Below are 68,507 nucleotides of genomic sequence, written 5' to 3'. Positions count from 1 at the left end.
TTTCCTTCCTCCCTTTCCTCTTGTTTTCTCTACCCTCCTGCTTCCCATCTGCCCCCTCTCGAGAGGATCAGCGTTTCCCTCCTTCGGCTGACCAGAATGGGGATGGGGAATGTGGTTTTACACCCAAATCCTAGAGTAAACCAAAAGGAGCCAAGGGCCGGGATTATTTCCTCCGGCGGCGGGGGAGATCCTCGCTCAGGTTTCGAAGAAATCAAACGCTTTGGTAGTTCGGTATCGGCTGACAAACGGCACAGCGGCGTTGGGCGACGGAGCCAGACAAAATGCAGCCCCTGCTGCGAGCATAATCCAGGCGCTGCCTTTAAAGGGAAACTGCCTCGACGAGGCTGGAGCCGGCCCCTCCGCCTGCCGCGATGACTAACGCGCTCCCAACACACCCTCCGCTCCGGAGGGCTGCGGTAGGAACCGCTATCAGAAAGCAGAAGCTGGTTCCTTCCCTATTGCTCCCCACTAAGATTTTCCAGCAACCGATCATTCTGCAGCGCTAACGGAAACTTGCCCAGGCCCCGCTCTTTTCTTGTCTTGGTCTTTTTTTTTTATTTTTCCAGCTGTGTCTCAACGTCATCTGTCCCAAACCGATCGCCCTTGCAGGAGGAACGTCGCCTCCGGCGTTGCACCATCGCCTCCGTGCAGGAGACGCGCTTGGTTTCGCTCCAGGCACGTGCCGGCGCTGGGGACCCGCAAGCACGAGGACATGGGCCACGGCACTTCGGGCGCGAGGGAGCCGTTTCTAGGCACAACACCATACAAACAACAGCTCATCAGAACTTCAGCGCTGGTGATTCGAGCATTATCGGGCACGATTTTGCTGAGGACAGACTTCAGAGAAGAAGCAAAAGAGCAGCTGGGGAGAAGAGGGAAGAGGCTGTAGCTGTCCGAGAACTAAATACGTATATAAGGACCCTGGACTTGGGCCGAACGCCCTTCCCGGGGAGGCAGAAGACCACAGGTCCAAGTGACGCAGCAGAAGAAACAGGCACTCCAGAGTATTTTGGGAGTCTACAAAACCAGCTGGAAAAAGTCCCGCACCCCAGGACATGCTCAACTAGGGGCAACCGACAGCCAGAGAGCTCTCCTAACGCTTGTTCCCTGAATCTGTTTCTAATTAGGCGTTGACTTACCCCTGCAATTAGTTGCTGGAGTCATTCATTAGTCAGTAGGTATCAGAGATGATCTGTTTTGCAGAGGAGGCAGCAGAGCACCTCGTCAATCCCTAAGGAAAGGGGGGACTGGTGAAACGGGGGGAATGGCCCGGGTCTGCTCCTGTAACCGGAGGGCCGGGAATATCCCTGTGCCGTGACATTGCCGGAGCCAGCAGGGAGGCGCAAATGGGGCATAAGGAGAGCACGAGCCCTTTGCTAACTCCCCCGTGAAAACCAGGCGACAGCTCCTCCCGGCCTCAGTTTCCCCGGCTCCCCGCTCGCCCCGCAGGGTTTGCACGGCACGTGCAGCCTTTTGGCTGACGGCACCGCTGAGAGCTTTGCGAGCTATTATTAGCTTTCAAGGAAGTAAAAGTGTTTCTGTGCCTCAGCATTTAATTTTTCCTCCTAATTCAATCTGCGTGAAGATGAATTAACCCTGCACCCCCCCCACACACACCGTGCTCGCCGAGGAAATCACCAGCCCGCAGGTGAAAAAGCCTTGCAGCTTTGCCACTGCTTGCAGGCCATTTTTCAGGCGGCCGCGACGGGGCTGTTTCGGTGATGTGCGAGCTCTGCACCGGCTCCTGCTGCCAGGTCGCCGCGTCAGGACAGAGCCCGCGGTGCCTTCGGTACAGAAGCAGCTTTAGGGCTTCTCTGAACGCGCCAGGGAAGATGTTTAGGAAAAACGTGTTAAGTGACAGGAGATAAGCTGCATTCTGGGCTAATGACTCGTAAAATTACATTAAAAAAATGGAACAAAACAAACCCTTGAAGGTAGAAGATTGCAAACAGCAAGAGAAACTAGGACAACTTCTAAGCTGGAGTAGCTGTTTATTGCTTGTTGATAGGGGAAGCTCTGATGACTCAGGTTGGCGATGGCCAAAAATTTCCAGCTCTCCTGGTGACTGGTTCAAGTCCAGGCTGAGTTAAGCAGTGACCGTCACCCTGTGATGGGCTGCGTGACGAGGACCTGGTGCCTCTTGGCCCTGCTCTTAGTGGGGCCAGGTTTCTGCGTAAGAAGAAAGCTTCGAGCTGGAGGCTTTGGCTTCTTGCCCCGCTGAAGTGCTCTCTGCAGATTTTTGATGTGACGTGTGCTCAGGGGCAATGTGGAGGGGTCATGGACGGGTGGCAGGGCCCCTGCACGTGTGTGTGCTGCGTAGGGTTGAAGACACGGTGAGAGACCTGCTTAATGAAGGAGCATGGTGGGGAGTCCAAGTTGCAGCTCTTACTGCAGCATGACAAAACCCAGAAACCACCTCGTGCTTTGCCCTCTGGGGTGTATTTACCAGCGTTCAAAGACAGCATTTCTTAACCCAAACTGTAGCAATTAAAGTTGCAAAGCTGAGGGCAAGAGGGCCATCAAGGCCTTATTGCCAGTGACCTGGCTGGGAGCTGGCGGTGACTCTGCATCCTGCCCCACCTCTGTGAGTCACTGAGATTTACCCACTCTCTGTCTTTTGCTTCCTTATCTGGATGTCTGTGGCTCCAGGCCTCCTCTTTATCTTCCCATCATCATTTCCAAGCAGTCTCCAGTCTCTCCCTCATCCTAGGTGTCCCTCGTTTTCTCCATCTGGATGTGAAGAACTGCATGCAGAGGTGCTGGGCTCCGGCTGACCTGCTAAGGCGGGAGGAGGCTGAGGTCGGTCCCCCGAGACCCTGCCCTCGGCTCCTCGGCAAAGGCTGCGGCGAGGACACCTCCATGCAGGACTGGGCTGAAGCCCAGCAAACACATCGCAAAGCCAAACAGCTTTGCCAGCCAGCTTCTCAAAACCGCCTTTATTTCCCCCCTGCCCAGATCCTCAGTGTCCACCTGCTTTCTGGCCACCATGGGGTTGAGGCGATCGCCTGGAGGCCAACGGGCTCCGCAGTCCCTCAGCCTGCGGCCCCGGGGAGTTTGGAGGAAGGGCTATTTTCTGCTTCGGCCTCGCAGCTGGTGGGTCAGCTGGGAACGGTGGAGCAGGAGCCCCTGGAGAAAGCTGCAAGCAGCGCTCGGGCGGGGAGGCAACGCTCTCCACACACCCCCTGCAGCCCCGAGCGGACATCTAGCGAGATGGATGGGCGAGATGGATAAATCCATCCAAAAGGCGCTGAAGGGAAAGCGATGAATAATGAAGACAGCTGGGCATAAGATAGATAGCAATGGGCAGAGTGATGGATGCAGAGGGACGGAGAGACAAGCGTGTGGCCAGACAGACAGCCGCGTGGCCGGCAAGGCAGATGCGTAAATACCAAAGTAAGGCCTGTAATAAAAATGGACATGTGGCTTCTGGACAGACGGACGTCAGAGCGCACGCCAGGGGCTGCATGGCTGAGGGGAGCCCCCGGCTGCCCCTGCTCGGCAGTGGGAGCGGGCAAGGGGAATTGCGGCTGCCAGCTCTGCCGCGGCCGTGCCCAGGGTGGGAAGGGGCTGTGCTAAACTGGGACCTTGCCCTGCCGGTCCGGGACCGGCCCCATCCGTGCAGCGAGCAGGCTGGAAGGAGAAAAGCCCAGGGCACCGCTCCTTTCTCCGTGACCATCCTCCTCCCCGCAGTGGTGACACAGCACAGGGTGAGAGGAAGGGTCGGGGAGAGGAGGATGCTGCCAGCCGCAGCGGCCAGCTTTTAATAAGACCAAGCACTTCCCAAACAGGCTGCCGGGGATGCTCGGAAGAGCCAGGCACAGCCGGAGCGCAGCCTTGCACACATCCATAATCGCATGCCCTGCGGCCACCTCGCATCGAGCGTGGCCAGGACAGTCACACCGATGACGAACCGACGGGCTTTGCCATGGGCAATGCAGGACCAGGGAGGAGCCCGGGCTCTGCAGCCACCTCCGCAGCCCAGCGTGGGGCTCCCGGGATGCAAAGGCAGCACTCGGGGCCCGGCGCAGCTTGGGGACAGGTTTTTGGAGGAGCTTGTTGCTCCTGACTTCTGCACCCCCAAAATCTGCCCCCTCCCTCTTCGGACGATGTCCTCCAGCACTGCTGCCGTGTCGGCGTTTCCGAGCGCAAGCGGCTCCCCTGTGAGCTGCATCTCCCAAAGCCTCTGCTCCAAAATCCCTGCCTTTATGGGGGATTTCTCCTGCTGTTCCTTCGTTTTAATTTGCACCCTCCGCGTGCGGGTCCCCCTCAGCAGCCAGCTCGTGCTGTGCCCAGCCTCGTGTGCCTCGCAGGGGGGAGCTTGGCAGCAGGTCCCTGTGCTCCCTGTCCTGTCCCAGCTCCCTGCCACCAGCCAACAAGCATAAACACATCCGTGCAGCCCGCTCGTGACATGCATTTCCATAAGGGGAGCGAACCTGCCAGCACCGAGGCCCGCAGCCGGCCGGCGCCACCGGAGGTGCCTGCTCCAGCCCGGCTCGCTTCCAGCCCAGCGGGGACTTTGCAGCCTCGCCGGCCGCTCCGGATGCTGCTCCGCCACCCATCAATAAGGATGCCCCTGCCAGGAACGTGTGCAACGCATCGCTTCCAATATCCGTCTGTTTTCCTACCCTGCCATGGAGACAGTCTCCTTACATAAACCCTGCTAAGTAGGACGGCCTTTTATATCTCTTTCTCCCATCGCTCCCGGTGGCTCCGGAGGCTCCAGGTCTCCGAGCGGTGCAGACTGCCTGCTTGCCAGCGGAGGGGAAGAAGCGGTCAGCGTGCGCGCGGCCGCGCTGCCCGGTTGGTGGATCCTTTCTGCAGCGGGTGGTGGCAGGGGCTGCATGCGGCAGCGCCCGCACCCAGCGTGGGGCCATCGCGTTAATTCAAAGGGGTTCACGCGTCGCCCTCCCCGGGGGACGCTGCAAACCGCCAGCCTCGCAGCGGAGCGCGCGCAGGGGCGAGCGCCGGGCTGCGGCACCACTGCGCTTAAATGGCTTTTGCCCCCCCGTGCTCAGCGCCCCTCTCCTGCCCTCGCCGGCTGCAGCATCCCGCGTGGGCCAGCTGCCGGCGAGACCACGGGCCGACCGAATTCATGCTCCTTTACGGCTGCCGTTGGCCAGAGCATCTCCTCTTCCTCACCCTGGACCTCCCCACTGCCTATTCTCCAGCGGTCTCAGAGATCTGAAATGCCAGTATTAATGAGTAAATTTCTGATGAACAGGCTATTAAATATTTGTGGCTGTGGCATGTGCTTTCAATTATTCAGCGTGAAAACGCAGGCGAGGTGTAGGTGGTCTGTGAGCAGTGTCCTGGGCTGCCACGCTCTCCCCAAGGTGGCAAAGGACACACCGGCCTCCCGGATCCTGGATACATCAGGTCCTCAAGATCCTCCCAGGGCGGAAGAAGGACATTTCAAATGGGAGAAGCTTTTCCTTGCCGGGACAGAAAATGCTGCTCTTGGGCCTGTGACACCTTTGTGCAACCTTAAATTCGCTGCCTGGTTTTCACACCCGTGTTTTCCGCTGTTCCCGGCGGATGGGCTCTGCTTGCCGGCCACGTGGCAGAACTCGCCGTTGGAAGCACTCTGCGACACAACCCGCTGGCGGAGATATTTGAAATAGTGGGACAACATACGCACCTGAAAACAACAGTTAGAAATGAAGTGGCCTTTCGGAGCAGCTCTCCTACCCACCCCAAACCTCTGCCTGTTAGAGTTTTCATTTGGGGGCAAAGCCGAGAAATGTGTGGTTTTGACTCAGCTGGGCACGAAACTGATGGTGAAAGGTCGCTGCTTCTCCTGAGGAAGGAGGGTGAAGCCTGCCCAGCCCGAGCCCAAAAGCCGCCCTTGAAGCAGTCACCAGCGAAACCTGCTCTGGGGATGCTCCCCATCGGCACAGGGAGCGGGGAAGCCGATCCGCGCTCTCCCCAGGCAGCCCGGCCAGACGAGTTTGGGAAGGTTTTCCTTGCTCCCAGCGGTGCCTGCACAGGAGTCTCTCAGCCATCTACAAGGAGATGACACAAAATCCCTGCTCCTCTCCTACCCCGAGGCCCGTGAAAGGCAGGGAGAGCAGTACGCCGCAGGAGGAGTAAATCAGGTCACTCGAAGGATGCCAGCAGCTCTGCTGGTTTCCCCAGCTGACGAGCAAACCCCGAGCACTGTTTGGGCCAAAATCGCATTTTCCCACGTCATCGTTTCCCACAAAAGAGAAGCGCGGTGCTCTGACCAGCTCGGGCCCGGGATCACCCCACTGCCTCGTCGAGCGCAGAGGCCGGGCCGTTCTCGCCCCGGTGGCCTGGGTGTTCTCCAGCTTGGGTGTTTCTTATTTGCCTCCATACGCCACCGCTTGCATTTCATTCCCGTTGCAAGCAATAGCGTCACTGAAGGACGCTCAACAGCTCCAGCCTCTCGCCCTTCCTCCGCCTGCTTCCAGCTTTTGCAAAGGCATTCCCGTGTCCGAGGGGAGCACCTCGGGGGCACGGAGCATCCCTCCAGCCCCGCATCCCTCGCTGAAGGCAGCGGCGCGGCGGAGCAGAGCCGGTGCTGCCGCTGCTGCAGATCTGGGCTGTTGTGGCCAGGATCCTTGGAGGAGAGGGGCTGAGGAAAGAGCTCCTTACAGCATTGCTGGGCTCCGTCGGGGACACGGGTGCCACCCGAGCCCGCACCCCGCCGGCCGCCCGCGCTGGCTTTGGCAGGGCTCGATGCGCTCGGTGCTTCGTAATCAGGCAGCCCTGGAACATACCTGGGGGAAGCGGCCAAGAGGCATAAAATCCCCGCTGAGCCGCTGCCAGCCAGAGGAGCTGCAATTAAAACAAAATGATAAATCGCAAACAGTGAGCGGCTATAAAACTTTCCAGTAATAGGAGCGAGGCTTGGATCCACGGCTCGGGAGCCGGCGAGCGCTCCCAGTCGTACCCGGGGAGCAGCGGCGCGTTTGCAGCAGGGTTGAGGAGACGAGCGCCGGCCCCACCGAGGGCAGCGAGGGTCCCTGGGTGCTCACAAAACGCCGAGTTCCCTTTTGGCTCCGGAGAGACGATTACGGGGCTGGAGAGCGGCCCTTTGGCCAGGAGGCGGAGATGCTCGCTGGGCTGGATGCTCTTGGCCACAGTACCTCCGGTGTTGCCGTCTGCTCCTTCCCGGGGGGCAGACGCCCGCATCTGGGTTGCTCTTGCTGGCTGCAAGGGAGGCAAGCAGGTGCACTGGCAGCCGGCGGTGGGTGCTTTGGGGAGGAATATATCAGCAGGGAGGATTTAGGGTGCTCCCTTCCCCAGCATCATTTGGCAGCTCCCCCAAAGCTGCATCCCCGTTTCGGTCTGTCCAGAGCCCCGGAGAACATCCGGCGATTAACCCCGGTGCCGTGTTCGATCGCTCCCACCAGCCAGGGGGATAATGGAAATAAATACCCACAAATTACGCAGGAGGGGGGGTGCCTTTGCAACCCGGTGCGGCCGGATTGCCCACTACCTTGTGGCAATGGAGAGCAGGAGCCATCAGCTCTCCCCCTGCTCCAGCAGCTTCGCTTTGCACCGGCTCCAGAGCACGTGCGCGTGGGAGGACTCGCGGCGCGGAGCTGAAAGCACCCAGCCGTGCCGCTCGCGCCTGTAGCCAGGTACCCACCGGAGCACGCTGCAAAGTTGCTTCCCTTGGAAGAAAGGAAACCCGAAGGATTAGCGGGGCTCTTCCATTGCCATGACAACCCTAAAACACTTCGCAGCGGTAATCGCCGAGTGGCCAGATCCTGCTCGGCTCTGGGTTGTCTCCTGCCTGCCTGCTCCTGCTGCCTTTAAAACTGCATTTTCTGAGCGGTCCAGCCCCGCAGCAGCTGGTGTTGGCCCTGCTTGAAACTGCGAGCAATTGTGATCTTTAGGGGCGCCAAGGCTGGGGGAGCGGGCGAGGGATGCTCTTTGCAGGGAAGGGGGTGAGCCCACGCCAGTGGGGAGGGATAGGGCGGAGAGGGGCTGCCTGCGATGCTGAGGAGCCCCAAGAGGAGCAATGCCTGGGAGAGGACGGCCCTGGAGTGTGAACCCAAAAAAGCAGCTGCCCTGAGCATCCTGCCCCAGCCAGGGCTTTTCCCTTCTGCTGAAAAAAGGAAGGAAGAAAATCCCCCCTGTCCTGGCACACAGCCCTTTTGAGCCCTGCTCCCGCTCAGCGGCACCTGGGAGCTGGGCGGGTTGCAGGTGGTGGGAACGCTGCCATCACCGCTGCTTCTCCCCGGCATCTGCCGGGATGATTTGTGCCACCAGCCAAAGGGATTAAATTAGATTTGGCTTAGCGCGGGGGGCATTTGCCCTCTGCCGAGGGCCCTGCATGCAGCAATCGCTCTGCATCACTATGGCAGGAAGAAAAATCCCTTTCCAACCCTTTATTGTTCTTATTAATTAAAAAAAAAAAAGGCCTTAAAATGGTGGTGCTGACCTTGGCGCAGGGTGTGTGCCGGGAGTCAGCACCAGCTGGGGTAAATGGGATCTCTGGATGCATCTCAAGTCATTAACTCCTCCCAGCCAGTCATTAATCCCCAGGAAATGCCCTGTGACTTGGATCATTGCCGCTTAATTAATACAAACTCCCATCCCCGAGCCCCAGGCCAAACCCTGAAGTCATCTGGCACGTCGCTTCCCCTCGGCACAAGCCCCGCGGGAGCCCGAGGTGCGCTGCTTAACTGCAGCCTGCATCGTGCCCGGACGCCCGGGCACCCTCCGGCCCCTGCAAGGCATACGCAGCGAACGCTCGTTTTTCCCCCCCTTTCTCTTTAAAACGGCTCTCATGCAATTAGCTTTATCGCCCTTAACTTGTCAAAGATTGAAAATGTGACACCGCCCCTTCCCTGCTCTCTCCTGCCGCTGTCTTTCGTGATCCCTCTTCTTAAAAGAGAAATAAAGCCCCATTCATCACGGTAATGAGTTTTATTTCCCGGCTCTGCGGGTGATTTATGGACCTCTTTCCCAAAGCCGCTGGTGCCGGCGGCAGAACCAGATGAAGGGCTGAGGGGTGCTGGGGGGAACCGGGAAGGGCGGGAGGGAGAAGCGCCGGGAAGCCTCGGCCGGGATCGCCTCCCCCGGCTCGGCTTTGGCAGCCGGCGTTTTCCACAACAGGCGAGCGGTTTTGGGGACCACGCTTGCAGCGCCTCAAAAGGGCTGCACGGTCAGGCGCGGGCCGCGCTCCTCCGAAAGCCGGGCTGCAAATACTCTCGAGGATTTACCCTCGTATGAACCAGCAGGAGGAAACATCTCCAACCCCCCGGGCCACTCAAAGCCTTCTGACAGGGCCCTTTAATGGACCCCGGCGTAGATGCCTCCAGAACTGGACCCTTCCCAGCATCACCAGTCACTTTGCCCGTTTAGGCTGCCCATGGATTTATTTTTGCCTGACTTCATTTGCCCTCATCTTATTTCCTTCTGTTTGTCTAAAACTATGGCTCGATTTCAGCAGTTAAAAAAAAAAAAGAAAGAAAACTCAGTTTATAAATAGTTTGCTCAAAACACTGCTTTCCAGAAATGATACGGAGTCCGCTCCCAGCAAGCCCCCCTTTCCCAGGGAAGTGTCACTGCAAAGGGAGAGAGGATTTGGGCATTCCCCACATCGTCTCCACAAGCAACACCTACCCTGCTCGGAAAGCTGCCGCGAGGTTGCGGGCGGCCGCGCTGGACATCCAGCCTCAGCCCGCGGCCCTCGATTCCCAGCCAGCCGGTTCCGCTGGGCTGAGTCCCGGTGGCCGGGATGCCGGAGCCGAGGGTCCCCGACCCTGCGCGGCACCGCTCTGCAACAGCGGCAGGTTGCGTCCTCCCCACCCCGGCTAGCTGATGAGGCTGCTTGGTGCTATATTTGTGTATTTATTTATATATATATATATATATATATATATATGTATAAGTATTTTCCCATTGCTCAAATGCAGACCAATAGAGGAGGGCTGCAGCTCCTGACCCTGCAATGCCATGAAGACACGATGCAAAGCACAAACTGTCAGTGCTTGTGTTGGGAATAAACCTCATCCCGGGCTTTTAAGACTCTCGTCCTGGGCTTTTAAGAGTCTTCCCATCACAGCCCTCTCCTTAACCGCGAGTTTTGCCCCAGAGCCGGCACGCGTGGCCGATGCCTGGGACAGGGAGGCGAAAGGAGGAACCTCCCGGGACATCATCGCCGCAGCAGCTGGAGGAAACCCAAGCGCAGAGCCGGCGTCGCGCGGGGACGGGCCCCGCCGGGTGACCTTTACAAACGGGTATCGCTGCTCCCGTCACGCCACGTGCTGCTTCCGTAGGCCGTGCTGACGCTCAGCACCGGGAGGGCAGGATCCAGCCCTGCCTCCACCCGCAGGCGAAATTGCACCGGTCGTGGAGCCTGCAGACACTTCTCCAGGAGATGAAAGGCTGCTCTTAACCCATCCTGTTCCTTTCCCCTTCCCTGGGCTAAAAAGCCAAAAGAGGCGCATCATTTTTTTTAGATTACCGGGGGGGGGGGCACTGCGGAAAAGTCACATCGTTTGGATCAGTTTTTAAGCATGCGAGTCACCAGGGCTGTGCGGAGTTGATGAGAAACGTATAATGTTCGGTCAAAGAGGAATTTATGGCGGCGTGACTAATGGGAGGAATAACGAGAGTGTTTGGGATGAATCATTTAGCGGAAGCGGGACCAAGGGCATTGTCCATGGGAGGAACCTGGGAGGAATCGCGATTTTGGGAAGAACCCGCTGATTGCAAAAGCCGGTTGACGTCGGAGATAGACAGGCAGGTACAGGCGCCCCGGTCCGTGCCAGCCTCTCCGGCAGTATCGTGGCGTGCCGGCACGCTGGCACTGCTCCCGCGGGACAGTTTTCCTTCTGATTTCTTCCCTCTTGCTCAGATTTACTGAACTTCTAGGTGCTGGGTTGATGTTTTCCCAGGGAGTGCACACGCTGCAGGACAGGGACCGTCACTCCCCGGCTGCATCCAGAGCCCTTACCCTGGGCAAACCTTAATTTTTTGGGGGCCTCTTGTTCCCACTGCGGCTTTCCGGGCAGCGCTCGGAGGCGCGCTGGCGGGAGGCAGCGATACCTGCCCGGCGTCCCTGCGGATCTGCTGCCGGCGCTGCCAGGCAGGAGGGGACAGGGCGGCTCCCACCTGCCCCCCTGCCCCATCGGGGAGCAATTAGATACGCAGGTATTTGCACAAAGCTGTTTTCTGTGCGTCCCCCCCGGGCGCTGCACGGCCGTGCCGCTCGCCCCTCCGGCCCCGGCCCGCTCCGAGCAACGCCTGCATCCGCTCCTGCTTAAAACGCACTCCTTAAACGTGCTGGTTTGTTCCCAAAAGCAGGGACACGGGGGAAAGACGGCGCTCAGTTTTGCTGGGCCTTTCTTTTTTTTTTTTTTTAATTTCCTCTCTCTTTCCGTATGGAAAGTTTTGCTTCAGCTCGCCCTTGTGACTGGAAAAAGCGCCAGGTCCTCGCAGCAGAACAAGGGGGTTGTTTCTTCTTGCTTTTTTTATTCCCGGGTTCTTAGGGAAGCGTTTGCATCGGGAAGCTGCCGGGGGAACGCGGTCTCTGGGGAAACCCATGGCAGCAAACAGGGGCTGAGGAACGCGGAGGACGGAGTTTTGGTGGGGTTTCAGGCACGCGTGTCTGGGGGGGCCGTGGGAATGGCAGCCGGGGAGAGGAGACCCTGGGAGAGGAACACGAAACACCCTCAAGCGGGCTGAAACGCGGCCGTGGGGACGGTTTGGGAAAGGTGAGGGACCACAATATTTTTGCTTCCCCAAAACTAGCATCAGGACCAAATTTCTGTGCTTTTGACGTCAAACTGCAAAGCGACCGAGGGGCATCCAGGAGAGGGCGAAGGCGGATCCGGCACGTCCTCCTGGGAGGATCCCCAGCCCCTCCGCGGGGCCGCGGCGCTGCCCCCGGCACGGTGCATCCTGCGGCGCCGGGCTCCTCCGAGCCCCCGCGGTGCAGACGCAGGAGCCATCGCGCCCTGCCCGGCACCGGCCACGTGCGGACTGGCCTGGCTCTGGATGCACCGCGGTGCAGAGCACGGCAGTGAGTTTTTCCAGCTAGGAGGAAGCAAGGCAGCCGGCTGCAATTATCAGATCTGACGGCAATCGCTGCAGAGCGCCAGGAGGACGCGTGGCTGAGCCCGCCGGGGCTCCACTCGCCGAACCGGCCTTGCCGTGATTGCAGGTTTCTGCTGGAAAGCCCGTTACTAGGCTCTCAAAGCTCATACACCGCGCTCCCGGCTTGGAGTCCTTTTGGACCTTAAAGAAGGAAGCTTGGAGCACGTTCGGCCCCCGAAGGAGTTTGCAAACAACCCAGCCACATTCTCCAAATCCTTCCCAGCTCCACAGAGGCACTTGAATACATGAGATTTGTGAGCAGATATAGTAAAGGGAAAAACAGGTTGGATTTTGGCCGCTCACCGACACAGTCACCGTTTTAAGTCGAGTTTAGTCCTTAGCGCGACTGCCAGAGGGAATCCGACACCGTTCAGAGGTTCAGAGAGCAACCTCCATCCCCATCTCCCCGGCGTTTCCAAATCCAAACACTCCTTGGGCGCCCCAGGTCTGCAAGGGCAAGAGGGGCATATTCCCAGGCGGTGCAAGGGTGCTTAGCGAGAAAATAAAGAATACAGTGCTGGCAGCCTAACGTTTTGCAATAGCCGTGCCGGCTCTCTGCAAGCGCGTGGAGGAAAGCCAGGTCTGCCGGAGGCAGAGGTCTGCCGGGGGCTACTAGAGAAAAGGACAGTTTTTCTGTGTTGCCTTTTCACGCTGTCTGCCGTGCCGGAGTTATTCTGCTGGCTAAACCTTATTTCTCTATATTTGCGCTCAGGCTACTCTAAAGCACTGCTGTGCTCCTCTCCACCCTCGGAGAGCTCGTTTTAGAACTGTTAACGTGGTGAGAAAAATCACATTTGAGCTCATTCCACCCAAAGGGAGGAAAAGCAATAGGAAACTCCGGTTTCTGTCCACAACACGCTTGCTCTTACCTGCAACAATTTTTGTTTTTTTTTTTTTAAAGTGGAAGCCGATCTTAGGGCAAAGCGCCCACGGTGAACCCTTGCAGGGAGCCGGCGTGCCCGCGGGCGGCCGAACATCGCGGTGCAACGCGCCTGGCGCCGTTCTGCAACCGGGTGGACAAGCCGTGCCCCGTGGGACGCTAGGTCCCGCTGCAGTCAGGAGGGGCCGGCGGCGATTATCGGGATGCAGAAAGTGCCGTTTTTCGTTGCTAACCGAGCTCCCCTCGGCCGTATCCCGTCTGGAAGCAAACTCCCTGTTGCAAAGTGCTCAAGCTCCACCGACGGACATTTATTCACCTGCCGTTTTCCTCTGAGATGCAGCACAGAGCCGTTCTGGACAGCAAGTGAAGGATACTTTAATCTCCTGCAAAAATTGCCGGAGGCATCCAGCTAGGCAGGGAGTTATTACTCGGAGAAGGGTTTTGACCGAGACGCAGCAGCTGTGGCCTTTCTCCTGCGGGAAGCGACAAACTCCTTGAACGGCCATGAGACTCCCGGCCCTGGGAGCAAACACCTTCTCCCTGGGAAAGTTAAAACCTGGAACAAAATCATTCATTTGATTAATATTTAGGGGGTGGAGGAGAGTGCAAAGGCTATGGAGTTGTCAGCTCAATAAACAGAATAAATCTCCCGTTTGCATGTTTTGTTCCATGGTGCATATTGACGAGTTTTCCCAACTGCCCCAGCAAGTGGAGAACGTTGCTCCCGGCTGCAGTCTGGCTCCAAAGGAAAATTCCTGGGCTGCCAACGCTCTCCGCGTGCCGAGGCCGTGCAGCAGCCGTGCCGGAGGCCTGTGCAGCCCGGGAGCTCCCACACGGATTCGCGATGGACATGGCCCTATCTGAGGGTCCATCCCCTATTTCCCTGATGGGAGATGCCTGCAGGGGCCGGATCAGCAAGGTATCGCGACCTTCCAGCGATCCGGCCACGACGCATTGCACGGCCGGACGGGGGAGACGGCTGCACCGGACCAGCCCCATCCGCTCCCTGACGGAGGTCAGGAAAAGATGCCACAGATGTAGGATACATAAAAGAAAGAAACAGCACAGAAAGGAGGTGTCCTGCCCCCACTCAGGGGCTCTTAATAGCCCTTAATATTTGGTGACTGCAGATGAAGTGATTTCCATACCGGGGAGGAACTGCTGATATTAACCATCCTGGAGCAGGATGAAAAGCCATCTTAAGGAAAAAGAAAAAAAACATCAGTTGAAAATCCAAATCCCAAGCTGGAATGAGTTAATTGCAGTGTGTTGCTGAGATCCTCCCTAACCGTTTCAGGAGGATTGCAGCCTCCTTTCAGAGGAAGATTCTGCAATAAATTTACTTACATTTGAAAATGAAAAGTAATTTGGAGCTGAGAAATGGATTAGGTCTGCTGAGAAAGTGTTCAAATGGGGTCTTTAGGCAATTTGAAAAGCTATCCTTTCCCCCCCCCCATCCACGCTGAAATAGAAATCTGTCAAAACTGATGCTTTCCTATAAACACCCTGGGTTTCAATAAACCTCCATTTCTGAGCAAAAACATTTAGTCTAAAAATTACTAACCCGTTTCGCCTGGGACTGGTTGAAATCCCCCAGCACGTGGTTAGACATTGCCTCCAAATCACAAACAATTTGCTCTTAATTCTGGAAAAGAGAAAATCAAATGCTAAAGACAGGAGTAACAGGGGCAAGCGATTCCCTTGGAGTTGCTTCAGCCCCGCCACAACGTGGTGCCTGCTGCTCTCACTTGCCAGAGCCGCTGCTGAACACATTATGTGTATTTTATATATATGTGTATATAAATACACACATATATATATGTCATGTATTTGCGAAGCCACGGAGGTACTGACACCAGGCTCGGGCGAGCTTTCCGGGGATGAGGCTGGAGTGAAGCTTCCCAGCAGCCGGCACGGTGCCAAGCGGCATTTGCAGTCGGAGGGGATAAGCAGCAGCCGTGGGAGGGGAGCATCGCTCCGGCTCCTGCGGGAAACCTCCGCCGAGAGCGTGTCTCCTGCGAGCGGCGTGCCCGCTCCCGCGGCCGCCCCATCCCTCCCGCTGCCGCTGCTCCGCTGGGGGGTTATTTAGGGAACAGTTCTGTAGTTTTTCACTTGAAAAGCATTTGGCATCACTTAATATCCCCAGTGCGGAGGGGATGCTCTCATCCACGGCCGTGAAACCTGGTCAAAACAAAGCGGAGAGCCGCAGCGGCTGAGCCACAGATCAATGGGGCCAGAATTAAATATCGATTTTTTTTTTTCCCTTTTCTTTTCCGGGCAGCGACTTTAATGGAATTGGCATTCCCCTCCCTCCCGGCCCTTGAAACGCTCGCTGTCTCCAAGACATTTCAGCAGGACGGATGGGGGCAGGAATTTCCCCTGCCTGATAGTCTCAGCCTTTAAATTCCCTTCAAGCTTTGGCTTCAGAGAAGGGCGAGCAGCTCCCCTGGCTCCGCGGAGGCAGCGTGCCGCGGGCGCGCGGTTTGCACGCATTTCGAAGGACCCAATAACTAGTGTTTTAAAGCCGCTTTTCCAGCCGGGGCACACGAAGCTTCACCCCGGCCAGAAGCGCGGCGCTGTGCCGACTCCAAGCCCCAGGATGGCAAACGGAGGCAAGAAACCGGCTCCCCCCGCGCAGCCCCGGCGAGGACGCCGCGGCCGAAGCTGATCGAAGCAGATGAATATCATCACCGTATTAGCAGCCTTGCACTCTCCCTGCTGTTTGTCACCCTAATGGGGATTATTATACTTATTACAGTCCCCGCTGCCAATGCTTATTGATCCCGACACTGCAGTGTTTTTAATCAGGCAGCTGAAACGTGCTATTACCGGTGCCAAAGGGTCAGCGCCGCGCGAGCACGGAGCAACAGCAAGGACAGGGATAAAACCCCGGCGGAAAAGAGCACCGGTGCAGACAGGGAGCCGGCCGGTGTCGCGGCGCGGCCCCGCGTCCGCATCCCACCACCAAGCCCTCTCCGGTGAGCAGCCTCCGAAGGACCGGTTAAGAGCAAAGGATGCTCGCGAGGGCGTTCAAAGCCGGGGAGCCCCCGGGAGATTGATGCTGGCACACGCGCGCGCACACGCGCACCTCCGCCTTCGAGCCGCAGTTTGCCTCTCTCCCCCCAAACCCGGTGAGTCACCGCGAGGCTCTTATGCAATGGTGGGAAAAGGCTTTAATTGCAGAGATAATGCCATGGGAATGACACATGCCAGCACCGAGAGCTGCGGCGTTCGATTAGAAATTACCCACATACATATTTATAGAACATGCCTCTGATTCAAGCCTTTCCAGCACCGAGGTGTGCAGCCCACCGACCGCCCTTTCCAATGTTTTCTCTCTTCGGAGCAAAGCAGCCCCCTCCCAGCAGCGTGCACGCGGCGCCACTCTTTCATGGAAACCACCTGATCTCGCCTTAAAGTAGCGCTGCGAGCAAATGCAAAATAGATTTAAAACACAAGTAAATAGAGATGGAGAAGGTGCTGCAGCAATACATCTCCGGCCCTTCCCGCGCTCCCACTGCTGGTGCTCACTAGCAATACAGCCCGCGCGGGGCCGGCTGCATCGATCCGCTCAGCAGTCATTAATTTGGAAGCACAACCGTTGATTTTTGCGCATGTCCTCTTGCACGTTTTAGCAGCGGAGCCACGTGAGCTGCTGGCAGCTCCGGGCCGCTCGCGGCAGCCTGCCGCAGAAGGGCAAACGCAGCCCCGCGAGGCTCTGCCGCCCCCGGGACCTGCCAAGCCTAATCAGCCACTTAGCCAAGCCGCCTAACGACCCGCGGGAGACCAGCAGGTCCCTCGACCTGGCCTTCTCCGCTCGCTTATCTAATGGACGTCCCTCCGCAGCCCTGTCCGTCTGTCTGCCCCTGGCCACCAGCGCAGAGGACGCGGGGGTCCCCTCAGCGCCCCGTCTTCGGGCAAGAGCCCGGTCCAGGGCCGACTCCGCAGGCTTGGGCGCGGGTCCGGCAGAGACCTCGGAGCCCTTTTAGTTCCCGATTCTCCCTTCGCTAGCTCGAGGGCAGAGCAGGGCAACTTTGGGGACGGAGCTGGAGGAACGCCCGGCTGAAACGCCCGCCCGAGCCCAAACCAGCCCTGAGCGCCGGCGCCAGCCGGTTTGTTTGCACGCGCCCCGTATCCTTGCAGCCGAGCTCGCCGCCCCAGCACTGGGCTTCCTGCCCCCCCCGTGCCAGCGGAGGCTCCGGGAGGCAGCGGGTCCCCTGTCCTCACCCAGGGACCGGCCGGCGCTGCCCACGGAGGCACTCGGGATGCAGAGCTCGTCGCTTCCCTCGCCAGGGTCGTTTTTCTCCCCGCTCGGCTGGCCCGCACGGCCGTTCATCACCCGTACGGGGTTTGCGCCAGGCAGCCCTGTCCGCGCTGCGGAAGGACGGCGCAAGAATGGAGACGAGCAGCGAGCGTGTGAGCGGCGGCGGCAAGCGAGAGCAATCCGTTTGCGATGTGCATCGATTCCTAATGCGCCCGGCAGCCTGCCCGGCTCTTCGGCAGGCGTTCGGAGACGATGCTTAGAGAAGCTGTCCACGGCCCACTGCAGCAAGAGCCTCGACCGCCGCGGCGAGGGCGGCAGCGGGGCCGCCTCGGCCTCGTGCCACCCCCTGCGGGACAGGCATGCCACCCGCATCCCCGGGAGAGCTGGGGGTGAAAGCGGGTCTCCTGCCCCACAGTCCGCACTCCCTCCGTGGCACGTTCGCTGGCAAAGCCGGTTCTTCCCAAAGGAAGGGGGCAAGGCGTCCTGGGAAGCAGCAAGGCAAAGCACCCAAATCCCTGCGCCATCCCAGCCCGCCTGCATCCTCGGGGTGCCGGGATCCAGCACCCTGGTCCCGTGACCTGCTGGCCCTTCTGCCCCCACTGCCATGTGGATCCACCCCGGCAGAAACCCCGGCACAGGTCGGGCGGCACCTATGAGCCTGGGAAAGGCAGCCAAAGGGCGGCTCCGGAGCCAGGGTGGGATGGCAGCAGGCTCCACCGCCTCTCCGCGCGGCAGCCGCCTCCGGAGGCAGGGCCGGGCCGGCCGCAGCGGGAGCCCTGCCGCGCTGCACAGCCGCGGCTGCTCTTACGCCGAGAGGCGAGGGAAAGCAAAGCCTCCACATCCAGCTGCAAGCACCAGGGGAGTGACAGGTAGGCAGAAGTAATTACTCAAATTGGAATTTGGGGTAATTATGTTCTGCCTTCCTGCAATTTGCCCGGTGGGGAAGCCTTTTTGCAACCCCCCCCCACCCCCCGATCAAACAGATTTATCGTCGGCTGAACACCCGGTCCCTCCCTGCAATCTTCCAACTCAAACACATATTTCTCTGATCATAAATTAGCAATACTTGCACTCGCTCGCTCAAAGCTTTTTCTCTCTTCCCCCTCTCCAGGTTTTCCACATCCTACAGAAACGGAAGATCCAGGCTCCGGCTGGTTATTTTAAAAGGCGGCGATCAATCAGGGCTGCGGAGCGGGGCGCGCGGGGGCTCGCGGCTCTCCGCCCCCGCCGGGGTGGCCGGCACGCCAACGCGCCGGCTGCTGCCTCGCCGCGCTCCCCCCCGGGGCCGCTTTGCTCCGAGGGCAACATGTGGCAGCTTCTTTTTGGACCCGATTCACACGGGAAAGAGCTTGGGATCACCTGGAAAACCCAAAGCCGGGGGCGGGGAACGAGTCCCCTGCAAGGCGAGACCTGCGGTGCCCTGAGGCTGCGGTGCCGGGCTGGAGGGGATCCGCTGTGGCCGGGTGACCCCGCGGACCGCGATGCTTGTGCAAGGCGCTGCATGAATGCTGAACCGGGAGCTGGGCCTCGTCCCAGGCAACCGGCAGCCTCGGAAAAGCCTGGCTCGCGCAGCAGCGGAAGAGCAATACTCACAGGCGTTTTTCTCCATTTCATCATTTCTCCCCGGTCAGACGGTTTGGCACGCTCGGCCGGCGGATGGGCGACGGCGCGGGAACAAGGCCTGACCTTGGAAACGACGCTGGAGAAAATCTTCCCTCTGCAGCAGCAGGGCGGGAGGGTTAGCGGGGAGGAGACCCCAGGGTGCCCCTAGGCTGGGGGCAGCAGAGAGGTGGGGATGCCCCATTTCGGGGGGGGGCACCAAGCAGCCTTCACGCCCCCTGCAAGGAGAGGCAGGGATATTAGCACTGCTGGCCGCGGTGGGGATGCTGCTCACAGGCCGTAGGCTCGAGCATCCTCGTCTTGCAGCCTCCCCCCGCCGAGGTGCTCGGTGCGGTGCAGCACCATTCCCTGCCCCATCGTCCCGAGCCTCCCCGCAGCCCCCTGCCTGAAACCAGGCCCTTCCGAGCGCTTCGCTCCCTGCGGGAATTGGGTCAACCCGTGCCGGCCCCGCTGCTGGCAGCCACGTGCCTCCCGTCGCGGAGCCTTTCCCGAGCATCAGGGCTCCCGTTGACAAGACCTCGCGCTACGCTGCTAAGAATAGCCATGTCTTGGTCGCAGCTCCCGTCCTCAAGCTGCTCGTCGTGACACAGCGATGAGCCGTCTCGCTCCGGAGGAGCAGCACCGGGAAAGCCCCGGCTCGCTGCTGAGTACGGGCAGGCCCCCAGCAAGGCTGCGGCCGAGACCTGCGGCTGCAGCCGGCTGCAAGGAGCAGAACGGTTTTTCACAGATTAATTATTTCACAGAGAATTCCCGAGCCGCGTTTCATCCTCAGAGCCCTTGCAGCTCCGACCTAACGAATCCCAGCACTCTGGCACTGGCATCCTTCAAAAAACAAGGACAGATCTGGAAACCGAGGTGCTGAGAACCAGCACAGCTCACCCCAGGTGGCCAGTATTAATTCGCCTTGTTATTAGTATTAGGGCCATGTAACCTGTAGGAGCCCAAGGGATCCATCAGGATTGCTCCATGTGGTGCAAATACAGGTGGAAAACGAGTCGCTGGGATGAGTGCGGGACTGCCTGGCTCCCGGCGACCCCCTCCAGCAGCTGCAGACCTCCAGTGGGACACGGCTAACCGGGGCAAGGTCCTGCCCCGACACCGGGTGATGGGCGTTTGCCGACGGCTTTGGAGGGGCCGCGTTCGGGCTGCGCGAGCGCTCCAGCCGTTAGCTGCACAAACAGCCGCCCTGAACGATCGCACGCTAAGCGCAAATCGGTGCCTTGAGCCAACAGCCAGTTAAGTGCTATAAATAAAGCTGTTATCATCCGTGCCTCGCTCGCTGAGCGAGCTGGGCCACGGCGCTTCCTCCCCAGCAGCGTTTAAGGGTGATTTCTAGCCCGGAGAAGGCCAGGAGCTTGTCAGCATCCACAGTCCAGCGGCCTTCTTTGCATCCTGCCATTGATTTTGCATTTGGCCAGCGGATCCCCTGGGCGCGGGCCAGGGCCAGGGCTGCCACGGCAGGGCCACCAGGAGCTGGGTCAGCACAGACACGGCCGGACGAGGGAGACCTCTGTTATCCGGTCGCTCTCCGTGGCTTCATTCCAGCTGGGCTGGGTCACCGGAGGGCCAAAATGCTCCCTCTGTGGCTCTGATCCCCATTTCGCATCTGACCCCAGCACCACCACCCTGCATCCGGCCCGGCCCCCGTTAACCCTTGCAATGACCTGTGCAGCCGTGGCAGAGGAGCAGGAAAAGGATGGAGAGGACAGCTATGTCCCCAGGTGCTGGCCACAGGGTTGGTGGCCAAGGGTTCCCCCCTCCCGGCCAGGCTGGGAGCACCCTCGGTGCCCCGCTGGCTTGCTGGGTGAGCTGAGTCCCTGCAAGGATGCCACACTGTCCCCTCTCCTGTACCGAGCCAGGGGCAGGGGGCTCCCCAGGGCACAGAGAGGGGCAGCCAGATCCCCTGTCCCTTCCCAGTCCCAACCCCTGGATAACAGGGAGGAGCAGCCACCCTGGAGAAGGGAAAGGGCTGCTTTTCTCCGCGGCTCGAAGACGCTCCGGTCCCTGCTTCGGTGCCTGGTGGCGACGCACGGCCGGGCTGGGAGGCGGCAGGATGGAGGAGGAGGGGGCCCATATGGAGACGCTTCTCCCAGAGAGTGGCAAGATGCTGAGCTGGCGTGAGATTGGGAGCTCGCTGCGACGTCGGCTGTTAGAGCCAAGCAATCAATATGTGAAAATCCAGCCCAGGCGAGGAAGGTGACCTTGAGCAGCAGAGAGAGCGAGACAGAGAGAGGAGGAGAGCTGCAGGAATTACACGGGGAGGTGGTTTACGGGTGAGGGAGGAGGGCTGGAAGGAAGGAGAGGGACGAGCAGGGTGCCAGCGCTCGGCCCGGCCGCCGCAGAGCCCGCTGCGTGCGGGGGAGAGGGCAGCCCGCCAACGCCGCCGGAGGGGGCGAGGGCAGGGGGGGCTCAGTACCTCGGGTTCACGCGTTGCTCCGCGTCCACCCTGCGCCGGCGAGGCTGCAGCTCCCAGCGCGAGCGCCCTGCGAAAGCAAAGCGGTCTGGCAGCACCTGCCTGCCTCACCCAGCCCCGGCGCCCGCGCTGGTGTCCTGCTTATTTTAACCGCCTCCTTTGGAGCCCCGGGGCTCCGGCTGTTGCTTAAGCGCTCCCGGGGTGGCAGCAATGCTTTGCCTTTGCACAAGCGTGGCGTGCGGCTCGGGCTGTGCCCATGGCAGGCTGCGGAGGAAACCCGCCTGTCTCAGCAGAGATACGCGGCTCCTCACATGCCTAGTGCATGGGACAGGCTGTGCAGCCCTACGCAGCCTCTGCCACAGCAGCGGCTCGGAGCCAGGACCGGCCCCGGGCCAGGCGGTGACCCTGCTCCGCGGCACCAGCTGGGCAGAGCCTGGATGTCACCGACGGAGAGGAGTCAGGACCCGCCAGCTGCCCCACTGCAGCCGGGAGGACGCGGGGCTGCAGGCAGAGAGGGCGAAGGAGGGGGCGGCCGGGGCTCGGACACGCTGCAGGGGAACAGCGCTGTCCCCAGGGAGCAGGGATTCCCAGAGGAGAGAGGGGGACAAGCACAGCTCAGGCATCCCTGAACCAAACCCTTCTCTCCCCCCTGCAGCTCCTTTTAATCCCTCTCCGCAAGCAGGGAGCACCTGCGCGAGGGCTTCCCCCGACACCTGGGCTGGGTGCTCCCCAGCACCGCGGCGGTGCGTGGGCATGCCCACGAGCCTCCCGCGCCTTCCCCGGAAGGATCAACCGACCACGGCGGGGAGATAAACAGCAGAGCCGGAGTTTGCAGTCCGGAGCCAGGGTCAGGCCTTTCCAAATACTCCGTCTTGCCATCTAGTGGGATGAAGGCGAAAGACCGGGACTCACAGTTCAGAGAAGTCGGCTGACTCCATGCCGCTGGAGGCGAGCCTGACTGACGACTATATTTCATCCTACAGGAGCAGATGAGATCACTGGGGCTAAAGGACCGTGCTTAGACGTCAGGAGGATGGATGGTGAAGAAGGAGAGAGAAAGGCAGAGATACAGGAATAGACAGACAGGGAACAGGTAGATACAGCTGTTTCAAGGATGGCATGACAACAAGGCTAATAAATCCTGGCATTTTAGAGCCTGAAAGGAAAAGCTGAAACAGGTCTAAATTGCTTTTACTGTTCACCTAGGACCCTGACTTTTGGGTGAACATAGCCAGTGTCTGAGTAGCCCTGCTCTGGGCTTTGCCTGAAAAAGAAAGGCAAGGGAAGCGAGCCCCATCCCAGCCTCGCACGTTGTTCGCAAGCACAAAAATTTCCTCCTCGGTCTGCTCAGCCAAAGGGTGCATGTCCCACCGTGGGGTCCCATGTGGCAGAGCGCCTTGCATGCACACCAGCTCACGGCGTGCCCGTGCCCGTGCCCGGCCCGCGAACCAGGCAAGCTTGCAGGAGCGAGCGCCCAGCGGCGTTTGCAGCGTGCCCGTATATGAAAAGCTGGATCTTCTTGCAAGGTTTTCTCAAGCTGCCTTTGCCTCCCGGAGCCTGGAGGATGTGGGCTGAGCTCAGTGGTTTCAGTTCAGTATTTTGGATTCTCCAAGGATGTGTCATCTCTCTCACGGTATGCATGTTTATTGCATGTGTATAAAAATATAGAAGATGAATACATTATATTTAAAATATCCCACCACTGGGCAGCTTTTTCAGATCTTGAAAGCTGGGATGATATGAGATATTTTAACTGCCTCAGAATGGAAAGCGGCTCTTTCTGCTGGCTCCGGGGACGTTTGGCTCACAGCTCCCAACGCTGCTGGCAGACTTTCCCTGCAGCTGAAAGAGACCCAAACCGCAGGGGATCTGCAGCTCAGGGGAGCAGAAGCCCTCTGGGCAGAGCTCACGGCCGAGATCTTGGGTTGCCACAATCATGGTGTGTCGGGACCGCTGTCCATCCCAGTCTGGAGCGGAGTGCAGGGCTCCAAGTTCGGATCAGGTCTTGGCCCAGGGCAGGGGATGGGGACTGCAGCACGTGACGGGGGAACTCCTGTTCCCCTGCGTTGGGATCTCATATTACATCCTCTTTTGAGGACTGTGGCAGTACGTGCAGATGTCCCAGCTGTGGCCCCAGCTCACATCTGGATGTCAAGCACTCTCTGGAGCAACAGAAACCCCGCTAATGTGGCTGGGGACGGCAGAGGGGACAGCCCCATCGTGCAGATCAAACCTCATGTGGCCAAAGCGTCACCTCTCTGGAGCACTGCAGCTCCTGGTCCTTGTCCAGGAAATCCCAAATGCAGACACAGTTGGGTCTTACCAAGGCTCCCGGGGGGACCGAGGCCTGGAACAAGTGGGGATACGGGGAAGTCCCTGTCCTTGCTAACCCAGGGCCATTTACAGAGCAGCTGCTGGGGCTGGACGAGGGCTTTCTGCGGCTCCTGCTGTTTAGAACAGGAGACTGCATGAATTTTTAAATTCTTGGGTTTATTAGAGTTGCCCACACCCTGTGAATTTCTCATCCCGGCTCCGTTTGCCCCAGCACCGCAGTCCCCCACACGCTGAGGCTCAGCTCCCCGCGCCTGCCTACTCCGGGCTGAAGGCAGCTGGCTCAATCCTGCATCTTCAGCGGGGTCGGCAGGGACGGAGGAGCTGGGGATGGAGGCGCGGGAGCCCTCAGTGGAAGCAGCCCGTGGGCAGGCGCGGCAGGCAGAAGTAGGCGTCGGGGAAGAGGCTGAGGTTGATGGGGTTGCCATCCAGGCGGATGTCCTCCAGGGCCCGGCGGATGTGGCTGTGGTCTCGGCTGTTGCAGAACGTGTCCTCGTGCATGGTGTGGATGTTGTTGTTCTGGCCAAGGAGGCAAAATCAGCTTCAAAGGGTCGGGGAGAAGGAGGAAGAGGAGGAGGAGGAGGAGGAGAAGGGGTTGCACGCTGACCCCCATCCCTGCGCTCTGCAAGACTCAAATACAGGCCCTGGGTTTATGCGCTCTGGGAGGGCAATGGGGGGGAAAATAGGGGGGAAAAAAGGCCAGGAGGACTGAGAGGGGCTGATATATTTGGGAGAGCCTGAGTTTGATTAGAGGGAGGGTTGTTTTAGAGGAAGCTGAAGCAGCTGGAGAGGCGCAGGGGGCTCGATGCGTCTCCGCACACCGCACTCACCTGGAGGTGCAGGGAGCGCAGGCTCTGGGGCAGGGGCACCGGGATATAATCCAGCTTGTTGTCGGACAGATGGAGGAACTGCAGCTGCGTCAGGTCCTGCAGGGACGCAGACAAACGTCCCATCTCAGGGAGACCCTAACCTCCCTGCTCCCCCTCTGCACCATCCCGGTTACCCACTGGTATGGCAGGTTTGGGCTAAAAGCAGCCAGGATTCATCCACTGGCCTCTCCTTTGTGTAACAGGAGGCTAAGCCGGGGTTGAGGGTGCCTGGCACAGCTTGGCACCCGCCGGCACCCTGGCACCCACCTGGAAGGCTTCGGGTCTGACGCCGGCGCTGGGGATCCTGTTGAGGCGGGCGTCCAGCCGGACGATGCTGAGGGGCAGCTCGGGCAGCGCTGTCAGCTTGTTCCTGAGCAGGATGAGCTCCTGCAGGCTCGGGAGGAGGTGGAAAGCGTCCGGGTCCACCCAGGAGATGGAGTTGCTCGTCAGGTCTATGCGCTTCAGCTTCTCTGGAGGGAGCGAGAGAGGGAGGGGGTGACCAGGGATGCACCCGCCCCCCCCGTAACCACTCATGTCCCCCGTGCACAGCACGAAGCCGGACGCCTCGGCCGAACGACGGCAGCCCCGAGAAACCCTGCGCGCGGAGAGAGGCAGGAGCACAGCACAAGCCTTGCTCGGCACGTCTGGGGCATCCCGGCCCCGGGAGCGGAGCGAAACCCGCGGTTGCAATGAGGACGGGGGGGGGGGGGGGGTTACGGCACGGAGAGGTGCCCTGCACCTGCCCTGGGGGGCGACAGGGGCAGGTCGGATCTGGGCATGGTGCAAAGCGGGCGCTGGGCACCGAGCCCCGCGCCCCGGGAGGGCGCCCCGTCCCTCGCCTGGACGTACTCAGCCCCGCGAAGTCGCCGGCTCGGATGCGGCCGATGCGGTTGAAGCGGGCGTAGAGGTAGGCGGTGTGCGGCGGCAGGGGCGGGATGCGCTCCAGGCCGGCGTCGTCGCAGTACGCGGAGGTGCCGAGGCAGAGGCAGCGCGGGCAGCTGGGTGGCCCTGGGGGCAGCGGCAGAGGCAGGCGCTAGCGCGGCACTCGCCCACCTCCTGCGGCTCCATCCCCAGGCCACCGATGTCCCCACCACCCTCGTACTCGTGCAACTCCCCGTGCTCCCGGCCAGCTTTTTGGAGCTGTGAGAGCCGTCCAGCCCCAGCCTGGGTGCTGAGCTCCCGGACCGCGCTGTCCCAGGAGGCTCTTTTTTTGGGGAGCATCACAGCGTGCTGGGAAATGAGGCCAGGACCCTCAGCCCTCGCCACACCGGTCGTGTCGCCGCTACACGAGGTCCTCAGAGCCCAGAGCCGTCACAGCTCCATCGGTGAAACACCCCGGCAGCATCTCATCAAGGGCCGGGCCAGAAACCACCAGCCAAAAGAGCTGCTAATAGATGAATCTGCCCAGGGCCAAAAAACTCCCACGGGAGAGGGGAGATGCAGCACTGCCAAGCGCAGCAGCGCTACCCCCGGGGCTCGCGCACCCCCCCCCCCAATGGGTTTTTTCCCCGCAGAAGGCAACGGAACAAAAGAAAAGAGTTTTGCATCGAGCGAAACATCTGACTCGGCAGCGTGCGTGGCAGGACCGGCCCCGCAAGCCGGAGCAGGACCGGCGGGACGTGAGACCGCTGGTGGGGACGAAGCTGCGTCCCCCGCGCTCCCGCGCCGCTCCCAGCGCCCGCGAGGCTCCGCATCCATTAGTGGGGGAGTTCAAAGCAGAAAGGCAACAATTTCCCTTTGCCTCCTACTTAATTTGTCCCAGTCCAGTGTGACAGAAAATGAATAAAGATATTTATCCCTCGCTACGGGATTTTAATTGTCACTAATCTAATTGCTACTCTGTCCGACTGTCGCAATGTCTCTGCTCATTAAAATGTTGCTGCTTTGCTGGGGTTTGCTGGCGCTCTTGTTTCCCAGAAACGTCTTGCTCCAGCCCCCCTGCCTGCCGTTTGGCAAGGAGCCCCCGCGGCCCAGCTCCGCCGCTGCCCAGGCAGAGCAAACACCCGGCGAAAGGCTTCGCTCCCTTTCCTCCAGGGCGCTCGGGCTCCCTCCGTGTCACCCAGAGACATTGGGTGGCACCTGGGAACAAATTGCCCCTTTCTGGTGGGTCTGAGCCCAGGACCGGGGGCCTCACTCACCCCCCCGCAGTGATGGGCTCCAGCAGACCTGGGTGGCCAGACCCAGCAGTGGCAGCAGTGGTGGACGGAGGCTGCGGCTTTGGTGTTTCAGCCGTGGTGCCCAGGTTTGGGAGATCTTCCTGGGCCTTGGTGGGGGGAGCCAGAGTCCCAACCTCCATCTGCAAGTAAAACCTGGGCATGAGGGCTGGGCTGCCTAGGGAAAGCTTTCCTAAGCTTGGAAAGGGGGCAAGAGGCAGGCCCAGGTCTCCAGCCGTGGCCATGCAGAAGTCCCTTTCACATCGTGGGCAAGGCACCTGCCTCCCTCTCTCGGGATGCACCACGGAAAGACCTGCCCCGTGTGCCTGGTGCTCTCCCGCTTCCCTCTCACCTTCGGAGCAAGGTCACCATAGTCGTAAAGCTCCTCATAGTTGCTTAAGTCAACGATCTCGCCGTAGCTGTCCAACGTGAGGTCGTAGTTCTCCAGGTCCAGGTTTTCGTAGACGGCAAGATCAGCTTTGGGCTTCTCCGCCTTCCTCGTCTCCTCCTCAGCTGGGGCTGCCCAAGCCACTGCCAGAAGCAAGCTGGTGATGCCCAGCCTGGTCAAGCTCCCCATCCTGCGCCTGCACCAAAGAGGGGGATCGCTGTGGAGCAGGGCACTGCTGCTCGCCGCTCCGAGAGGGATGGGCACGCCAGGCAGGACGGGGCCCTAAAACAGCCACAAAATGGTGAAAACAAATGGGCACAAAGTGGGTCGGGGAAGGCAGCACCGGCATTGCCCCATCCCGTGGGGAGCTCAGTCCTTGGAGGCGAACGGGGTTGCAGTGCAGGGGAGACAGGCACTGTGCAGCCTGCCCTCCCCCGGCCCCGGGAGCATCACGCCTCTCTTTGCAGCCCATTTCACGCTCGGCAGCGGTCAGGGCACCGCTGCGGCCCCCGAGGCAGTGCGGTTCCCGCGGCACGTCGGCCGGGGGCCTCCGGATCCACCGCACTGCATGCCCACCGCTTGCCTCCCTGCCCCAGCCGGGGAAACCGGCCCATGAAACTGGCAGCCAAGTGGAAACGAACCCAGGAGTCAAACCCTTCCCCCCCCCCCCGACCCACAGCCCAGCAATGCTGTTTTTTCAGCCTCCTGCAGTTTGGGGCATCCTGGGCCAGCCAGCGCTGCTGGGGACTGGACCGGGCCACCGTGCTCCCGTTAGCCGGCCATGGCCACGCTGCCGGCGAGAGCCCACGGGCAGCAACGACGGATGCAGCTCTGCAGCCCGGGATCGCTCTCCGCCCAGGTGAGGCGCCGGCTGTGTGCAGCAGCCCCAAATCCGAACCCACCGAGGTCCCTTTCCGAGGGGAACTCGCTCCAACCTGCATGGACCCAGCCTGCCACCGTGCTGGGGATCGCAGAGCATCCCTTGTGCGCTGTCACCCGGCACCCCGAGCCCGCACCACCGCAGCATCGCCGGGCTGCACACGCGCGTGCACCGAGCGTGGTGGAGGAGGCCGGGCAGCCCCGCAGCCCGCCCCCGCTTCTCTCCCAAACGCAAAAATGCATTTGCAAATGCAAAAGCAACGGCCCAGCCCAGAGCCTTCGCTCCTTGAAGTGAAGACGCGGCTTCTCAACCTGGTGTTAGGAGTGTGGCGAAAGCCTTCGACCCCCCCCCCCCCCCCGCGTGCATCGCGCCCCACGACTCACCCCCGGGCAGCGCCAAAGCTCGGCTCGGTGCCGAGGGCGCAGAAGGAAGCAGGCACAGGCGGCCCCCGCTGCCCTGCTCCTCGGCGCGGGAAAGCCCCGCTGCAGCTCCCGGCGCGCCGGTCCGCAAGGGCTGCCGAGGTTTTAAGGCGCGAGAGGAGGGCAGGGCTGTGCAGAGGGGTCCGGCCCGGCCGGGCTGCCGCGGGGAGAGGCGGGATGCTGCCAGTCAGGCCGGCGGCACCCCGCTGTCCCCTGCCCCCAGCGGGGCCTTATGCTGCCCCCACGGCGAGCCAGCCCCCATGGCGGCTTTACTCTGAGAGCCTGGGGTTGTGTCTAGGGCTGCCAGGGATGGGACCTGGGGTGGGGTGGGGTGGGATGGGATGTGATGGAATGGGATGGGTTGGAATGGAATGGGATGGGAGGAGGGAGCAGGCCAGCGTGCTGCACTCCTGGTGTCCCCGTGGGTGGCAGGGGACACACAGCCCTGGGCAGAGGGGACAGGGCAGCTCCATCACCGCCCCAACCAGCCCAGACCCTGCCGAGCCCGGAGGGGTTTCTGGCTGCATCCGTCCCCGCAGACGCAGGAGCTGCAAAGCCACCATCGCTCAGCTGCGTTTCGGCGGGGGAGGTCGAGCCTCCCCCCTTGGCTTCGCGGGATGCAGCCAGCACCCTGTCCCTGGGGAGGGTGAGGGGACACCCGCCGCGGCTGGGGGCTCCCGCGGACCCCCAGCATCCAGCGGGCTCGCGAAATGCAGCTCCAGCTGAGCCGGAGCAGAGCCGGGATGGCTGCCCCCCCCCCTCGCCCCCTCCCACCGGGATCGAGCCGGCTCGCACCTCCGCTCTTTCCCAGGACGGGCAGGGTGGGAGCCGGGATGCCGCGGGCCAGCACGGGGGAGCCGCGTGCGCGCGCACACGGCCACCCACCGCCGCAAAAATGTTCTCCGCTGGCGCGCGCAAGCCGCAGCCCACGCGCTCGCCCACCGGCGACGGCGCGCCCATATGCCGGCGCTTGCCGGGCAGCCTGGGACGCCCGCGCCGCCCCCCTGCAAACCGGCGCGCTCCTCATCCGCGCACCCGCCGCCCCCGGCCCCCAGCCCACGGCGGACGCCGCGCTGCCCGGAAAAAGCCCCCGCGCCCCCCTGCCTGCGAGGCGGCCCCATCCCCGCTCAGCACGGAGCGGAGCCGAGGGCCGCTGCTAATCCCCGTTAAGCCCCTCATTAGCGAGCTCCGCGGCCAGCGTGAGGGAGGTGACGTGGCAGCCCTGGCGGGGGGGGGGGGGGGGGGTCCGCTCCCCAGAGGGGCAGGCAGCCTTTAAAATACACCTCTGCTGCACCGGAGAAAGAGCCGGCGTCCGTCCTCGCACCGGCTCCTTCCCCCCTCCCCGAGCGCAGCTGCACCTCGGTGCTAACACAAGCCATCGTCCCCTGCAGGGTCAGCGCAAACCTTGGCTGCGGGAGAGACCCCGGCTGCTGCATCGGGAAAGGGGTGGGGGGGTCAACAGCTACAAAGGGGCTTAATTTCAGCAGGGATTTATCATGTTGCAAACCGCCTTTGGGCACGTTCGGCAGCTCCCCGGCGGGCTCACAGCCGCCTCCTCGCCGCCGTGGGCATCGGCCCCCGACGTGCCGGGGAGCCCTTTGATGGGCTGTCGCACCCACCCTGCTCGTCAGCCCCCAGCACCGCTAACGAGGAGCTCCCAGCCTTCCCCTCGATCCCGCCGGCACACGCGGGGTTTCGCACGCCGCCAGCCCGGCTCCCGCTCCCAGAGCGGCGCGCGACTGCTGTTTGCGGAGGAAAGGAACGATTCCCCCCGTTTTTGCAGCGCTGAGCTCCTCTGGGGAGAGGGATGACTTGCCCGGGGAGGCAGCGAGCGAACGCACGCCCCGGGAGCGCGTGATTCATGCGCTGATCACAAAACACAGATTTTCTTCCACGGCGCAAAACATAAGGGGAGCCGGCTCTCCGTGCCTGCTCTGCACACATGCGCACACACACAACACCCGCGCCGCGAACGTGCACGCTCCCGTGAGCAGCGAGCCGCGCCGAAGCCCGTGCGTTCGCACCCGCGCCCACGCCCGCCCGCCCTCCCCGCTCGTGATTCACGCGGGGACGGCAAGAGCCGAGGAGCTTCGGAGGCTGCAGGAAGACGCGTTGCTGCCTACGCCCGCTCGGCTCGCGTGAAAACGCGCGTGCGCAGCCGCTGCCCGCGGCGGCCAGGCTCGCTTCCGCCGGCGAGGGAGAAGCCTTCCTCCCCGGCCGGCCACGGGCTGCAGCGTCCCCCGGGGCAGCGTCCCCCCCTATCCCGGCCTCAGCTCCCGGAAAAGTTACCCTCGAGGATGAGGAGGGGCTCTGGAGGAGCGCCGAAGGAAGGTGCCAAGAGGTGAGAGAGAAGCAGGTCTGAGCACAGCTCTGGGTCCCTTTTGAATCGTTTTATTTTCACCACTGCAGAGAGTAGGAGTGAAAATACCATTAAGTTGAAATCAGTCAGGAACTACGTACGTCTGTAGATGTATCTGTACAGTCTACCAGTATATATACACATTATATATAAATATATACATAGGATCTCCGGGTTTAAGGCTGAAACCTGTCGAACCCAATAAAGCCTGCTGGAGGAAGAGTTGGAGAAGAGACTAAATTTTACCAAAACCGCCACCCCTGCATCAGCACGGGGGTTTAACGATCCTCCCGCTGCTGGCTGCGGCCCAGCGCCGAGGCGGCACGTCGGGAAGGCAGGAGGGGGAAGCGCTGGCATTTCCCACGGGCTCCAGGGAGATTCCCATGCCCGCTGCTTTTCCCGCGGAGCGCGACACTCGGTGCCTTATCTCACACCAGGCTTATTTTTGGTGGCTGAACACAAACGAGGCAACTGCTCCTTTAATTGCTTTAATGCTTATTTCAGGTGGTTTTTTTTTTTCCTCTAATGTTCGGCCTTCAATCTAAATCCTGAGAATCAGGAAGAAAAAAAAGAGAATAATCCCCCCCTAAACCCGGACGCCCTATATATGCAGGTACAGCTATCAAAGAGGGAAGCGATACATGTGGAAACGGTGAGAAGGGGGAATAAAAAACGGCTTTTCCAAAAGATTTATTTTTCCCTTTTCTTTTCTTCTCCCCCCCCCCCCAAAAAAAAAAAGTCAAAACCAGACATATGTGGTTGGTTCAAGAAAGCAACCAGGAGGGAAATTTATAGAGTCAAGCAATAAGGGGAGAGGGGCCGCAAGAGCAGAGCGGAGATTTCGCAGGTGTAACCCAGCTCCAGCAGAGCCCGGATTTGCACCCACGTCGCCCCGGTCAGCATCCGGCCCCGGGTACCTAACTGCAAGAGCGAGATTCACGCCGGCATCGCTGTTGAAGCAGCGGGCTCTGCTCAGGGCGCTCACTGGCAGCCGCGGGGCCCCGCCGGCATCGGGGCCTGCCCGCCGCGGGGCTTTCGGCTGGAGCAGCGAGCTGCGGACGGGGGCGACGGCTGCGGCGGTGCTGAGCTGTGCTTCGCTGCAGCGTGGCTGGCAGGACGCGGGAGGGGATGGCTGCGGGACCAGGGCCCGACTCAGCCCGCGCAGCTGGTGGTGGAGCCCCGGGAGAGAAGAAAACGATGGCTCGGGGCAGGCAGGAAGGGTGTTTGGGTCCCACGGAGGAGGGTGCATGGGAAATTGCTCCGGGAAAAGTGGAATCAGCTCTCCCCACCCATGGCACATCAAACCCCAGCTCCATCTGCAGAAGCCGGAGACCTTTCCCCACCGACATCCTTGCTAAATCGACAGCAAGTCCCATTGGGAGAAAAAAAAACAAAAAAACAAAACCCCATGCAACCTCTAGAGCAATCCAAATTGAAAGACCCCCCTCCAAAGGGACCGAGCAGGAGGAGCAGGGCCGCCTTGTGCCGGACCCCGGGACGTGGCTCCGGCCACGAGGTGTCGTTGCCGGCCCTGCCGAATGGCGCCAGGCCCGCGCCTCCGCCTGCGCAAAGCCCTGCTCGCAGGAGCCCGCGCAAGACGGACACGGGGCCTCGTGCACCCGGACACCCGGGAAACACCAGGCTTGCCCAGCCCCACGGCCCCGGCTCGGCGCCCCGCGGCCGCAGGGTGACCGCCGGTCGCCTTGTCACGTCAGCCACGGGACACCCCTGCTCCACCTCCACCACGGGCAGCTTTTCCGCAGGGATGTCTGAGCCTCTCCGCAGGGCTGGTGCGGGAACGTGCCCACAGGGTCCGCCCGGAGCGAGGAGACAACCCGAGTCTTGCAGCAAGTCGGGGGGGCCGAGCAACCCTCCGGCTTCCCCCAGGACATTCGGCAGGGACCCGTTTGTCCCCCCAACGCAGGGCAAAGCTGTGCCCAGTTCCCCGCAGCCCCAGCACAGGGACACAGCTGTCCCCGGGCAGATCGGGCTCTGGTTTTTAAGCTTTCCTGGTTTGCCGGGTTGGGCATTCATGCTGGGCACGGCTGCCTTCCAGCCAAAATTGCTTCATTCTGGAAACGCGTGATAACAGTGCCACAGTATGGCTTGGTCCCAGGCTCCCCCTTTCCTCCCCTCTTCCGTGCAGCTCCCTCATCAGCTCCATCATGAGGCGCTTTCAGCTAGGACAAATCCCAAGCTCCCAAACCTCTGCCAGGTGGAAGGGGAAAGCCAGCCCCAGCTCCAGCAATGGTCAGGTATGCGGTGCCCTGGGGATGGCCAGGTGCCAGGGGGGAAGGCAGGGAACGGGGATCGCCGGCTGGGTACCAGAGGGTGGCACCCACCCCGCGCTGCCCGGGTGCCTGCCATGGCCCGGGATGGTGCCATCCTGCGGACAACGGTCCACCAGGACATAGGTGCCAGGGCCACTAAGGAGGGGGGGAAACACGAGAGGGAAGGAGAGGCAGGGTGGGAGCAGGGGGAGAGGGAGGCAAAGGGGGTCCCAAGTGTCAAATGCCGACAGGGGTCAAGTCTCTGTGCAAAGCCAAGTCCTGGGAGGGGACACATCGCCAGGCAGGGTTAGAAAACCACGGACTGCAGGAGCCGGAAGCACATCATCAGGTCCAGGGGGATGGGGGGCTTCAGGAGGTTCCCATCCAGCCGCAGGTAGCGGAGCCGGGGCACGCTGTCCAGGTCCGAGGGCGAGAAGTCGTGGATGGACACCAGGGATGTGGGGCAGATCTGTGTCCCATTGATCTCTGCAGGGAGGAGAAGCAAAGCAGGAGGCTGTTGGAGGAACCAGGACAGGGACGGCACCGAGTGACGCTAGAGACCCCCCTGCCCTGCTGTCCCCGTCCCCCTGGGGTTCACCCAGCCCGACACGGGGGTTGCTTTGCTGCCGAAAGGGGAACCCCCTGCCTCTTGCTTTAACTCCTAGTGCTCTGGGCATCTCTCTCGAATTTGGCCGCTCCCAGAAGACAGGATGCAGCCCTAAGGCCCCAGTGAGAGGCAAATCCTGCTTTTGTTCAGAATTTAAGTAGGTCACATTCAGCCAAAGCAAGGTGAGGAACACGGTGTCCTTAGAGGGAGAAAAGGGATGATTTCAAATACGAAATCAGGCTAGCCACCCCTAAGCCTTCAAAAAGTATCACCAAAACATGCTGCAGCATCGTTAAGCTAAAGATAACCTTAATAATTGGGCTTGTTGCATGTCACTGAGTTTCCACACGTTTCTCCCCATCACCAGGCCTGCTTTGCAGAAAACAAACCCAGGGATTCTTACGTCATTACCCAACTCCAGGAACTGAAACCTTATAAAAACTAGGTACAAAAAGGTACAAGACAGCTGGGGTAAAACATGGAGCTGGGACACAAGGTGCAAGGCCATGCGAGCTTCTCTCCATGGAAAGTCTAAGCAGGACCTTGCTATGGGTATATGCACCCTGAAGTCAACAGCAGTCACAGCCTTAACCCCAAGGTCCCTCTAGGCTACAGTTTGGTATTTAAATAAAATGCAGATTAACTCGCATTTCACCCCTACGTCATTATTCCCTCGCGAAACAACACCAGCTGCTTCCATCAGACAAGGAATTTGGCCTTGTGCAGGTTTTGTCCTTTTTTCCTAGCATCATGTCTCACAACACTTATCACTTGGCATCAAGGCAGAAGGCTTCTCCCTCTCCCCGGCTTACGTCGCAGTCGGAGACGGTGCCCCGCTACGTCAGGAGCCAGCTTGCTGAAGCTGTGCTGCGATTTTACAGCTGCTCTTCAGCGGCTGATTACTTTTGCGTAGAAAGCCACACAACGTCACTGCACAGTAAACACGCCGGGCACCGGCAGCGCCTGTGTTACACCACTCATTGCTGGGCTCAGTGACCTGCCCGGCGACAGCTTCACAGGCGACCACCACCTTGTGTTGTGCAGGTCCTGCAGCCCCAACAGACCCCACCGCAACCAAAAATGTAAGAGCCCGACTGCTTGCGTGCACTTTTCCTGGTGCGCACGGAGGGTTTCTGGCAGGAGCGCTGCATTCTTGCTCCCCTGCAGATCCTCTCGGCGAGGACAGCAGGTTGCTGGCCCTCCAATGTCAGAAACAGCCGGGGCTGCTGGGAACGGGTCTCTATCTTCCCCACATTAGCCATGTTTACACATTTCACAGGCCAGCACCTCTCCCATGAAATTGCTGTACTTTGCCTGAAATAGTATGAAATTGCCCCGATTGATTTGTCGAGGCAACCTCCATCACAGCCCTGTTCTCCCTTTTCTTTGCTCTGCAAGGCTCAACTAGAGAGCTACGCTGTGTTATTTCTAACCATCTTGACTGCATACTTGGCACCTGTTCTTGAAATACGTGCACAGACTTTCCTTTTTAAATATACATATTCCTGTACCCTGCTGGGGAAGTAAACCTTTCAGTGGCAGGTAGACATGAAAAAGAGTTGCCCATGACAGTGAGGGGGGAAAAAGCGCTGTAGCAGCACAAGGAATTAAGCTTTGCTCTTCCTGCTCCTGAGCTACTGCCCTAGTCCCTGGGCCTCTACGTCCAAATCCGTCCTCCCTCATTAATTACAGAGAGCCACCAGCTCATTTCAGCACTGCAACCCCCTTCAAATGGTTCAAATCCCAGTGAGTAAAAGATGCCATTTTCCAATGAAATGCATGCCACCCCCCAGCATATCTGCTCCCCAAGCTTAACCACGGCCTCCCGACCCGCTACCTCAACTCACTGTCAATGGAGTTGTTATTTAGGTAGAGGTGCTCCAGCTTGGAGCTGATGAAGGGAACATTGGTGAGCTTGTTGTGGGCCAGGTGCAACACCAGCAAGTTAGTGAGGTTGAAGGAGTTCTTGGGCAGCCCTTTGTCAGAGATCTGGTTGTAGTTGAGCCGGATAAATGCCAGGTTGGGAAACTCCTTGAAGTAGTCACTGGGGATGTCCTCAATGTTGTTCCTGTCTAGGAAGAGCTGGTGGATGGCATTGGGCACCCCAGGGGGCATTTTCCTCAGGATATTGTGGGCGAGGTTGAGTTGCATGAGGTTCTTGAGTCCCTTGAACGTGTTTTTGTTGAAGACTCCATCGCTTAGCTTGTTGTGGTGCAGGTCCAAGAGCACCAGGTTCTCCAGCTTGTTGAAGACCCCAGCAGGGATCTTGGAGATCTGGTTCCTGCTCAGACGCAGCTGCTCCAGGTTGGGTGGCAAGAAGGAAGGCACCTCCTTGAGCTGGTTCTTCTCCATGTAGAGGAAGATGAGGTTTTCCAGCTTCTCCAGAACCCGCCTGTCTACCTTCCGGATGCGATTGTTGTCTAGGTTGACCCATTTCAGCTCGGTGGCGTTCCTGAAGGACTCCTCTGGGAGGTCGTCGATGAAGTTGTTCTGGAGGTAGAGGTAGTGGATGCGGGATGGGATGATGGGGACCTTCCGCAGGTTTCGGCTGTCACAGTAGAGGGCAGAGGGGAAGTCTGGGGGGCAGTAGCATTCCCGGGGGCAGTCAGGGAAGATGGAGGGGGGGCCTGGTGGCAGGGGTGGGGGCAGCTCTGTGGGCTCGACGGGCTCAACAGGCTCAGGAGGCGGGCGCGTGGGTTTCCGGGGAGGCTTCCTCCGCTGCCCGCTCACCTCCGAGATCAGCACAAGAACCAGTGGGAGAAGCAATCTGAAGGCCACCTTCATGGTCCAGATATTTCCCTGTGGAAGGCAACAAGAACAGGTGGGTTAAAAAGAGCCCAATTTAGGTTACATATCACTTCCCATCTCCTCCCATCTCTACCAGCTCCGACAGACAAGAATTTACCCCACATCTCAGCCAGGTAGCCCACTATTTTCTCTCCTTCCTCTTGGAAGTTATCTTTAAATCCAAACCCTGTCTAGGCCACAAGTTGCTCCTTGGCTCAGCTTCATTTATTTATCAAAAAAAAAAAAAAAAAAGAAGAAGATTTGGCCTTTTAAAGAACAGCCCATAGATGAGGGAAGAATCACCCTAATCTAAGCTGCAGAAAGCACCTAACCTCCTGAGGGAAGCTGTCCCTAACCAGGTCTGGGCTTTCCATCATTACAGCTCTGCCTGACAAGCGATGTCGGAAGCCACAAGACCTTTCACAAGGCAATTTCTTGTGTGTCACGCTCCCCGCAACCTGCGCTGCTGGCTTACCGAAATGAGTTCGGGGGTAATTTCCTCATTCAGCAGCAAGAGGGAAGAGAGCTGCACAGAGGTCCTAGTACTGCAAAGAGCCTGGGTAATAAATTCGGCAAAGGACAACACAGCAGGCAGAAAAACAGAGACAGACGGAGAGCAGAAATCCCCTCGCCAGCTGGGAAGTGAGCAAAAGACGGGCCAGAAAGGATATTTTCCCGCTTCTCCCACTAGAACAGGAGGGCTTTGATCCGCGGTTCCTCTTCAGCTTTGACAGATGGTGTCACCGACGCAACCACGCTGAGTCCTGCCCCGCCGACGAGCGGACACCTCCAAAGCGAGGTACGCGGCCGTGCCAGCACTGCTGGGCAGAGCCTGGGTCCTCTCCAGGAGCCCTGCTGCTGCTGTGACCTCTCCCAGAAGGATGGATCACCTCCTCGGAAGCTCTGATGGATTAGACTTAATTTTGTGGTTGAGCCAAAAATCAATGGTTCAGTAGCAAATTGGCTGAACGATGGTATCGAGAGGCCAGCAGCAGTTAGCAAGGCAGCAGTGACGGATGGTCTTGTGCTCCAGGGACTAGGCTTTAACGCAGGACAGGACAGCCCATTTCCGAGGCTACGTGATGAAGAGGACACCTGCAAGTCTATGCACAGGCAGCGCTGAAGGCATTTGGCTTCGGGGCTTTCCTGTGCTGCCCGAATAACTGATGTGTCCCCTCCAGTCCCACTGCAAGGTGACGGGCTGGGATAGCTGCCCCAGGTGGTCCCAGGGGAGATGTGGTGAGATCAGGAGAGATCCCTGCTCGCTCCTGGCCCCAGCAAGGCTGCGGGGGGGAATGATCCTGCCTCTCCTGAGCACCAGCACAGCCCCTTCCCGCACCACTCTGGGCATGACTGTGCTCCCACTTCCGCGCTCCTGAGCAAACCACAGAGGCTGCCGAGCTTTTCCCTCCCTTCTGCCGCCTGGAACAGCAGCGATCTCCCCGGCAAGCCTCTTGCTGGTGCCTTTCCAGCTGACGAAACGGAGGCTGGAGGAATCCAGCTCGTTGCAGCAGAGCTCCCCAGAAAGCCCCGCGCAGGAGGTGCTTCGGATGCTCCCAGACTCCTCGGGACCAGCTGGAGGCAGGATGGGCTGTGCGCTTTCTGGGTAGGTGGCAGACACCTCTGAGCGCTCGCCAGGCTTTTTCCAAGGGCATTTGTCACCCAGGAAGGAACAGAGCCGAGCTAGATGTGTGCTTGGGCAGATGGAGGAACTCGGCAAAGATGGAGTGGGAGAAAGAATAAAGTGCGAGGAGACAGGGAGGAGGCTGGGGAGACTCGGGGGAGGATGCACCTCCTGGGCTGAGCGCCTGCCCAGCACACGGCGCTGCCTTAGCATCCGGAGGGACCCAGGGAATCAGGAATGTGCCCGTGGCCAGCCCCGGCCGGCTCTGCTTGCCCAGCACTCGGTGGGAGCTGCTCCGCACCAGCGAACGGGCCAGGCTGAGCTGGGCACATCGCATCCCACCTCGGGTGGCCGCAGGGATATGCCAACGGCATGGCCTAGCGCTGCGCAGGAGCGCCCAGCGAACGCAGCAAACGGCGGTCCGCCAGCAAACCTGCTCTCGATGCTTTTTCCCAGCAAGGAAACGCCGTCCCGGGCGGCCCATGAGCGCACCAGCCCTGACCCTCCCGCGGCAGCTGCCCACCCGGGTGCTGCCACCCACCGCGGTCCACGTCCCACCCTGGGATGCCCGTAGGGACTTCCAGCGTGCCAGCCCAGCTCCTTTTGAACCCGCTCCTCGCATTCCCGGGGCCCAAAGCAATCGGCTCTCTCCGGGGAGAGATCCCATCCTCACCGCCCCAGGCCCAGCCTGCGACTTTCCTTTTTGTTTCGCTCTGCTCCCATCTGGCTCTGTTTAACCCTACAAGCCTCGCGCGCCTCCTGGTTTCAATCAGAGCTCTGGCATCTCGCTGGGGGAAGGGAGGAACAGGCGAGGAGCAGCGGGGAAGCATGGGGCCCAAATCCTGCCAGATATTCAGCTCAGCAGTGCTGTAATAAGTCCCCTTTGGGGATGTACGTGCATGCTTCTGTGTTGCAAGAGGACAGATTAAAGAGAGGGCGGCAGAGAACGGACAAATTCATGGCAGGGGTCTGGTCTACGTGTAGTCCCCTCCCGGCCCTGCGGGACCCGTGCTTCTTGCCCAGCCACGTCCCTCTCTGCATGCACGCGCCCCCCACCTAGTCCCAAGCCCTTTCATTGGCCTCTGCCTCAGCTCCAAAAATTCAGACCTGGGTTTTAACACCCGCAAAGGCAGGGGGGGGAAGGGGGGTCCTGAGGTCTGGCTTTGGCCCATTGCAGCGGGAGGAGGCAGCTGCGAAGCCAGGACACGATATTGCAGCCAGCACACGCCGAGACCTGGGTTGTCAGCTCCCTCCTCTCCCAGAGCAACGCTGGGCTCCGGCCACCCCAGCAGCCGCCCTGGGACACGTTGCGGCGAGGAGAGATGGGGACGGGGCAGAGCCGCGGCTCTGTCGGTCTCTGGGAGCTCGCTGAGCACCTGGCCGACGGGCTCCGCTGCTCCGCCACGCGCTCCGCACGAGGGTTTAGCTCTGCGGATGTTTAGGGACCCAAGTTTTAACAGCGACTGTCACCGGGCCAGAAACTGAGGCCAGAAGCTGGCAGCAATACCTGCCATTTGTCACCGCAGAAGGAAAGTGTCAGAAAGCAGAAGCGATCCTTCTCATCCGCCGCACGCCTGCGGCCCGCTGCCACGTCCCTATGGGGGGACCCGACGCAGCTGCGCAGGGCGCCCCGCTGTCACCCGCCCGGGGTGACCCGCAGGGGCTCTCCCCCGAGAAGCAGCCTGCTCAGGGCAGGCAGCATCCGCTTCCAGACAATTTGCAGGCAAGCAGCTCACAGCCAGCGGTCCGTGCAACAGCCCGATACCCAGAATAACATCCTCGCGACAGGCCCGCAGCTGGACTTTTTGCACCGAACCCGAGGCTGCTGCAAGCTTTACGATTGCCTCCAGCCCGTTAGAGGGTTTAAAGCCGGCTCTCCTTGGATGTGCTCGTCCGCCTGCTCTCTGTCCGCTTTCATGCGGTTGAATTTACTGGCCTGAAGCGCAAGGAGCAAATTTCAAAATCCCACACCCGGAGTGCGCGTGAGCAGCGTCCGCCGCGGCTGCGTGCCAGCCCCACGGCACAGGGCGTGTTTTGCAAATGCCTTCTTTCGACCTTTCTCACCAGCCCCAAGCAGACAGAGCGGCTCAGATTCGGGAGACCCATTAGGAAATCGTGCAACTAGAATAAAGTTAAACCATGAAGCAACACATACTTTCAGGAAACCAAATTGCTTGGGGCAGAGAAAAGGCTGAATCCATGGACTAAAGCAACTTGGACAGCCCCGAGCTCCAGGCTGGGCTGAGCAGCTTGGCCCAGGTGCAAGGCCAGTGCACCCAACTGGTTGGCTCCGTTTTTTGCCCAGGAAGGGGCATCTCATCCCATTACAACCAGGGGTCAAAAATTAGGGGCAGTGGCTGGAAGTTCCAGCCCCAAAATGCCACTGATATTGATGTCCAAAAAGTTTAGTTTTGCTGCATCTAACTAACTCATAGCGCCCAAAGCAAGGGATCCTTTTCAGCCTGTTTCCCATAACCCTGGGAGCTCCGTGCAGAGCTTCTCCATGGTATCTCCCTGTCCCATCACTGCAGGAGCCACACAGGCTGCGAATGCCTGCAGCAGTCTTGGGAACCAGTACGTTAACACACGAAAAGGAAAGCAACCCAAAAATAACCGAGAGGAGCCAGCAAAGCTCCCTCGTTGGCCTCCCTCCGCGTCCGACCGCTGTAACAGCCCGTTAGTGTCTTTGCAAGACGCTGGGTCTGATCAGCCGTACCCAAAACAGGGGGCCCTTTATCCGGCTGCCCTGGAGAGCCGGGCGCGGTGGAAAAGGGCCAAACACAGCACGAGCGCGTCCTCCCAGGGCACCCGGGGAGCGGAGCGCTGCTGCGCGACCCGCCGCTCCCGCGCTTCCCCAGGGAGCAGCCGGGGCTGGAGCCTCGCAGGGACAGCGGTGCATCCGCATGGGACAGAGGTGTCCCACCCGCAGCCCCGCTGGGCGCCCTCACGGGCTCTTTAACACCACTTTCGGGCTGCAAGGAGCGGAGAGGCAATGCACAGCTCATGCTTTTCTCTACGTGCCAGGAGCATTTCCTAACTGTATGGAAGCCAGCAGACGAGTTGCAAAAGACTCGTGATGGTCTCTGCTCCCTTCGGCAGCCTCCTTCCTGCAGGAGGGTCCGCAGGAAGGCAGTCCCAGCAAAAAAAAACAAAAAAAAAGGAAGAAAAGAAAAAGAAAAAGGAAAAAAAAAAGCCTCTGCTGCCTCCTCAGCACAGGCAATTCCTCCATTCCCCCTGTGCCCCTTCCTCCTCCTCCTCCTCCCTTGCTCCGCAGCCCGGACCCTTGCCCAGGGCTGCTCCCAGCACAGCCCACAGGGCTCCTCACCACACACACTGCAACCGGCTGGATGCAGAAAAAAGCAATTTGGGAGAGCAAAGTTTTCCAAAGCGATCGCAGCCCAGCCCCGGGCCCCACGCACACGCTGCGCCCCTCCGAGCGGACCCCTCGCACAGCCCTCTCCCAGCTCCGCTTTCCCAGGGGCGGGAAGCTGCTCTCTGATGCCTTATCAGCTCCCTCCTTGGCCCTCCCTTCCAAGCTCTTCCCAAGGGAAGAGGAAGCCTCCCACAGCTGCACTTTTATCTCTTCCCAGGTGGAAACACTCAGCTGCTCGCCCCTCCGCCTCCCTCTGCCCCGGGGAGGCAGGGACCCCCAGCACCCACGACCCCGCTGCCCGGCTCGGTGGAGCAGGCGGACACGGCGCTTCCCGGGAGCCTCCTCCGGTGGCTCGCGGGATGCCGGCGGCCGAGCACCACATAAGGAAGGTGCCGCGGAGGGTTCCCAAGCTCCCACGTGCCGCGTGCTTTGCATTCAGCTGCCAAGAGGATGAATTTCCACTTTCCACCGTGCGCACGCTTTTCCTGCAAGCACCCAGTTTTCAAACAAGCAGGGCGGGGGGGGGGGGGGGGGTCTGGGGTAACACGAGGCTTTTCCACACGCACAAACCCTTTCCCGGGGCTGTGGTGAACATCCCTATCCTGTTGTTTCCTCCCTGCGCCTCCTGCCTCTGCCGGAGCGGAGACGGAGAGCCAGGTCCAAACCGTACCTGTGGGGTGGCTCGAGCCGTGGTGGGTGCGCGGGAAGGGGGCTGCCCCTGCGCCCTCTCCAGCCTCTGCGCGGCTCTGCCCCCCCCTAAAATCCGTGCGGAAAACCAGCTTGCTACCAGCACCTCCTGGAGCACCGCGACGCGACTCGACCGCCCTCTCGCACCTCGCTCAGGACGCGGGGCGGTGTGGGGCTCCGACCCACGGCGGGGAAACCGCGCAGGGGGGCGAGGGGCTGAGTGCACCCCCGCTGCGGCGTGGACCGGACCCCGCCGAGCCCTTCGCCCCCGGCCGTTCCAGCCAGCGCTTGGGCAGATCTGGGTAGGAACAACAAACTCGCGCTCGGCGCAGGGGACGTGGGGTGACCAGGTGCCTTCGGAGCACAAAACACCAAAGCCGGGGCTCCCGGAGTCCTGCCTCCAGGGGCGTCCGGTCTCTTCCCAGCCTTTCTGCCTCCTCTTTACACACTTCCTCTGCTGCTTCCCAAGGCAGGGGATGAGGGGGTGCAATCAGGGATGAGGGGGTGCAATCAGGGAGCAGGGGGTCCCTGCGAGCCCCCCGGGAAGCGGCTGGCAGCCTCCGCGGCGCTAGCACACACGGGACTTTCTGCTGCCTTTGCAGCCCAAAACACACCCCCCTCCACCACCACCCTGCCCCAGGCTGGGAAAAAAAACTCTTGGAGGAAGGAAAAAAAATAGGAAGGAAAAAAGACTCCAGCTGCCGAAGAAGAGAAAAACCAAGAGAGGCGAGAAAAAGAAAGAGCGGACGTTTGCACGCCGGAGAGGCTGGAGAGGGCAGGAGCATCAGGGCCGGGGCTCAGCGCAGAGCCCGGGGAGAAGCCCCGGCTTACCTGCGCGCTCCTCTCCCTCCTCCTGCCTCTCCCAGCGCCCGGGACAGGTTCTCCCCGGCACGTCGCTGCCGCCGGCTCTGCGGCTCCGCCACCAGCGCAGCGCGCGTCCGCGAAGGCGAGCGGGGCGCGCGGGGTTTTGTGCGAGGGCGGGTGGGAGCGCGGGAGGCGGAGGGCCGGCGCGGGGGCTCGGCGACGGCGAGGACGTCTTTCTCTGGCAGCCGAGGGCTTGGGGCGCCCAGGCGCACGCCGGCCGGCCTGCCGCGGGGCGGGCGCTTCGCAGCGACTCCGGCTGCCGCCGAGCAGCCCCGCTTAAAAGCGGAGCTAATTAATCATTCGAATAAGCCCGGCCCTTGCCACGGCCCCTCGCGGAGGAGCGTGTGCTTGGGCCCGGCAACGCAGCCGACTTGCGACGGCTGCGCGGGGGGCTCCGTCCCTGGTGCTGTGCCACGCGGGTCCCCCAGCTGCGACGGGGGACATTCGGGTGTCCCCAACCCCTGCGAGAGGGAGCCAGCCCTGGGCTGGGCTCTGCGCTCCTGCCGGGCAATGGCACTGTAAAGCATGGCCCGGGTTTTGCTCCCAACCAGTGACAGCTTTAATCCAAATCCTGATGACACTTAAGAAGAAGGAGGAAGGGGAGCAGCGGGGGTGACCTGTCCCCGCAGTCTGGTCTCTCCATCACTTTGTCCGCAGCAGGGACGAGGATGCTGCTGCTCCCTTTCCAACATGTTTGAGCTCTCAGCTGGATGAGAGCCGGGTGCTGACCATGAAGGTCCCATTCCCACAGGCATCCCCATCACCAGTGAGCCCCATTCCCATGGGCATCCTTGTTGCGGGAGACCCCCATTCCCACAGGCATCCTCGTCGCGGGAGACCCCCGTTCCCATGGGCATCCCCATCACCAATGAGCCCCATTCCCATGGGCATCCTCGTTGCGGGAGAGCCCCGTTCCCATGGGCATCCCCATCACCAATGAGCCCCATTCCCATGGGCATCCTCGTTGCGGGAGAGCCCCGTTCCCATGGGCATCCCCGTTGTGGCCGCCTCTTGGACGTGGGGTTTGGAGAGCAGGGGTTTCTCACCCTCTCCCCAGCCAAGCGTGATCTGCTGGAGGGGCCAGGAAACCAGAGCTGCTTTTGCTCATTCACAACCCAAACAGCCCCCAGCAGGGTCCCATCCTGCCCTCCCCACATTTCCTCACTTGGCTGCACAGCCAAAATCACACCTGGGACCCTGCCGCCCCGACGTTCCCACCTGCTGGACTCCCCCATTTTGCAGCTCCCTGCAACCCTAAAACACGTTTTTCCTGGGAGACTGTGGCCTCCCCATGGCCTGGCAGCGCAGCCCTCATCCCGCAGCTAGCTGGGGCACTCGGATGCTTAAAACCCAGCAGGTAGCCCGAGCGCGAGGCAGAAAAAGGAATGAGAGGAAACCACACTGGTATTTCGTGTTGTTTAAACAAAGGATCCGGATGGAGACACGTGTTTGCCAGCTGGAATAGGATCAGAATCAATAGGGAAAGAAAATGTTGTTTTCCAGCTGGGAGATTCACACTAATTGTTTTAAAAACAAGATTCCCAAAAGCCAGCAGATCCTTGCTTACACGTTTCACGTTTTTTTTTTCCTGCTACCTAATAGACACGCAGCTGGTACCCGCCCCCCCCCCCCCCCCGAAGAGCTGTGCTGTTAGCTGGACGCTGAGAAGACCTGGCACAGTCCCAGCGGAGACCGAAAAGAGAAGGGGAAACTGAGGCACAAAATGGCAACTGCTTGCTCAAAAGCCGCCCTGCAAAGCCAGGCTCGGAAAGGTCTCTCATATCGCAGCCTTCACCCAGGGCGCTGGAAGAGCCTGTGAAGCTGCGAACACAGCTCCCATTGCCGGGAAGCGCGAAAGCACTTAGAAAAATCTTGCGAGTACAAATTTTGCCCTCAGCCAAGGGACGCTGTTTGTTGAGTTTTCCTCCTGCAGGAATTTCTTTTAATGTCCAAAGAAAGACGTTCTTTCTATTTTTGAAGGAGCAACAGGCTGCAGCTTTGAGCGCGGCTCCGGCTCGGTCTGGGCGTCACGCGCTGGCTTTCGGCACGTTTGCAGAGAAACCCGGCGTGCTGCTGCCGGCGACGGGCGTGCGGGGGGGCACCTGGTGATCACACCCGCTCTCACGCCTTTTGCCGGGCTCCGGAGGTCCTGGCTTCAGGGCCGCCTGCGGGTTTTCTACCGTCTGCTTTTGCTTTTACGTTTTGCTCCTTTTCAGGCCGCTCGGCTTTTTCTCACTCATTGCTACAAAGGGGAGAGAGCAGGCGGGGGGGAGCAGGGGGCGGCTGGTGCTTCTTCCCCGGGGCATCGCCGCCAGGCTGCGGGGGCACCGCGGTTTTAGAGAGGGGCCTCTGCCCGCCCCAGCATCGCTCCAGCTCTTGCCGCTCGCCCGCACCGGCAGCATCCCGGTCTCCGGTGCCGGCGCCTTCGGTTTTCCCCCTTGCCCGGCTCATTCTGCAGTGATTTGGACCAAAAAGACGACTTTGGTCTGGCTGAGATAAGAAAGGAAATGTTTGAGCACAAAAGCTCTGGGAGCCCGAGCCAGGGCTGCAAGAACGGGCTGTATCGCACACGGGAATGCGAGGGACGGACACGGAACTGGTAAACACGGAGGAACGCTGCCCGCAGCGACCCCCAGCCCCAGCCCGCCGCGGCCCCGGCCGCTCCTCGGTGGGGACGGGAGGTTACGGCGCCCAGCTGGACCCTGCCATCCCTGCGGGAAACCAGCCTGGCCTTAAACCAAGCTTAAATCCCCACGGCTCCGCCAGGGCCAGGATCCTCAGGAAAAACAGCATAAAATGGGTTTTTGGCCAGAAGGAGATTTATTATTTATAATAGCATTGCCTACCCCTCACGCCAAGCCAAGCCTCCGCTGTGCTCGGCGCTGCACAAACAGATGATTGACAGCGTGGCGGCTCTTTCTGACAGCCAGATATTAAAACTCAGAAAAGGGAAAAATAAAAATAAAAAAACCCCCAAGATGCCCCTGTGCTCACTCGCTCGGAGCAGCATGTGCTTTATGCGGAACAGCAAATCGCAGGGTTTTGCAGCAAAGCCTCGACGCCAGCCGGGCTCGTCCCGAGGCTTCTCCTCGCCTGAGCCGCCGTGAGCTGCCCTCTCCCTCCCAGCTCCCGTCAATCCCATCTCCGGGGCCCCGCGGCTGCGGATGCTGATCCGGGTGCTCCAGGCAGAGCCGGTGCCGGGGGACGGGCAGCGGGACCGAAAACCCTGAGCAGGGGTGAGGGGAGCCCGGGGACCCCCCCGAGGTGGCTGCTGGTGGTGCGGGATGGGCCCATCCGAGGGCCGGCGGAGAGGAGCAGCCTCGCCGGGAGCTGCGGGGAGCCGCCTGGCCGCCGGCGACGCTCGGGCAGTGGAGACGAGCAAAGGGGGAAAACACGCGGTGTCGCGACGCGCGGGCCCCACGGACGCCTTGCTGAGCCGCCGCGCGGTGCGGCCGGACACCGCACGCACCCGAGGCCAGGCAACATCTGGAAACATCTGGAAGCTGATGCTCTTTGAGTGAGACCCCCCGAGGGGTCACATCTGGAGGGCAGAGCGCGATTGAAACCCCCTCGGTGAACGCGTTGGCCCAGGTCTCGGGCGTCCCCCAGCCCCAAGTGCCCCCGAGGCAGGAGGACGTGCTGGTCCGGCTCGGCGCTCGGCTTCGGTCACCCCGGCTCCGGGATCCCAGTGTCCGAAACAGTGAGGGAGGGAGGCGAGACGGGGAGGAGGAGGAGGAAGAGGAGGAGGAGGAGGAGGAGGAGGAGGAGGAGGAGGAGGCCTGCCTCGCTTCCTTGCAGTACTCTTGTCCCAAGTACCTGTCCCTCCTTCCCAGGCATGGCCTGTCCTCTCCATCCATCCCCGCACATCTCGCTCTGATCAAACTGGGAAGCACAACCGCCCCCGGACGGCAGCTCACTGCTGCACCCGCCGGGACGGGCCAGAGGCAGGCAGGGAACAGGCTGGAAAGAACAAGCTGCGCTCGCTCCTGGGTGAGAAATGTGGCTGAGAAAGCCCATCGCCCTCGGCCCCCGCCAGGTGTTTGTAAGGAAAGAGAGGAAAAACATGGAATAACCTCGAGTCTGAACACTGCTTGGCTGGTTTGGTCATTAAGTCCACGGGCAAACGTCCCCTGGAGAATGGTTTGGGTATTACGGCAACCAAACACATCCGCTGCCGCAGCAGGGGAACAATTAGGTAATGGAAAAACCGCCTGCAAATCGCTCGAAATTCGCCCCGGCTGTAGGGCTCACGCTGCCCGACAGCTGCCTGCAGCCTCGCGGCCGGAGGGGTGCAAACCCCGCCGTGCCGCCGCCGCATCCCGCCCGGAGCCCTGGCCGCTCCCGTTTTGCCGGGGACGTGACACAACACGGCAAGCCCACTGCCAGGCCAGCTCCGGAACAAAGTGCCGGGGGGCTGGGAGCCGGGAAAAGCCCACCGGAGAGGAAGACTCCCCCCCCCGCTGAACACGGCAGGGTCTGCACCGAGGAGGGCGATGGGGAGGAAGGCTGGGGGTCTGCACCGCCGGCAGCAGCGGGGCTCGCGGGCGCCCTGGGGAAACCGAGGCAGGAGGGAGCGCCGAGCTTGCCGGGCCACGGAGCCAGCCGCCCTTTCCGTTCAGGCGACCCGTAGTATTTCCTGAGTGGTGCCGAGCTTTTATTTTTATTCCCGTTTCCCGAGCCGTGCCTTTCGGCCTTGGCACGGAGGGGCCGACGCACACGCGGCCGCCCGAGCATGCCCGCTCCCGCGCCCCAGCCCTGGCTCTCGCGCGCCTCCCTGGCGCGGCGCACGCTTCCCTCGCCCAAATCCGCCCCCCTGACCCGACGGGACCCCTCGGGAGCGCGGGCCCTGCGCCGGCCCCAGCGCCCTCCCGGGAAAGAGGCCAAACAGCCCCACCAGAGTCCCCCCCTAGGCAAGAACCAGTCCGTCCAAGAGGGGCTGAGACCTTGCAAACTCATTGCCGGGACAGCCTGCTCCCTGCCGAAATTAAAGGCAAAGGGGAGGCAGCGGGTTTGAAGCACGCGCTGTCGGGAACCAGCCCCGCGGCGCGTGGGGGCCCGGCCCCGTGGCGTGCCCCAGCCCCAGCTCCGCGCTCGTGCCGAGCCCCCGGCCCCTCCTCCCCCCTCTTCTGGGCTATTCTTGTGGCTGCTTTAAGCACAGGGAGGGATACAGAATTCATCAGACCTCACATTGCTCGGGGATTAAATCATCCGCCTCATTTCTCCCAGGGAGAGAAGTCCAAACCCCGTGTTATTTTTTTATTTCTTTTTTTTTTTTCCTCTCTTTTTTCCTGCCGGGCTGAGCAGCCGCTATTCGCTCTTGGCAGCCGGGCACCGCGGCGGGGCCGAGGGCTGCCGAACGCAGCAGCCCCCCGGGCGCGACGGCGTCGCAGCGGGCAGCGACACCCCGAGCGGCTTCTCGCTGCCGGGCCCCCGAGCCCCGCGGCCCCGGGGCTCCCCCTCCTGCAGCGCTCTGCCCTGGCGAGCGCGCGGGCGCCTTTCCTCTCCGCCGTCCGAGGCGTCCCGTCCGCGCGAGGGCTCCGTTTTTCCCAGGCTCTCCGGGGTGCAAGCAGCCTCCCGGCGGAGCGCAGGCAGCCCTCGCCGCCCCAAAGCAAACGGCCCTCCGTTAGCCCCTGCAACGTGGCGCGCGTCGCAGACACCGCAAAAATAAAACCCCGTCTCCGCGGCTCGTGCAATATCAGGACCGAAGCTTTAAATGAGTAAAGGAGAAGTGATTCCAAGTCCCGGCTCCCAGGGGAGGCCGCCAGCGCTGGCGTTCAGCCCCAGTGCAGTTCTCTAGGAAGCAGTTGCAGCCTCCTCCCGGGAACGACGCTCCGCTCTCCGAGGTCCCGTCCCACCTTACCCGACCCGGACATGAGCTGGGAGCGCTCGCGCGGCGTTAGGAGGCATCTCGGACCCAGGTGCTTCAGAAGATGCTCAAAGCTGCACGGGGACATGTCAGAGAAGACGTCAAAGCGGCGTGGGTGGATGCGGGACACCCTGTCTGCCGCGGGCCCGCACCCCGCTGGGGGCCCTGCGGGAGCCCTGGGGCTCTAGGAAATCTCGGGGGGGGGGATTTCGTTCCCTTCTCCCACCACCGTCATCTCCGCTCGGCCGCGTGCCCTGCGTGAACGCAGGAGGCAGTGCCTGACCTTCATCAGTGAGTGGTTTCTTGGAGCTGCCACCACCGCCGGGAACGGCCCGGCACACGTGGTCCTGGCATGCCGGGAACGATGGCTGGGCTGGCAGCACTGGGACTGCCGTCCCGCAGGGCTGGATCCTGCCTCCCCCAGCCCCTGCACGTCCACGCTGGTTGAGTGCAGGCGCGCCGCGAATGCCGCCGGCACGTCGCTAAGCCTCCATCCTGCTCCGCGCTGGGACGGGGCTGACGGCTTTCTCCGGCTGGCAGATCCCTGCCTGCCCGCGGCAAGGCTGACGGGGGAGAGCGCGCCGTCCCCCGGGACCCCCGCGCCCTGCAGCGCTCCGCTTTTCTCCCTGCAACGCTCCCTTCTCCCTGCAACGCTCCCTTCTCCCTGCAACGCTCTGCAGCTGCACCCCTCCGACTCAGGTCGCTCAGCTGGCTGCCCTCCGGCAGACACACTTTATCTCGTTTTTGACAAAAGAAGGGCCGGCGCTGCCCTCTTCTCCCCCTCCTCGGGACACGAGGTAGCTGCAGCCCCGGCGGGTCTCCTGCCCGGCGCCGAGCGCGGCCGGGCACGGCGCGGTGCAGACCGCATCGGCCGGAGGGGACGGCCGACACCGCTGGCTGGAAAGCCTTCTTCCAGCCACGACAGCACTTTCTACGGCACGAGGGGAGGGATGGCGGGCTCCTGGTGCCGGCTCCACAGCGGGAAGAGCCGCCAGCGTTGGTTAGAGCAAGAACAAGGGGGTGATTCAATGAAACGCCAAAGGCATGAAACTCCAAACCATGAAAGCAAATATTTCAAGCCGAACGCACAATTAGCCGGTGGGACCCATCACCACAAGATGCCGCTCGGGCCAAGGGTTTAGTAGGGTTTTAAATAACTACATTAAAGAAAAAGAAAAAAGGAGGACTGTCCATATGTAGAGAGACTGGAGACATGTGGGGTGGCAGGAGTCACCACGGGTAGAGACCTTGGCAATCTGAAAGGCGTCGGGAACACAGAGGAAAAGGAGCCACGACGCAGTTCATGGACATCTGAGGACGTGAGCTGGGCTCCAGCCGGCCGGGCCAGCCCCGACTGCAGGAGGCTCAGGACATGCTCAGGAGCTACAGGCGCTTCTCCGAGGATGGGGACGCCCGGCTGGGACGCCGCGGGATGGGGCAGCGCACCGTGCCACCAAGGGCTTTCAAGCAACCGTGGAAAACAGTCCTGCCTATCCCTGTAACACCCGGCTCTCGCTGCGGGGTGGTGGTTGCTCTGCTCCCGGGGTGCAAACAGCTCCCGGTCGACGGCACGCGGGTGCCGGGAGGGCTCTCGGGCTTCGCCGGCGTCCGCAGCGGTGCCCCGAGCCGAAGGCCTCCAGCGGCTCCGAGCTACCGCGGCTGCTGTTTGCAATGGAAACACCTGAACTGTGTTTAGTCCTTCCAGCCCTCTCTTGGTTTTGGCCTTGGTCCTCGCCGCCGCCTTCTCGCCCGGTATTTTTCCTCTCCGAGGGCGGCAGCCAGCAGCCAGTTTCCCTGCATGACACCAGCTGCCTTGGGAACCCAACAAGCTCCCCCAGGCGCCCTGGGGAGCCCATCCGGGGGCTGCTCCCACCCCCCGGATCTGTATAAGTGCACATTATCCCGGTAGAAACACAGCATGGTCCCTTCCACGGCAGGAGCCCTGACAGCCGGCCCCTGCCCGCTCCGCCGTCCCCCGGAAAACCCCAGCCCTGCGGGACGGACCGGCACCTCCAAAAGCGCCTGAGCTCCAGCTGCCAGAGCCACTTGGGTTTTCCCAAGCCGGAGACTGGCAGTGACTCGGGCAGGCAGCTTCCCGACCTGGAAATGGCGCGTTTCGCCCCAAGCAGCCCTCGGAGCCGGGGCGGCAAAGCCGGAGAGCGCAGACAGGCTGGAGAGCACTGGGATGATGGATACGAAGGCCTGAACCGGGGCGTAATCTCGGCGGCTGCATTCTGCTGTTCCTTATTACACCCGCTGCAGATTTGCCTATATTGCTTGGCGGAGACCGCGAGTAGAAAACAGGCCTCTGTCAAAGCCCCAGAGGTATTCGGATAACGCTCCAAATATTACAGCTATAAATTCAGCTCATTTTTCTAGCTGCTAAGAGCTGCCAGAGGCTTTGACCTAATCCCTCTCTAACTAGCGTTTGCGCTGGTCCCGGGCGCCCATCCGTCCCTTGCAGCGCGCCCGGCCTCCTTGCAGGCAAACGCTCCGTTTTCTCCTCCCAGCTTCTCTGCAGGGGTAACCATCCCACTGGAAACCAGCCCTGCCGGGGCTTCCCCCTTCCCTGGGGATCTCCAGCGGCAGGATGCGCCCTTGCATCCAGGGAAGAGTTAACTCTGCCTCCCGGCAGCGCACATGGGCCAGCTGCTGAGGAGGGAAAGCTTCGGAGGCAGCATCAGGTTTCCAAAAACATTCCCGGACTGCTCCTGCGAGGGCCCTATCTTCCCAGCCCCCTCCCCTATAAGCGCCTTCCTGCCTCCCCCTGGGAGAGCAGGGCCGTAATGAACCCTGGATCGCTCCCAGGCTTGGTCGAGCCGGGAATCGTCCGGAGCGGGAATCACCCCCCAGCCCTTCCTCCGGCTTGCACCACTCATCACCCAAATATTTGAGGCCCAGTTGGGCAAAGAGCTTGTTGCACCGAGGTGTTTTGCATGAATCCCCGTGGCCCCGCGGGCGCCTAATTTTGCCCTTCGCAGGGGCTCAGGCACCTCCGCCACGGCTGCCCCCTGCCCGGCTCCAGCCCCGGCTGCGAAACGGGGCGGCTCGGAGGGGACGAGGCCGCGGGAGCAGCGAGAACCGCGTCGCACGCGGGTGAAACGGCGTCTGTGAAAACATCCTGTAGCGCTTCCATTTCCCATTGAGGGAGAGTAAAAATAGGACTGAAATATTTGGATTGTATTAAAAAAGAATGTTTCTTTCAGCCCCCTGCAAACGATTTTTTTTCCTTCACCGGTTCCATTTTATGGGAAATTTGTTTGTTTTCATATGATTTTGGAGTGGGGAAAAAAAGGGCGGGGAGGGGGGGGAACGTGGACTTTCCAGCAAAACAGAAAACGCTGTTCTGTCCAGCTTCAGTCGCTGCCCTCTCTCGTTTTTCTTTTAAGCAGAGCCCCAGCACGGCCCAGAAATGGAAGAGGCAACGCGCGGCGAGAGGCGGCTCGACGCCGTTTCGGCCTCTTCTGGCACCGCCGGAAACCTCCTAAGGCAACTCATCCTGGTGAAACTCCCGGCTCGGGTTAAACAACCGCCCGGGGCTCCGGCAGCGAAGGTTATCGATCAGCCCTCAGGTCCATCGCCCGGTTTGTTTTCCTGGCTTTGCTCCGCTCTGAACCGGTGCCTACGGGGAGCCGGTCCAGCCGTTTCGGAAACTTCGGGAGAAGCTTCTCGCTGATGAAAATCTGAAGAAAAGGGGAGGAGAGGAAACAGCAAATCAATCACATCCCCCCCCCCGTGTTTTCCACCGAGTCGTGCTCCATCCCTTATCGCCCCGCTCCCTCCCAGCCCAGCTCGCTTCCAGCCGTTTCCTGGCACGGCCGCGCTGCCTGTTTGTGCAAAGCCTTCGTGTTGTCCCCTGCAGCAGTTTTCCCTCCTTTGCTAGGATATTTGTCTCTCCTCTCTTGGTTCCTGTTTTTCCAGGTGATCCGGGAGCAGAAAGCTTCCCCTGTCCACCCACTCCTGCCCTTCTTGCTCATGCAACAGGGGCCAGAGGCTGCGATGCCTCTTATCAGCTCCGGCTTTTTTCCCTTTCGTTTCAGGCCAGGTTTAACGAGGGGAGAAGCGATTCAGATGTTCTCCAACCAAGTAGCTCTGCTCTCCGCTCGGCAGCAACCTGGTTCCAATTATTCCCCGGGAAGGAACAAAACAACCCCGAGCCCCAGCAAGGTTTAACCCCTTCAGCCCTTCGGGTAGGGGGGAGCAAGGCAGGACCGGGCTGGCCGGAGGCTGCTGCATGGCCAGGCTGCACCCGAGCCCCCGGGCTGGTCGTCTGCCCCTCCAAGAGCACCAGGGATGCGGAAAGCAAAGCTGTGGCCGTGCTGAAATGGAGGAAAATGGGGGTTTTCTGGACCTTCGCGTGGAGAGTCTGCAAAGGCAGATCCCCCATGGGCTCTTGGTCACGCTCGGACTCGAGGGGCTCCTGGCAGCTCCCAAACCTCTCCCGAGGGTGAAGCCGGAGCTGGCAGCCTGGTAGAGACCTGGCAAGAGCCGTGGGCACCGTCCTCAGTTTGGGGGCCACTAGAGCATTTGGAAAAGATCCTTGTGCTGAGACCGGGCGGGGGGGGTGGGGGGTGGAAAGGGGGTGAGCAAGGCTGCGCTTGCGGCACATGGGGACGTACAGCCCCGTGCACGCCATCTCCGGCCTCGTTTCTCCTGGGAGCCCCGTGCAAACCCTGCCGATGCATCTCCTCCCCGGGGGCCTTCCTCGCCCCGAGGAGGAGCGGGGGCGATGCCGGGCGTCCCACCGCTCCGCTCCCCAGCACGGGCGAGGAGCGGGAGCAGCCGGCTCCCTGCAGACGGGCAGCGATCTGCCGGCGCAGCCCGAGACCCAGGGGTTAAATACCCGGGCTGGTGAGTCAGAAAATCTTCGAGGCAGCCAGAATAGCTGAGTAATTTGTGTTGCTGCAGAGGTCACATCGCCTCCTCGCTTTTTATGTCTGTTACTCACTCCCTCCCTTCCCACTCTCCCTTCCCAGCCTGGACTCTCCTCTTCTCCCTTTTAAACTCACCAGCTCTTTTTACTACCGTTGCTATTAATTATCGGTATCGCTGCAGCCCCTCGGAGCCCCTGGCGGCAGCCGCCGATCTCACTTTGTGCCAGTTACCGCACGGACACGGAGCCGAGCGCGGCTTTCCGTGCCAGCGAGCTCCCGGCCATCGCTCGCCCCGCTCCCTTGCGTCCCACTCGCTCCTCCCTGGATATTCATCGCTCTCCGCTCTGCGGTTGCTCCTTGGGCCTGAACGGCAGAATTTCTATAGGAGAAACCCTGCCGCCGGCTCTGGATCTCATTTTTGCTAAGTTGCTTAACCCCTGAGTTGCAAATCTCCCCAGGCAGGCGCCGTTTCCGTCCCTCCCCGCTGCGTTGCTGCCCAGGAGGCGACTGGAAAAACGGGGTGCAGGCGAATAGCAGACGGCGATGGGGACTGGGGACCGTGCTCGTCCGCCTGACGCGGCCCCGGCTGCCTCCGCTGGGAGCCGCATCCATCCCGAGCCGCGCGGCCCGGCCTTTCGCATCCCTCCTTTCTAGCCCGTCCCTTTGCCCAGCCTGGGGGGGTCTAATCGCACGCCCAGGGCTCTCCCACGCTGCCGCAAGACAAATAACAAACAACAACTGCTGCAATTAACTGCTGCAAAATCAGCAACGAGCTGCTGTAAACTTAGCATCTCCCAAGTAACATTTTCAATAATTCTGGGTCGTTACAAAGCACCAGGGCGGCCAGAAATAGTTCCCTGCATTTAATCAAATCACTTCATTAGGTTGTTTATTAAGCCAGGGAGCTCTGGGAACACTGGGGTTTCTCTGCTCTCACTCAAACAGCCTTGGAGAGGGAATTTATGGCAAACCTATTAAGGCCCAATCAATCTGCTTTTAATCCTTCCTTAGCCTCCGTGGCTGTGCAAAGCATTCCTGCTCCCACCGCCCCACGGGACGCTCCGCAAAAGGGGCGGCAGCATCCCTCGAAGCGCTCCCGGCCCATCGGCCGGGCCGGAGCGAGGCGCAGCAGGGATGGATGCGGAGCAGGCGGTGCAACAGGGATCCTCCCCCCTGTAGCTGCCTAAACCAGCCGTTCTGCCCCAAACCGGGGCCCGGCACCCCTGCAGCCCCAGCCCAGCTCTTGCGAAGCAGCCCCAGGACCCAGCGCGCACCCGTGGCCGGGTGTCCGCGGGCCAAGGCAGCCGCGGCGGCTCTGCCGGTTGGGTTTTCCGGGGAGCTCGGCACGACCAAGCGCCGAGCGTGTCCGAAAGCCTGGCTGCTCGCTCAGCTGGGATCTGAGCCGTTCGGCCAACCTGGCCAGCAGGGTTGCAAGCTGAAAGAGCTCCCCAAACCCCCTTAGTCCTTTTCCTAGGGGATGGGGACGGGCTCCCCGGGGAGGCGCCCGCTGAGGCCCTTCCCGAAGCAGCCGTCCCAGGGAGTGACCCGTGTCCGTGACGTGCTGCTGCCGCTCGTTCCCCTCCAGATGGATTTGCTTTGCGTTTTCCAAACTGGGCCTTTGTGCTTCCTGCAGATTTTTCTAACCCCTCTGTCCTCTCTGGTATTTGCAAATCCTCCCAGTTCTGCATCCTCGGAGGATTTTGCGCATATGCTATTTCCTCCCTCATCCAGCGCGTTCACGAAGCCCTGTAAACACGGCCGGGCCCCGGGGGACGCCACGAGACCGGCACTCGCAAGCTTTTCCAACTTGTGGAGCCCTGAAAACTTTCAAACGCAGGCACAAACGTTTCTATAGCAAATGCAAGCCCGTGCACCCCCAACGTCTGCAGGTCGTGGCGGAAAGCCACTGGTGCCAGACACCTATCTCCCACCCGACGCAGCGCTGCTCATCCCGGGCCCGCAGCGTCCTCGGTTCCCAGGGAAGCGCCAGCGCCCAGCGCGCGCGGAGGCGGCGGGGGACCCGCTCTGCTTCGCCTCCCCGTCCGCCCGCAGCTCCTCCAGGGTGACGGCTGGAAAGGCGGCCGTAACCGCGAGCTGAAGGTGGGAGCTTTCATTGCTCTGCCCGCAAGCAGCGGAGCCGCTGCCAGCGGTTCAGGGCAGTCCGTAACGCGCCGGCTAACGCCATCGCTCGCAGCCAGCGATTGCAGCTGCTCCTCGCCCCCCGCCCGGGGAGCCGAGACGCCGCTCGGAGGGCGAGCGCTTGCAGGCGACAGCGGCCGCGGGCATCGCTGCGCCTTTCCTTTGAAACGTCAGACCTCAGCCCGACGCGCTGGCGGCTCACGCGGCTTTTGCCAGCCCGTTGCCCCCCCCCCCGGCCCCGTCCAGCCCCCGCTGCCGGCATCACGCCTCGCGCGGGGAAGCCTGATTCCCAGGCTGAGCGTGTCTGCACGGCTCTCGGGCAGCTGCGGGTCCCAAAGACGCCTTTTGAAGTTGTCAAAGCGACACGTCCCGGCCCCAGCTCATTTCTTCCCTTTCTTTTTTCCTTCCTTGTTTAAAAGCCTCCCCGCGGTGCCAGGCGCGGGCTGCAGCCGCTCACCCGAGCAGCGCCGGCCCTGTCCCCGCGTGCACCGTCCCGGCGTGCACCGTCCCCGCTAGCTGGCCGCCCCGGAGCTCCTGCCAGGCCTTCCAGCCCGGCCAGCACCACCGTCTCATCATGAATGCATCGCTCAGGGCTGGAAAATAAACGCCTCTCTGTCTCGCTCTGCCTGGGGAGCTCAGCGCCGAGGCTTTAATTTTACACGTTTATTTTGATTGAAGCGGGTGGAAGGCAGAGCCGAGCTGCCAGGGCTGTAAAACCGGCTGTCAGGAGCCTTCCCAGAAGCTGCCGTCCCCCGGCCGTGCCTGCCGCCGTGTTTGCTACGGGGGGGCCCGAGGGATGGGTTGGAGCCAGCCCAAACCTTCCTGCTGCAACAGCACCGTCCGGAAAGACTGCCTTCTGCTGGCAAGGACGGGCAAGGAATGTCACCTCGGTCAGAAATAGAAGTTTGGCCCCAAAATGGTGAAAAATCCGCAGGGCGAGGAGCATCGCTGCCACCCTGGGCTCAGCGCCCCGCGCGGGTACCACCGCGGGGTTTCGGGGCTCGGGGAAGAGGCTGCACGTGGCTTCCAGAGCCACGTGTCCAAAGTAACCCCCAGCTACCCCGGGCCTGGAGACCCCTCCTGCGGCTGATGCAGCCGGGGGCCCCCGCCAGCCGCCCGCCGGGAAACGGGCGCTGAGAACCCGTCAACTCAGCGCACCTGACGAGCCAGCCGAGCAGCGGCTCAGCCCCGCGGGCTGGCTGCCGGCGTGCCGGGGACCGCACGGACCGGCGCGCTCCGAGAGGGGAGCGCTTCCAAAGTCCGGCTCTGCCGGCTGGGATAAACACAGCGTTGCCTTGACAACGGCCCGGGGGACGGCACCGTTCCAAGCTGCCCCGCTGCAGCGAACGCCGGCGCCGCGCGGGGCCTTCGCACGCTCGAGCATTGCTGGGAGCGTGTGTAATGGCTCCGACGGAGAGGCCCGGAGAGCCCCGGGGAGCCGCGGCTCTGCTCGCTGAAATGCCAGGTGGAGGTGGAGCGGCGGAGGAAGTGTTTTCATCTCGAAGGCATCTGCGCCGCTCTTTCCAGGCCGGGCAGATGCTCTGGTAGCAGCTCCATAACCCCGGCCCTGGAGGTTTCCAAATATTTGTCTCTCCTGCAGATGGAGGGTTGCAGAAGCGCCGTCACCCCCGAGGTCCGGCCGGGCGAGACGCGGGGCGAGGGGAGGCGCGGGGAGAAGGCGGCGGCGGCGACGATCCACGCAGCCTGTTTATTTTTCGGTGCAGACTGGGGCTTTTCTGGAGCTGGAGGAATTCATCTCCCTGAAAGAGCCTTGTTTTTCATGGAGGAAATGAGACAGCGCGCTTTTAATAGGAAATAAAAACACATAAAATAAAGAGAAACTGAGACACAGACCTGGAAAAAAGTCGAGCCATCCAGCTGCGTCTCGCCAGCAGCTGGGGCCCTGCCAGCACTCGCAGCAGCTCCACTGCCGCGAGCAGCACTGCTCCGTCCGCCACCGCCTCGGCCCTCTCCGGCCCCTCGTGCTTCCCTCTCCCGCTCCCGCCACATCAGGACACAGGTGTGCTGTGCAGATACTTAAGAGAGGGGGGGAAAAAAGCACGAGCACAACCCATTTGTTGGAGTGATCCTTCCCCTGTGTCCCTCCCGGCTTCCAGCGCCCAGAGGTGCACGACACCCCGAGCCAGGGCACCCAGAAACGTCACCTGCAGGTTCATCCCACCATCACTTGCTCCTGGCCTTCGCTGCCCCACGTGCGGCCGTGCACCGTGCGCTTTGAACCTGCTGCCTGGCAAATTCACTGCATCCTCCCTGCTTCTTGTAGAGGCAGAAAGAGCAGATACTCCTCTCCATCATCCGCCCCCGGACTCGCGGGGATGTGCACCACCTCCCTTCCTGCGCCCGTGCCCTCCCGCTGCACGTGCAGGGCAATATGGATCGCTTTCGGGGTTTCTGGATGGACGGACAGCCACACTGATAGATCCATCTGTCGTCCTCCAAGGAATCCTCCGATGCTTCAGGACAAACCTCCTTGACATTTCCAACAAGGAACCATTCAATAATCCACTCAAGGATGCAGTTTTGCAAATGTGCCACTCGGGGTTCAGTAGGTTGAATGCAGGACTGGAAATTAATACAGACACTGCCGAATGGCCGCCTTGGGGGTGCTTTAGCCCGGCCGACCTGCCAGACGTTTGCAGGGACTCCAGGCAGGAGCCGGCAGGACGAAGGCAGTACATGAAAATGGAGCTACTAAAAATACGCCCAGCGAGCAACACCGAGAAACGGCCCATGCGGCACCCGGTGGTCTGGGCGCTCCTGGAGCAGCTCCGTGATGCCAAGGCTGCAGGCAGGGATGCAGATCGGGGCAGATCTGTGCCGCTATGAGGAAAGCATAGAAGGACACACGAAGGCAATTTTCTGATGATTTTCTAGCTCACAGGGGCAACTAGTGCGCTGAACGCTGCCCGTCGACTCTCCGACCGAGCTCTGCCACCACCCCGGTGCAGTGCACATCACGCGTGGGATTGCAGGCACCCTGCAGACGAGCCCCTCTCCGAGTGGGACACCACCTCCTGCAAGGCGCGGGCTGCCTCTCGGATGTGAGGGACACACTCTTTGGTAAACAGGCAAAGAAAAGCAGCCAAAGGCTGGGGAACAGTTTTTCCAGCTGCACGTTTTATAGGGATTTGCACTGGGATCAGAGACCATTCATGGTCCATGACATATTTGCGTTGATTAAGTGAGACAGTCAGACAGCACGGGCAGGGCTTGGTGGAGGGAGGTGGTAGCTGTATAGGGGAAGAGACTGTGCAAAAGCCCTGGAAATGTGTCTGAGAACAACTCACAGCTTTATGGCCTCGCAGTAAGTATCTTATTAAATCGGAATGAAATGCACATCTGGAGATTGCACTGGGGAATGCTTGTCCTCCTCCATCCAGGAGCGTATAGCGTCGCTCTTACGCCATTACCCAGGCCTGTGTCCCTGTGTTCCCAGCCTGGGGCTCTCCCAGCTCGGCCAGAGGACTCAGAAGATCCCAGCCTGGTGGCTCCTCAGAAGATCCACCAAGCCACGGCAGCAAACGCAAGGCAAGGGATGGGCTCGGGTCCTGCGCTCAGCAGCTGGAAATTGTCCCCATGGCCAAGGCGAGACCATGCTGAGCAGCAGTTTTACTGACTGTATTTATCTTAATTACTCTCTCGAATTCAAGGGAGCTCCTGAACCGCTGCCGTGGCTTGGCCATAAGGCGGTTGAGCGTGCCCCGCGCCACCAGTGTTGCACACACACCCTCCCAGCTCCGCTCCCAACTTCTTCCCACCAGACACTGTCTTCGCATAGGAAATCAAACTCCTCCTTACGTAGCTGTTGGCTATCAAAGAAACTAGCCATAGCTACAGACGCAAACAAGCAATGTTTCCATACCAGGCTCGTTCCAGCCTTGTCCTTGCTGTCTGCTGAGAGCCGCACCCAGGATCTGAGCCATGCACGAAGCATCGGGAGGTTTGGTGGCTCCAACCGGGGGTTTCTCAAAGACCTGGGCATGGTGCTGCCTTGGGGCGCTCCAGAGGCCGGCAGCTATCCCCGCGAAAGCCGTGCAGCTTTTCCTAGGGTGCTTCAGGTCTTTATTTTCTCCAGCTCAGAAACAGCACGATTTCTCTTCCCAGTGCCGCACTCCCGCCTGCGCTGGTGCATGGTATTGAGCCCTGCGACATACGTGTCCCCGCTGGCACAGGGACAGCGAGGTGCGAAGCCTCCCGCAGGCACTGGGGGCCTCTGTGACCCCCTGTGCGGAAGGGTTCAAGGAGACGCATTGGTTCGGGTCCCTCCCCTCGCCCCCGATCGCGAGGCAGCGCCCTCGGCTGAGGTCCCCGTGCCCGGGCAGCTCCCGGCAGCGGCGCCGAGCCGGTGTCGGAGAACGGTGCAGCCCTTTGAAACTGCTCCTCAGAGGCAACCTGCTGGGGATTTCGGAAGCTGCAGACGCTTCAAGACAGCCTTGCTCGGAAACGTTTAATTGAGAGGGTTGGAAGGGAGAGAAGAGAAAGCCTGGGGTGTACGCAGCCCGCAGGGATCACAGGAAAAGCTGGGACTGAGCTGGCAGCGCGGGCGTTTGGGCCAAACTGGCAGGCTGGCACATCCCTGCTCCGTGCCCCGCGCCGGGTGTTCGAGGTCCTGCTCTCCGACCAGGGAAAGGCTGGGAGCGGGAGGGATGGAGAGGAACCTAGGACGAGTTTGCAAATTACTCTTGCAGCCGCTTCCCCAACAAAAGCTCCTTTCGTCCCAGTGCTCCCGGCCCCTCGCGTGGAGCCAAGGGTAACACTGGTGCACGTGGAGCCGTACGGAAACGTGTTTATTTTTCAGTATGTTCGCTGAAACCCTGTACGCCTGGGTGGGGAGAGGCAGAGCCCCGGGGCCGGCTCCCCTGCGGCGGGCAGAGCTTGCCCGGGATAGGGGGAGCCCCCATTTGAGCCCGTCCTCTTCCCCCCCGAGACCCAGAGCGCTTCTGCTAAACACCAACAGCTGCTTGCAAAGCTCTTCCCCCCCCCCTTTTCATGCATTTTCGCAAGCAGCTTCTGAAATGCACCGTTCCACCCCAAACCAGCCCTTAATGGGGCTCGCGCGAGCAGCCCGGACGCCTGGGCTCTCCCCCGGGCTCCGCTGTGCTGCGACGCCTGGGGCACGTCCCCCCCCGGCCCCGGGCCCCCCACCCACCGCCGCGGGCCGCGTCCGCTAGAGGGAGAGCGCTGCAGCCGGTCTCCAGCTCCGGTGCCGCGCAGCGCCCCGGCCACGCGCAGAGCCGGCAAAGCAGCGGGGCGCCGACGGGGCTGGGGGCCGGGCGGCCGCTGGCACCCCGGGAGCTCATCTCGCCCGCGGTGGCCGCGACGTGGGGGCACTGGGGGCCCCGCCACCCTGAGGGCCCCCGGGGGAGCCGAGTGCCCTTCCTGGGGAAGGGTGCACGGGATCGCTCGCAGGCCTCGTTTCGCTGCTTGCTAATTAACCCCTGGGCAGCTGCCCCCCGCGAGACCCCCGTCCTGTTGACTTGGGGGGGGGGCGGACGAGCCAAGGACGCCTTTGCAGAAGCCCGCTCCACGTTTAAAGCGCTCCTCTGTGGCACGTGGGGGCAGCGGGACCCCCGGACCCTGGCAGTGTCCCCTCCGCGGAGCAAAGCTGGACCCCGGCAGCAGCAGGCGCTGGGGAGAGTCCTGGTCCAGGAGACGGGCAAAGCACGGGAGGAAACAGCATGGCCCCATCCGCATCGGCCTCCCAGGAATCACCGCACTCGCAAGGGCGCGAGCAAAGGGCGACGGAAACAGCGCTGGGTGCATTTTCCAATTTTTTTGGCCTTCCAGGCCATTTTCCTTTTTTTTTTTCTTCCCGAAGCGCGAGGCAGAGGTGAGCGGTGTTACCCTGCCGCAGAGGGGGACCCTGCTGGGATCGAGGCTGCCTTCGGGGCTGTGATTCCCATCCAGGCGCCGGGGGGGTCCCGGAGGTTGCACCAGCAGTGACAGCGTTTGCTCACGGTTTCCTGTTAAACACACCTGAATGGAGACATTTACTTAGGATTTCGCATTATTAACAGCCACGGCAGGAAAAGGTCGGGGAGAAGCAGAAGCCTGTGTTATTTCCCCCAGGAAAAGCTCTCAGAGAGGAGGCTGCCGGGGTTTTCCTACAGCAGCTCCGTCGCAAGCGGCATTTTGCCCCTTTAAAACACCCAGGGAAGGAAGCATCCAAGAAAAAATATTCCTGCAGGGAGGCTGCGGCGGTGCAACCGCTGGGGAAATCCCCGCGCGCGGCGCTGAGCCAGGAGGACCCGCCGGCCGGGCGCCCCGGGGCCCATCACCGCGCTGCCGGGCGCCGGGTCCCGCTGCTCCGCACGACCATTCCTCAGCGCCCGCCCCGGGGCGTTGCGGGAGAGCATTAATTAGTTTTTACACACGCCGCTTAGCGCCGGGCTGGGTGTGCTCATGTGTTATTCATGCGTTCAGTAACACAGATGATTTATTAATGAAAAGGTCAGGCTCCTCCGAAATGAAGGCTCGCTTGAAAATTCCTCTTAGCTGGGATCCCACGGAGGAGCCGGCGGAGCGCGGGCAGCTCGGGGCAGCGAGGCGTGAGCGGCCGCTGGTCGGGGGGCTCCAGCAAGGGCCGAAAGCATCCTGGCCCCGGAGATGATCCCAGGGGGGGAAAAGTCTGCGGAGTGGGGATGTGGCTTGGAAACACGAAGCAACAAGCTGCCGCCGCTGCCAGCATCGGACCCCTGAAGGCGCTGGAGGCGGCTGGGGCCGGGAAGACGCGCGGAGGGACGCGGGCGGTGCGCGGGAGCTGCCCCGTTCCTCCGCTCCCGTTAATCCCCGCTCTGCTCCGCGGCGGCACGTCCCTGCCGCAGCCCGGCCCCAGCGGCGGAAACACCTGTGCGGGAGCGCGGCGGCCGCAGGGACGGCTCCCCGGCTGCCTCCTCGCCGCCGCCGCCGCCGCCGCCACGCAGGACCTGGGGAGCCGAGCAGACCCAGGCCTTACGCATCGGCGTCTCGCCGGCTCGCGGGCAAAAGGGAGAGAGCCACGCGCAGCCGGCTCCTCCCTGCGGCGCTGCCGGCCGGCAGGGAGCTGCCTCTCTCCTCGGCAGCCAGAGCCGCAGCCGCAGCCACCTCCAAAAAAAAAAGGGGGAAGGAAACGCTTCCCGGCGGCCCACGGGGAGGACGGGCCGTGGGGCTGGGCGTGCAGGTGGGGCGGGAGCGGGGGCACCGGCGGGGGCCTGAGCGGGGTCCCGGCCCCGCGGCCGGGCTGCATCCCGATGCAGCGGGCGTTGCATCCGCGGGCGTTGCAAGGGAGGCGGTGCCGGAGCAGAAGCTCTTTTACCCTTGGGGACCCTCAGCCCCGCGCGCAGCTCGGCACCCTCGTACCCTCCCCTGCGGCCGTGCCCTCCCCTCCCCTCCCCTCTCCTCTCGGCCCCTCGCGCGGACGCGGCAGGGTGCTGCCCAGCGCCTGCGACCCCCAGCAAGGTGCGCAGCGAACGTCACGCTCGGGGCCGCGCCGCCGCCGCCTGCCTCCCCCAGGGGGGTAGGGGAACATTTCCCCCATTTTCACGGCCCCAGGGGCTGTTCTGTCCCCTGGGAGAGACTCGGTGCGGTGCTGGAGCGTGCTGGTGCACGGTGCTCACGGGTTTTGGGGAGGAAGGTTGCCTGCAGGCAGCGCTTCTCTTCCCAAAGCTCCCCGGTGCGGGAGGGGACTGAAACCATCTCCTGAGGGCAGAGACAGGCCAGCCCGGGGGCCAGAGCGCAGTCCCGGGGCTCCGCAAACACCGGGTGGTTCATTGCGCCAGTGCCAAGGGAAGGAGCAAGGGGAGCAGGGGGAGAAACGGCTCGGGCCGGCCGGCGGTGCCACGCAGGCAGCCAACGTAGCGGGGATGCAGACCCAGAGCGAGCGCAGCGGGGTGGGGGCAAGCGGGGCAACCGCTGGGACTGTTTTGGGGCAAAACAGGGCTTTCCCGGACACCTCCGCTCCCGGTCAGTGGGCTGAGATGGGGACGAAGCCAAAAGCCTCGGGCAGAGGTTTGTCATGATTTGGTGCTTGTTTCTGCCGAGACGGCCGAGCAGAGCGTGGGGGCATTTTGCATTCCCACCCATCTTTGCAGCCGGCAGCAGCAAGGAAAAAAAGCCAGTTTCTGTAAAACGCTGTTCCTAGTGTGAACAGGCACCCCACGGGCAGGAGGAGCGAAGCCACCGGTGTCTCCGCTGGGGACGCTGGAGTCGGCGCAGCTGGCAGCCGTTGCTGCGCCGATCAGCCCGCACACACTGTCCTTGGAGAGGGCCAGCGGAAGTCGAAGGAAAACAAAGCAAGAATTTATCAAACCACATGTAGTGCGGATAGGGCACTGCTCATCCAGCCCTCCCGCTGCTAATGCCTAGCAGCCTTCAAGGACGGAAACGCAGGCAGGGTTTGGGGAGGCAGGAGGTCTGCGAACCTCCAAAGTGGGTGCAAAGGGTCAGCTGACAGCTCCGGGCAGCGACACGCTCCGCCGGGAGAAGCCGGGGCGAGGGCTCGCAGCGGGAGCAGCCCCGGCCGGGCTCGGAGCCGGAGGGGCCGAACTGCAGGTCGAGGCAGGCTGGGGGCGTCTCGTCAGCAGCCACAGCTGCACCGTAGCGTTTCCCAGCCTGCTCGAGCGCAGGGTCCCCGAGGAGCTTCCAAACATTCCTCGCTATTTGTCTCGACTCTCGTCGACTTGCGCAGATGCAGCGCTGGACACCGGGTTGCTGCGGAGCTGGGAGCGGAGCCCCTCTCCCGCTTCCCTCCTGCACGCCAGCGCCTGGCGCCCAGCGCTGCCCGAGCCACCGGCCCGCGGGACACCGCTCCTCTGGTGCCAGGGGACCGGGAGCCGCTCAGCCCAGGAGAGGTCCCCCTGCCAAAGGCACTTGCCTCCCAGGAGCCTCACACAGGTTTTGTTTCCTCCGTGCCGACAGCCTGAACGCTAGCGGAGATTTCCAGCGTCGGTATTCAGGGCTGTCGGGAACCGGCCGCTTTGATCATCGCTAATTATCGCTCGCGTGTTGACAGAGCCCGCAGAGCGGCGGCATCCATCCCGCTCCCGGCTCCGTCCACCTCTGCACCCGGCCCAGCCGCTCGCTGCTGCCGCCCCTGCCTCCCGTGCCCCGAGGAGGCCGTCGGCAGCCGCGTTCGCACGAATTACGCTGGGGCTGCTCGGACCACGAGGCCGGAGGACGCTATCCTGGATGCCTGGCCACAACCCACCACGCACGGTCCGGGCTGAAAGGGAGGGAGAGCAGGAGCGATGCACCCGGACCCCGGGGCAGGGCGGAGAGGGGTGCAGGGCATCACCCCCCCCCCCCGAGCCCGAGGCTGCTGGGTCTGTCCCTCCAGTGTTGCCTTCTTGCTATTGCAAAGAAACGCTCTTGCAAGGAAAAGCTCTTGCTATTTCCTCCAAATTACAAAGCCCCTGCGAGGACCCTCCCCCCCTTCCCCTGAACAACTAGATTCGGCTGAACAGAAGCAAAAGCTGAGAACGCCCACGCCCTGCTTCTTGCTCCTGTTTATCTTCAAAGCGCACACACACAAAAAAAGAAATCATGCCTTCCCTTAAGCTGGGGGAGTGTTTGCATCTAGGAAGGCGGCCGGAGACGGGAGCCAGGGGAGCGGAGGGCAGAGGTTCGCTGCAGTGGCCGCTGGCAGGGCTTAGCTCTGCTCCGGGAGAAGTGACGCCAGGGCGAAGAGGCTCTCAGCGGCAGGACATTTTTATTTGTTTGCTAGCGCGGGAAGCCAGGTGGCAGGAGCGCTAATGGTTTTCCCAGGCAGCTGATGTTTTGCCTCTTTTCATATTTCAGATGCTTTAGAGAGAAAAACAGCCTGCACACCACTGCGGAGGGGATTTCTAGGCCGTGACCTTCCCAGATCCCGGGGGATTTACGCAAACCCAAAGTGGGAGCCAGGAAAGCCGCAAGGGTTTGGAGAAGGGCAAAACGCTGCCGGACAGCTGGGCTCGGGTGCCCATCGTGGGGCTTAGGGAGAGGTGCCCTGGCTGCAAGGAGAGGCTGTGCGGGCCGTGGGGAAGGGGGCAGCCAGGGAGCCCCAGGGGGCAGCCCGCTCCTTCGGGGACAGACCCCAGAAATGCTGGATCAGGGGCCAATATTCACCTCCTGCCCCCTAAAAACCGCTGCCCCCACCCCAGAGCTGGTTGCATTTCACTAACAGGGGAACAGGTTTTGGTTTGCACGCTTTAAGAGCATTACCATAAGTTTAACAGCAATGTGGACGTGTGTTTTTAAAGGCACCCTGGGAGGGGGGGACGCCTGCAACGCTCATCTCGGATGGTCCCGGCTGAGCAGCGAGGGACCCACAGCAGCAAGGCTCCGTGCTCGTGGCATCTCCTTGTTTGCTCCCCAGCGCAGCTCAGACTGCTGGTTATAATTTATTAATCTCTACATGTGTTTATATTTGGCTCTAAACTTGTCTACAGCGCTGTTTTCAGAGAGATTTGGGAACAAAATTTGCTTTTGAGGACTATGTCCGCACCAGTTTCCCCAGACCTGGGGAACAGGCAGCGAAGGCGCCCTGGGGTTCAGCACTTTGCAAGGGGGCTCTGAAGCTCCCTGCGCTTAGGGAACATGATGTGAGATTTTCCCCGTGCGGGAGCCTCCGTCGGCGGGCTGGACCGAACCTGCTCCTTCTGCTGTTTGTTCAGCAGAAGCTGGGAGGCTTCTGAGAAGAGCGAAGTGTTCAAAGGGCCTTTGAAAACATGAATCGAATGCTCTGAGCAAGGAAACGCGGCGTTTTTTCCTTCTGCTCCTTGGACAGCTGAGCTGCTGGCAGCGTCAGAGCTACCCTGGTGCCACGATGGGGAGCGAGGAGGAGAGGCCGCCTGCTCCCAGCGCCATGCCTTGCTCGGCCTCAGCGTACGGAGCAACCACCATCAGCAAGGAGACACGAATGTCCCGGGGGCTCCCGTCCCGCCTGTCCCTGCAAGGCTCCCGCACGGGACTGGGAGCTGCTGCTCTGTCCCACGGTGGCCGAGCACCAAGCGCTTTGCTACCGCGCTGCGGCCGGGGGCTTGGACCCCGCTGACACCCTTGGGGCAGCTCTGGTTTCCCAGCCCTCTTCACACCCCCTCGAGGGCCGAGGGAGCCGATGTGGAAGGGAATTGGCCCCCAACCCCTTTGCAAATGGCCCGAGATGGCTCTGCCTCCCCGAGCCGCGTCCCCGCAGCAAACACCTGCTTCAACGGCCCGGGCACAAGCCGTAAATCACCGGGCACCAGGCAGCAGCAGGGCCTGTAGCTCCTGATGGCAATACGTAATCTTTTCAAGAAAGAAAAAGTCAGGGTGCTGAGAAGAGCTTATCACATCACGGCAGCATGGGCCGTTCCCAGACTACCGCTGTCCCCTGCATCGGGGATGTGAGACACATCCCTGAGCATCCCTGTGTCCGGAATAGAAATGAGCTACAGCAGAGACAAGTCTGCTAAGCTGCTGGGCGAACAGAGACATGCAGCCATGAGTGTTTCTCTATACATTTGGGCTGTATCCAGCACATGCTCACTTCCCACCAGAAGCTGGAGGATCCAGGGGCACCGGAGATGTGTCCTCCAAGCTCTCTGGCATAACAAGTCAAATAAGAGACCCTGTGCAAGACTTGCACGGTGCGAGTAAAGCCATGGTAAAGCCAGCAGAAGGGAACAGCTCCAGACCAAGGCTTTGCTTTGCATTTAGACATCCGCACTTGCTCTTTGAGCAAAGAAACTGGGTTTTGCTCTGGCACAGCTGAGGGTGGGAGCATTCTCTCTTCTGCGCCCTGCTATTAAGACCATATTGTCTTAAATCGTGGAGGAGGCTCCAGCACAGCTTGGCTGGCAAAGCCCCCTCGCACCTTCATACTAGCACAAACTCAGGAGCAAAGCAACCTGGGCAAGCAAAGGAGACGGGACAAACCGCAGGAGCGAGAGGAGCAGTTGTGGGGGGCCTGTGCGCTCGCCCTGCTCTGCAGCACTGCCACCAGCAAGGAAGGACCTCACCGCCTCCCAGGAATAACCGCAACTGGCAGCGCACGTCCTCCTGAGTGGATTTGCACTCGGCCAGTCTTGTGCAAACTGCTCTCCTGGCTCTTCCGCAAAACCTGGAGACTCTCAAAGGTATTTCACTGCAGGCTCGTAACGAGCCTCCGTCAGCCATGTAGACATTAGCAGTGTAAAGCATATGTCCAGGGACAGGCCAGGGAGCTACTGGATGAAGAAACGCTTCATAGTTTCCAGTTCTGCTCTAAATTAAGCAGCTAACCTTTGCAGACACGTTTCACAGTGATTGCGAGAAGTTCTGACCCTCCTTGCGCAGCTACATCCTCTCCCAGGACACCAGTCACACCGCAGGGTCGAGCCGGGGGGCAGAGGGGGCTGAAGGAGCCCGTAGGGCTCCCAACCGTGGGATTTAGGAAATCCAGTGCTGCAGGGCCTGGCCCCCAGGGGCAGGGTTTGCACAGGGGGTTCAGAGCACACACACAGACGGCCTGGGGCACTGCAGCGCCCCGTGATGTGCAGAGACGACGATGCTGAGACCACACAGTGCTTGCGGCCAGGCTGCCCCGTGCTGGCGCTGCTGGCAGGGGGATCCCAGGGCACACGACAGAGGCTCACTTTGCTACTTGGAGCAATGTCCCCGGAGCTGGAAGCTGTGGAAGGGGACATTCCTGGGTCCAGGCACTGGGGAGGAAAGAGTGTCTCCACCCTGCAGTATCCCACAGACCCCAGGAGACCAGGGAATTATTGCATTAGGCTCCAAAGCCCCAAATGCAGCCTGTAATTT

General features: G+C 61.3%; 2 protein-coding genes across 2 annotated transcripts; both read right to left on the bottom strand.

The window, feature by feature from the left end:
- Positions 1 to 23,726: 23,726 nt before the first annotated feature.
- Positions 23,727 to 30,610, bottom strand: OPTC (opticin). The gene is given in 7 exon segments (XM_067310640.1): positions 23,727 to 24,105; positions 24,417 to 24,512; positions 24,723 to 24,925; positions 25,305 to 25,499; positions 26,622 to 26,751; positions 26,961 to 27,278; positions 30,585 to 30,610. Coding segments are annotated over 6 exon segments (1,020 nt in total). The 5' UTR covers positions 27,186 to 27,278; positions 30,585 to 30,610; the 3' UTR covers positions 23,727 to 23,934.
- A 60-nt stretch (positions 30,611 to 30,670) lies between these two features.
- Positions 30,671 to 43,098, bottom strand: PRELP (proline and arginine rich end leucine rich repeat protein). The gene is made up of 3 exons (XM_013942008.2): positions 42,834 to 43,098; positions 35,379 to 36,330; positions 30,671 to 33,410 (listed from the first exon to the last, which is right to left on the bottom strand). The coding sequence occupies exons 2-3, from the start codon at positions 36,313 to 36,315 to the stop codon at positions 33,232 to 33,234; spliced, it is 1,116 nt and encodes a 371-aa protein (XP_013797462.1). The 5' UTR covers positions 36,316 to 36,330; positions 42,834 to 43,098; the 3' UTR covers positions 30,671 to 33,231.
- Positions 43,099 to 68,507: the final 25,409 nt, after the last annotated feature.

This window comes from Apteryx mantelli, chromosome 25 (assembly GCF_036417845.1).
Source record: "Apteryx mantelli isolate bAptMan1 chromosome 25, bAptMan1.hap1, whole genome shotgun sequence".
Lineage (NCBI taxonomy): Eukaryota > Metazoa > Chordata > Aves > Apterygiformes > Apterygidae > Apteryx > Apteryx mantelli.
This window is presented reverse-complemented; position numbering and strand designations above follow the sequence as displayed.

Bases quoted from the DNA above. Each gene is read 5' to 3' on its own strand.
- PRELP (XM_013942008.2), bottom strand. From the start codon at position 36,315: ATGAAGGTGGCCTTCAGATTGCTTCTCCCACTGGTTCTTGTGCTGATC. The intron at 33,411-35,378 runs GTGAGTTGAGGT...TCCTCCCTGCAG, and splicing joins AAATAACAACTCCATTGACA to AGATCAATGGGACACAGATC.